Source organism: Quercus lobata, chromosome 6 (genome assembly GCF_001633185.2).
Source record: "Quercus lobata isolate SW786 chromosome 6, ValleyOak3.0 Primary Assembly, whole genome shotgun sequence".
Lineage (NCBI taxonomy): Eukaryota > Viridiplantae > Streptophyta > Magnoliopsida > Fagales > Fagaceae > Quercus > Quercus lobata.
In genome coordinates, this window is record NC_044909.1 from 12,946,180 (window position 1) to 13,017,841 (window position 71,662).

Sequence of the window (71,662 nt, forward strand, 5' to 3'; positions counted from 1 at the left end):
CTGAAAAAATGTCTGATTTCAGACCCATTAGTCTTTGTAATGTCATATATAAAATTATCTCCAAAGTCCTTGCCAATAGACTAAAAAAAATCCTACCCAATATAATATCCCCAACACAAAGTGCTTTTGTCCTGGGCCATTTGATAACTGATAATGTACTGGTAGCGTATGAGACACTACACACTATGCATGGTAGGAAAAAAGGGAAAAGGGGTTCCCTTGTGCTTAAACTAGATATTAGTAAGGCGTATGATTGGGTGGAATGGAGTTTTTTAAAGGGGATTATGATTAGGATGGGTTTTCCTGAAGTATGGGTGGATAGAGTTATGTGTTGTGTCACTACACCTACTTATTCTGTTCTTATAAATGGGAAAACATATGGTAACATCACTTCATCTAGGGGACTTCGTCAAGAAGACCCCCTTTCACCTTATCTTTTTTTTGTTGTGTACAGAAGGATTCACATCATTGCTTCTTAAAGCTGAAATGGAGAAACGAATACAAGGTGTATCCATTTGTAGAGAGGCCCCAAGAATCACCAATTTATTGTTTGCAGATGACTCACTAATTTTTTGTCAAACTAAACAATGTGAGGTTCAGGTGATTTCCAAGATCTTACAGGTGTATGCTAAGGCATCTGGACAATGTATCAATTTGGAGAAATCTTCGGTGTTCTTCAGTAGCAACACACCATCAGATCAGAAGGATTGGATTAAGGAGTCTTTGGGAGTGAAGGAGGTGGATCGGTTTGAGTCTTATTTGGGCTTGCCTACGTTGGAGGGGCGAGCAAAATATCATTCATTCGCTTTCCTTAAGGATAGGGTATGGAAAAAGCTCCAAGGGTGGAAGGGTAAGATGCTCTCTAAAGCTGGAAAAGAGGTGTTGATAAAGGCAGTGGCTCAATATATACCCATGTACTCCATGGGGGTATTTCAATTACCCAAGAAGCTTTGTGAGGAACTTGATGCAATGTGCACGAAATTCTAGTGGGGACAGGCAGGGGAGGAGAGGAAAATCCATTGGAAGAGTTGGAACAAGCTAACCAAAGCTAAGAAGGTAGGAGGGATGGGTTTTCGGGATCTAGCCTCTTTCAATCTAGCCATGTTGGCAAAGCAGGCATGGAGGCTAATACATCAACAAGATTCTTTGATGTTCAAATGCTTCAAAGCCAGGTATTTTCCACGGAGTCATTTTTTGGATGCCTCTGCCTCACCTAACTGTTCATTTGTCTGGAGGAGCATAACGACAGCTATCCCAATCCTAAGACTTGGTTGTTGTTGGAGGGTTGGTGATGGATCAAAAATTAGAGTTTACGTGGACAAGTGGATACTGAATCACCCAACGAATGGAGTACTGAACCAGATGAGGGGGGTGGACAGTGACTGGTACGTATTGGACCTTATAATACAGGAACAGAGAGTATGGAACTGTGAAGTCATAAAGGCAAATTTCCATGGTGATGACGCAGATGCTATTCTTAGGATCCCCCTCAGTCATAGACAAACATCAAATGTAATTATTTGGTTACATACAAAGAAGGGTATCTATTTGGTTAAGTCGGGCTATCACGTGGCGAGACAACTCCAAAAAATCAATGGGTGGACAGAAACATCAACAGGTCCGATCGGAGCTCATGTGTGGAAAAAACTATGAAATTTTAATGTGCCTAACAAAATTAAGGTGTTTAGGTGGCGTGCATGCCAGAATATTTTGCCAACCCATTTTAACCTTAGGCAACGGAAGATTATTGAAGAGGACGGTTGCATCCTTTGTTTACGTGAGTTAGAAACAGGGGTTCATGCGCTGTGGAATTATACAGTTGCAAAGGATGTTTGGGCGGGTAGTTTGGTTCGGTTGCAGAAAAGGAGTTCAGACCATCAAGATGTACTTCATTTATTCCATGAGCTGCTGGTTCGACTATCCAAATCGGAGTTTGAACTATTCTTGGTTTAGGCTTGGCTGATTTGGAACCAAAGGAACTCAGTAACTTATGGGGGAAAGATTAGAGACTCGAGATGGCTGAATAAGAGAGCATTGGACTACCTCACTGAGTTCCAACAATCCGAGGTCTAGCTGCAAGCTAAACTGCCACGTTCAAGGGTGAATGTGTGGTATGCCCCGCCGGAACCAGCCTACAAGCTTAATTTTGATGATGCAATATTCAAGGAGTTGAAGTGCTTGGGGTTTGGAGCTATAATACGAAATGGGAAGGGAGAGGTAATGGCAGCTTTGTTCGCCAGAGGGCCACCAGTTGAGGATAGCGAGGAGGCCGAAACACTGGCTTGTAGATGTGTGATGGAGTTTGCCATTGATGCAGGATTTTTAGAGTTGGTCATCGAAGGCGATAATGCAGTGGTCATGGCTTCCCTCTCACACCCTGGGAATAACATGTCTCGGCTTGGCCATATAGTTCAGGATATCCAGTGGCTTTCGACTGGACTTAGATGGGTTTACTTTAGTCATGTACATCGGGATGCTAACTCTGTGGCACACTTGTTAGCTAGACACGCAAAAAATGTTACAGAGGACATTATTTGGATGAAGGATACTCCCCATCCAGTGGTTGAAGCCTTGTACTTTGACTCCATGCATTTATCTGAATGAATGAGAAGATCATTTTCAAAAAAAAAAAAAATTTGTACGATTGTTATTTGGTCCTCCCGTCAAAATACTTTTTATTTATTTTTATATATATATATATATATATATATCATATTTATACCAATTTTGATTTCTTTGATAGATTTCAAAACCAAATTTTGCATTAGTATGGTTGCTGTTTGTTTGTTTGTTTTTTCCTTCTAAATTTGTACGATTGTTATTTGGTCCTCCCATCAAAATACCAATATATCATATTTGTTAGAAATATTCTAAGATATTTTAATTGTGTAATACAATATATTATCACAGTTTTATTTATTTACTAGCATTATGCCTGTGTGATGCATGTTTTAATCAAAATTCATATGTAAATTTTTTTATTATTAATTTACTTAAAATTAAATAATAAAATAGATAATAAAAATAAATGAATATTTTACTTTTAAGTTATATAAAGAATGCATATTGTGTGAGACTAAAATGCATATAATAATAATAATAATAATAATAATAATTGAATGGAAGATGGTAGATGTGAGGGTGAAAGGCCAGGGAGCCCATATCTATGTATATGTTGGGCCAAAGGCCTAGTCCGAGTAAGAACTCCTCCTCGGCCAGGCAAGGCCAAGGACAAAGGGAATGGTCTGTCATTAAGAGTGACACTCCGGATCATTCTGTGGAAGAGGATAAGTATTAAGAAAGAACAGAATAAAGGAAGGCACAAAAATATCTAAGAGAAAGCTGCTACTATTACATTAAATGCTCTGCAACTAACTAAACCAAGCTTTTCAGTCTTTACAACCACTCCCAAAGACTTTGGGGAAGGGCTGATGGGACAAGTATCAGCACTATCAATCTAAATCTACACGTGGACGGTGGAAATGAAAGGAAGATAGTATAAAATAGGGGAAAAGGAAAAAAAGAAGGAGGGAGCGGTCTGGAGACCGGACTTGTAACAAATTCTTAAGAATAGTACTTAAGAATCAACCTCCTCGAGTAAAATCCGAGGACATCTTTCCCTATTAAACTTATGTTATCTTTCTTTCTTTATCATCAAAACCTATTGGTCGTTCGTTTAATTCACTAAGGTCCAAGTTTCCAACACATTCTCTATAAATTCATTGTATTGGGCTTATTGGACCAAGATTCCATACATTTTGGGCTTAGGTCCCAAATTGTGACCCTACAATTGGCGCTGTCTGTGGGAACCTGGTGTTTTAGTGAGTTGAACGCTCAACATACCAAGGAGAGGCAGTGATATATCGACCATTGGTGGAGGAGACCATTTTGGCTGTGGCGCATGCTACACGGAGGATTGCTCCATACGAAACAATATTGGGGGCTTTTAATATCAAATACATATCTCATGCCTCCGTCAAAGGCCAGGTTCTCACGGACCTGGTGGCCGAGACCGTTGAACCCTCGTTAGATGAAATGACAGAAGCATAACACATAGATGGAAAATTAGTTAACACGGTCTCGCTGTGTGGGATCCTTTGTCCAGAATGGTACATGTTGATGGCACTACAAATCAAAGGTGATCCGAAGTGGGGCTAACACTATACCAGCTCTATAAAGTGCTTAAACAGAATCTAATACATGCCTGAGTCCTCGGACCAGATGCTTGGGGGAAATTAACACTTTACCATCTTTGTAAAGTGATTAAACAGAACCTAACGCATGCCTGAGTCCTCGGACCAGATGTTTGGGGGAAATTAACACTTTACCATCTCTATAAAGTGCTTAAACAGAATCTAACGCATGCTTGAGTCCTCGGACTAGATGTTTGGGGGAAATTAACACTATACCACCTCTATAAAGTGCTTAAACAGAACCTAACGCATTTGGGGGAAATTAACACTATACCACCTCTATAAAGTGCTTAAACAGAACCTAACGCTTGCCTGAGCCCTCGGACCAGATGCTTAGGGGAAATTAACACTTTACCAGCTCTATAAAGTGCTTAAACAAAACCTAACGCATGCTTGAGTCCTCGGACCAGATGCTTAGGGGAAATTAACACTTTACCATCTCTATAAAGTGCTTAAACAGAACCTAAAGCATGCCTGAGTCCTCGGACCAGATGCTTGGGGCGAAATTAACACTTTACCATCTCTATAAAGTGCTTAAACAGAACCTAAAGCATGCCTGAGTCCTCGGACCAGATGCTTGGGGCGAAATTAACACTTTACCATCTCTATAAAGTGCTTAAACAGAACCTAACGTATGCCTGAGTCCTCGGACCAGATGCTTGGGGGAAATTAACACTTTACCATCTTTGTAAAGTGCTTAAACAGAACTTAGCGCATGCCTGAGTCCTCAGACCAAATGCTTGGGGGAAATTAACACTTTACCATCTCTATAAACTGCTTAAATAGAACCTAACACATGCCTGAATTCTTGGACCAGATTCTTGGGGGAAATTAACACTTTACCATCTCTGTAAAGTGCTTAAACAAAACCTAATGCATGCCTGAGTCCTCAGACCAAATGCTTAGGGGAAATTAACACTATACCACCTCTATAAAGTGCTTAAACAGAACCTAATGCATGCCAGAGTTTTCAGACCAAAAGCTTAAGGGAAATTAACGCTATGACATCATCATAAATGTTGAACAGAACCTTAGCACACGATGGTCCCCTCAGATCACTTGCTTTAAATTCCACATTCTTTGATGGTTGCGTTGTTCGCAGTATAGAGCACACAGTTATTTTCTTGATTATTTCTACATAGTTAACTTATTTAAAGTTAGCAGCTAGGTGCTACTGTCGGTTTTGATAAAGTTAGGGTGACAACTTTTCGTTATCGTTAACAACATCAATTCTAAGTCCCATTTGAGGGAAAAATACCAACACGCCCATTCATGAAATAATTATTGCAGAAAAAGGAAAGATTCATAAAGTAAAAAAGTGCAGCCCTTTTTTATTAGATAAAGGAAAAATATATCATACACAAAGTGGCTTAGGCAAGCTTGTTTCAAGAGCTAACTATAAAAGAGAAAGCACATAGGAATGGTAGATCCACAATCTTGTTCTAGCAGCAATCGAGCCAGTATGGATGGTACCGACAATGAGAAAGAAGAAGAAGCGGAAACACTTGATCCATAATCTTGTTCTAGCAGCAATCGAGCCAGTATGGATGGTACCGGCGATGAGAAAGAAGAAGAGGCGGAAACGCTTGATGGACCCCTCTTCTCCTAACTACAAGATGTTCTGCTATCAAGGCTGAGAAACAGGAAACCTGTCTATCCTTGTCCTTGTTGATTTGCTTGATCAACCTTAGGTCGTTTTCACATCTGTGCACACATGATATATGTCGCCAGGTGAGACCCAAACTTTGTCGCACCAAAAATCTAATGCGATCTACACCTACTTCGAGTCTTGGCTGAAGGAGGAGGGACTTCTTTCTTGCTCGGTTGAAAGGAAGGAATGTCTTTGGCCTCTGCTTCCCTTGCCTTAACTGCGTCATCCTGGATCTTGGCGGCATCCTTGGTTTTTGAGGAGGGCTTGGTTTCCTTGCCCTCGCCTTTATCCTTGGCCACCTTATTCCCTAGACTTTGATCACCATCATGGCAGAGTCCCTAGGAATGCCTGAAGGGTTAAGAATTTGAGATTCCTGCAGAATTTAAGGATTTGTAAATGAGGAAGAACGATTCCCCCAAGGTGTCTTATATAGAAGGCAAAATCTGGTGGAAATTAATTTGTCTGAATTTCAAAGAAAGAGTTACAAGCGAGATAAATCCCACTCAGTTTCCAAAGAAATCCTTAACCGTTGGATCTGTGTCACTTCGTAAAGATATTAATGAAGGCCCGCCTCGTGTACTAAAAATTCTTGGATAAACTAAAAAATATCTTGCAATCAGAAGTGGTGTAAAATGGGCGCAAAGGGGATATTATCACATTGAGATCCTTCTTTCCTCCCATGGAGCAGAAAAGAAGAATCCCGAGGGGCTATTGTGAGGGTAAAAGGTCAGGGAGCCCATATCTATGTATATGTTGGGCCAAAAGCCTGGTCCGAGTAAGAACTCCTCCTTGACCAGGCAAGGCCGAGGACAAAGGGAATGGTCTGTCATTAAGGCTGCGTTTGAATCGGCTTCAAACCAATTCCAGAAATCAATTTCCGGAAAATGCGTGCGTTTGGCTGTCACGGAAAACATTATTTTCCGGAAAATGATTTCCTGTTGACCGAAATTTTCAGTTTGACCACGGAAATGAATTTCTGCCTTCATTTTCACTTCAATGGATTTCCGGAAAAAGAGAGAGAGCGCGCGCGCGAGAGGAGAAAACCAGTCCGAGCTCCAGTCCGCGCCGATCTCCAGTCCGAGCTCCAGTCCACGCGCGCGGACCAGTCCGACGACGGCGATCGACGCTTCGCGAGATCGTGCCGTCGATCGCGATCTCGCCTTCACGAGATCGCGCCGGATCGAGATCGCGATCGACGGCGCGATCTCGCGAAGCGTCGATCGCGAGATCGCGACGTTGATCGCGATCTCGCGACGGCGAGACCGCGACGTTGATCGCGATCTCACGACGGCGAGACCGCGATTTTTCTGGGTTGTGGCTTGTGTGTTTTCTGGTTTGTGTTTTCCTCCTTCTTTTCCAAACACTAGAAAATATTTTCCGGAAAATTTTTTGAAATACAACCAAACACACAAAAATATTTTCCTTTTCCAGAAATTAGCATTTCCGGAAAATATGTATTTTCCGGAAAACGTTTTACGGCAACCAAACACAGCCTAAGAGTGACACTCCAGACCATTTCGTGGAAGAGGATAAGTATTAAGAAGGAATAGGACAAAAGAAGGCACAAAAATATATAAGAGAAAGCTGCTACTATTGCATTAAATGCTCTTCAACTAACTGAACCAAGCTATTCAGCTTTTACAACCACTCCCAAAGACTTTGGGGAGGGGCTGATGGGACAAGTATCAGCATTATCAACCTAAATCTACACGTGAACGGTGGAAATGAGAGGAAGATAGTATAAAATAGGGGAGAAGGAAAAAAAGAAGAAGGGAGCAGTTTGGAGACCGGACTTATAACAAATTCTTAAGAACAGTACTTAAGAATCAACCTCCTCGGGTAAAATCCGAGGACGTCTTTCCCTATTAAACTTATGTTATCTTTCTTTCTTTCTTTATCATCAAAACCTATTGGTCATTCATTTAATTTGCTAAGGTCCAAGTTTCCAACCCATTCTCTATAAATTCATTATATTGGACTCATTGGATCAAGATTCCATACATTTTGGGCTTGGGTCCCAAATTGTGACCCTACAATAGAGATACCTTAAAAACATATATAAAAGGATTTTGAATAATACATTGAACTTTAAGGCTCAAAATTAAGTTTTTTTTTTTTTTTTTATAAATTTTTTTTTGGGGAAAAGCTTAGGGTTAAGACCTTGGTAATAAGTTTGTATTGATAATTGAAAAACAATATGAACAACCATTTCTATTATTTGATCTCATCCTCTATCTCTGTATTATTGACAAAACAAAATAAGTCAACAATACACACACACACACGTGTGTGTGTGTGTGGGGTTTGATAATGACCACAGTCATATTTATAAGTTATAAATTCTATATTTGATTTTAAAAGAAAAAAACATGTTAAGTTAACAACTAAGTTGTATCCATCATACCTTGCATTTTAGCACACATCCATCACCTATCTACCGTTTAGGTGGCACCAGCGAGATCTAGCTAAGGTAAGGAACTTCGTGCTGCGCATCTTCATTACTATGCCCTAAAGATATCATTCAAAGCAATGAATGAACTGCTTATTTATTTATTTATTTATTCCTTGTCCAACTTTTTTAAAGGTGAATTAATATTGTTGGTAGTGCATGAACTCATCCTCGCACTACTTGCGTAGTTATTTAGCCAAATGTAAGTGCTTGCACTCCAAAGGAAACTAATTAAAAGATATATTAAGGGAGCAATATAAGTAGAATAGATTAGAGTATTTACTGGAAAGGAAGTAGAGCTAGATCCAAAAACTTTCCTTACCATTTCCTCAAAAAAGATAAAGCTTAAATACTAATTTTTAATACCCAGAATGAAATTGATACAATTCATAAATGATTTTTTTGTGTAGTTAATATATATTAATGATGGGGTTGGCTTCAAAAAAATTCAACTAAAAAAATGATGGTGCTGCAATCTATTTATTTTAGAGATAAGATTTTATTTACTCTTAATAATAAAAACTTAGAAATTATAGGAGAAGATGATAAGAACAAAAAAAAAAAAAAAAAAAAATTGTATCTATTTTTTAATAAAAAAATTATTTGGTCATTTTTTCTATATAAATTTTTGAAAAAAAAAATAACTATTTTTGTCATTTGAAAAATATAGTTGTCATTTTTTATACTTTATTGCGAAAAAAAAAAACCTACAAACCGAGTTAATTAGGGCACCCAAACCCACCAATGTTAATGAGAAATTCAAATCCATGTGAGTTTTAATGCTTATTAAAAAAAAAATTTGCACTCTTAATAAACTACATATATATATATATATATAGTAGAACATATAATTTTTTAATCAAACATGAATCATTCATGATATTTGTTGTTAGGAGTGCTCAAATAATTAATTGATCTATTTCTAATGAAGATAATTGTACTATGGATTTCACATACATTAAATTTATTTTCTGGCCAATAAGTAAATCAAAGAAAAAAAAATGAAGAAGAAGAGGAAGAGGAGGAGAAATACATACCTTGCTTTGCGGATTAAGGGAGCAACAATATTAATGAGAAGTATTTTGACTGCCTAACTGAGAGTCTATAATTCTATTTATATATGGATTACTATTATACAAAATTGTTTCAAACACAAATTGTCTTTGTTACATGGTGTGTATCTAAAAACTTATCAATATAAGATTTTAGATATACACAGCTCAAAGGGCTTTATCATTATCCATTGAATTGCTAGGCTTTATCATTTATCTTGTAGCATGTTTGTTGATGAAGTTTTCTTGATCTCTCAAAAGAAAATAAGAAAAGTTGAAACTTGAAAGATCTTACGTTTTCATTAGAATTTAAAGAAAAAGATTTCTTTTTTTATTTTTTATTTTTTTTGAGAAAGAAGTTAATAGGAATAAAACATAGGTTGCATATTTTGTTAAAACACTTACTCTTACTTTATCCAAAGTGATTGATAAGATCAAAAAATTGTTGTTTTTATCTAAAACATTACATCAATTCAGTCAAGCCACTTGGCATAGCTTCTAAGCCTTTACTGCAATTTGGTGAAGCCACTTGGCACAACCATGGTTTTTAAGCTCAACTTTTATTATATAGTATATGATTTTTATATAAAGTTTCAACCTATGACGTTCGTTTTTGATAATTGTGTTTTTTATTATTAGACTAAGATATTAATCGGTTTTTGGTGTAAGCGGGATTCACTACAAAACACGTGGGTCTTAGGCCGCGTTTGCAAAAACGCGGCTACAGATGGGCTAAAGCCACGTTTTTAAAAAATGCGACTTAAAGAAACAACAAAGGTCGCGTTTTAAACATGCGGCCATAGAACGCATCTAAAGCCGCGTTTTCTTGAGCTATAGCCACATTTTTGGGGGTGGAGCTATGGCCGGGATTAAAACACGCGGCCATAGGACCTGTGTATTTCATTTTTTTTTTTTATTCTTAACTATGGCCGCGTTTAAAAAATGCGGCTCTAGCTTGCCTAAAGCTGCGTTTTATAGACGTGGCTTTAAATTTAGGCTTTAGTTTGGGATGGGGTTGCGTTTCTTAAACATGGCTTCAGGTTTTTCCTATAGCCGCAGGTTAAAAACTCGGCTTTAGGCTTTGTATGAATAGGAAGGTTAGAAATTTCCAATCCTCTCCCTTCGCACATCATTAGCTTCCATCTCTCAAGCTAGCCCTCACCCTCCATCCAATCTCAACCCTCACCCTCCATCTCCGATCTCAACCCTCACCCTCCATTTGTCACTCTCAAGCCCTCACCCTCCATCTTCGATCTCATGCCCTCACTCTCCATCTCTCCGATCTCAAGCCCTCACCCATCTCACATTTGTCACTCTCACTCCCCACAGGTAAGATTAAACCCAGTTTTTGTTGATCACTTGGTAAATTTCAACAGTTTTTCGTTTCTCACAGGCTTTGTCTTCTTTAACACCAAGAACACTCTGCCCTCCGATCCCAACGTCCCTTTCCGCCACCGTCAAATCTCCACCGTCCAAACCACTGGTACAGTTTCTCAGTTCTCATTTTCTTTTTATCACTAAAAATATCACATTCATTGATATATAATAATCACATTCATTTAGATTATCAGATCAGACGGTCTGTGGGAAGTATTGGCGCCTCTAGATCCACCGGTGAAGGTACATGATTTCTGAGCTTAGCCTTAAATTTTCTGAGTTAGGGTTTGTATTTGTAAATAAATTTTCTGATTTTTTTTTAATTTATATTTATTTCGGTAGATCCCACCAAGCCCTAGAATCTCCCTCTTCTTCTTCTCGCTCCTCCAAGGTTCTCTCTCTGAATCACTTTCATTGATTTTTTTTTTTTTCAATTTTTCTAAATCGGAAGCTAAATTTTTTTACAGAGTTGTGGGAGCTTGTTTCGTACCCACGTTCCTCTGAATCACTTCTATTGCATATGGTCATTTTTCGCACTGAATGAATCCTTGATATAGGTGGTGGATGTACTTAGAGGAACATAGCGAAAGAGACATCGTGATGGGTAAGCCTTCTATATATTATGTGTTTAATTAAATTTGTGAATTTCTTCAAACAGCCACATTAAAAATTTAATTTGAGCTTCAACCATTTATTGTAAAGCAAGTTGACTGCCTGTGCTTCCTTGTGTAAACAGGTTTTTTATTCATACCTCATATTGTTAGAATTGATTATGCTCATGGATTTTCACACCCAAATAAAATAGGTTTGATCATTATTGTCTAACCTGGTTGTGGGAAAGTTTTTTTGCTTGAGATAAGTAATAAGAGTTTTATTGAAAACGACGATGGCACGTATTTTTCGATGTTCATTAAGATTGATCATTCATGTACGGGCATTGTGGATTAGTTAGTAGTGTGTGTTGGGGCCAAGTTGGGGAGGACCAATGTACACTTTTGGCAGGAGGATCAGATGGGGTTTTACAGGTTTTTGTGGGCAAAAGGAAGTTGTTTTCATATTAGTAATTGATTCTGACCCACTTTCCTACAATATTGTTTGGGAATTTTAATCATATAGAGAATTGTGCATGCAAATTTTTTTTTAGAATAAAGATAAAAGGAAAAAGAAAGATAGAGGCCATTTTGCTTAGCTTTTATCACTTCTGTTGACAAATGTTTTAGGGATGCAACTACATTTATAGCTCTGTGTTGTGAATTGTCCTTCCTAAATCCTAATTGATACTCAGCCTGATTTTAGATTTTTCTTTTCATTGTAAACGTTATGGGTCCTACCTATGACTATGAATTGGGTCATGCATCATGAGGTGTTTTATTCAGATGCTGCCTTATTTGATTGCAATTCCACTTTGATAAGAATTGAATAATAAGAAGAATGCAGTGGCCCTTGTAAACTAGTTTATAGCTTTTGCATATAATTGAAACATGCCATTAGGTGGGTTTGGATTTTGGGTATAGCAACATTAATCTTGAGAGTTAGAGGGTAACATTTGTAATCTACATGGACAATTGATTTGTGGTAGGTGTTAGCCCAATCTCATCAAATTTAATGTGTTGTGTTTTTTTTTTTAAAATAAATTTATTTTGCATGGTTTTCTTAACGTAGTTTGTTAAAGAGTCATGTGACTGTTTAAATTGTCAAATTTCACATTAAATAGTATTGACAAAAAGTTGATGGTTAATATAAAATTGTTAGACCAAAATCCACTATCAATCTTTTAGGTTAATGCAACATCCTAACCTGCTATATTAAGCATTGAAGCTTTTATGAGAATGGGCATGGTGCTAACTCTCCAAATCTCACCCAATATACCAATAGCATGAATGTTAGTGGTTCCCATAGGGCCACAGTTGAGTAGATAAGATTTTTAAAATTTTTTTTTTTTAATTCAAGAGTAGATAAGATATATATCTTATCTACTCTATATATATTAGTTGCATCTATGGTTGCTTAAAAATTTAGTGGTGGGAGTTAGTAGCTAAATGCAGTACTCCAATAGTGATGTATTAGAGACTTCATAATAAAGCTTAATAACGATGTATCATGCCTATTAATAACATGTTTAGAAAAAAAGTATCCATTTTATTTCTTTTTTATTATTACATTAAACGGGGAGAGAGATTAGAACTTTGTGAGAGCCCGAAGCACTACTCTGAGAGTATGTAAGTATTGCCAGACTAACATAATTACATGTGAATGAAGAGATTTGTTTTTGTATTTGCATGTGTATAATGTACTTGATTGTTTGAGTAGCTTAAGTCCAATGTTAGATAATAGTTTTTTTTTTGGGTCTTTTTTTTTAGGGAAGTTGTTAATGCAGCATTGTTAAGTCTACATCCACTTGTTTAAATTTTTAAATGAGTTTATTTTTTGTATTGAAATGATGTCCTAGGCTCTAGCTTGTCACATTAAGCCCTTCACAAAGAAACTCTTCAAGACGTTAATTCTCGATCTCTCACAGACCTAAGATCTTAAAATGTTAATTTTTTATTTTTACCTTTTGTATATATGTTCTTTCAATGAAAAATGCTCATTACAAGTTAGACACCACCTGATGGGTTTTGGACCCACAACCTCACCCTCCATCTTATAGGAGAAGGAACTGCCATTTGAGTTAGAACTCATTTGTTCTAAAAACAATAGTGATATAAATGTTTATGTTATGGTTGTTGCTAATTAGGTCTGATACAGGTACGAATATGGAGAGACACTTATAAGGAAAGTGCCTTCGGCTGTTGATTTAATTTGGTCTGATTCTCCTCTTGAGATCCTTGATTCAATTACTTCCATAACTTTTGATGATCCAGCTTGTTTGCCAATTAAGGACCACGCCCTAACAACGGAAGAGGTAAATTATTATTATTATTATTATTTTCATTCGATAGAAGTGTTATTGTCTTGGAATGCCATGAAAAGTTTCAACAACGATGTAGAACACTGCAAGCAATTTCAGCTGTTTAAATGCTATTGTTTGGCAAGTTAAAAGTTTTTGTGATGATCGGGAAAGCAAGACTTCAAGCATCTATTGAAGTAAGATTCTCCTATATAAATTAACTCTTTGTGATTTTCTGCAATGCCAAACCTTGTCTCTAGCTTTTATTGGAGTTTGAGACAAGACACTGTAGACACAGATTCTTCCTGACACTTTAAAATTGTAGCATATGTAATGTGCTTTAAAATTGTTGATTCAAGTGGACCCTAAACTTTTTTGTGTAGCATATGTATTGCTGCATCTTTTTTGTGTCAAATGGACCCTAAACTTTCCTCCATTTTGTTGTTGTATTGAACTGCATATTCCTTAAAGATTGATAATTTTCCTGTATTCCTTAAAGATTGATTGAAATTGTGACAGGTTTGAGAAAATTCCAGCTTGATATTCCTTTGAAATTCCGGCTTGTTATTTTGTAGCATGCAACAAGTCGAAATTTTGTAGGAATAACAAGCTGGAATTGTGTGTGACAGGTTTTTTATAGTAGCGTTTGAAAAACTTATAGCAGCGTTTGTAAATGCATTCGCCATTTGCCCTAGAAAAAAAAAAAAAAAAAAAAAAAAAAACTATAGTCGCATTTTTAAAACGCGGCTATAAACAAATTCAAAAAAATATTCAGGGGGTTGTAGCTGCGTTTAAAACGCGGCTAAAATATGTCTTCGAAGTTGTCAACAAGGGTCCTATGGCCGCACTTTTTCAAACGCGGCATAAGACCAGGACCTATGGCCACATTTAAAATGTGGCCTAAGGTAAAAGCTATAGCCACGTTTTAAACACGGCCATTGGTCCGATCCTATAGCCATGTTTTAAACGCGGCTATAGCTTTCACCTTAGGCCATGTTTTAAATGCGGCCATAGGTTTTGGTCTTAGGCCGCGTTTGAAAAAGTGTAGCCACAGACCCCTCAAGCCTATAGTCACGGGGTTTAGGCCACATTTGAAAACGCGGTCTAAAATAACGCGGTTATAGACCAAATGGTCCTATAGCCATGTTTTTCTGACTTATAACCATGTTTTAAAAACGTGGTTATAGAACGTTTTTTTTTTTTTTTTTTTTTTTTTTTTTTTTTTTGTAGTGATTAAACCTCAGATCTCCTATTCAACCATCAGAGATTTTACCATGAGCTCGGGGTGGATCTAAAGGAGTCCACCAAAATCCTCCCTCTTCTCGCATGCACTCTAGAGATATATGCAACTGAGTATTTTTCCCTAGCAAGAACATTGCGTGTAGTTAATCCCTCAGCTCCCTTATCTTCACGAATCACAAGGCATTCATCTTTTACACTTGCATTTCCTTGCTTATTCCTGTGCTGTAACCTATAAAAAGCGATTTGTAAACTCTGCTATAGTTTATCGATATGCATGGTTCAACCTTTATATGTGCCTGCTCATATGCACGAATAGTTATTGCATCTTATTCCACACCCAAAAAGCCTGCAACAAGTTGAACATTCACATGCATTGTATGCACACTATAATTTTGATATACAAACCCACTGAGTATAATATTTTTGTACACAGACTATAATTTTATCAATGTTACACAATTCTATAATTTTTTAATAGACGCATTTTTTTCAACAAACTCACTATTAGATTATATTATATCATTGTACACAACCCTACATGGTTGCAAAATATTAAGATTATTAGAGATTAATAGCTATCTCATTTATAAAATATTTAAAGTTAATTTTTTAAGAAAAAAGTATTTATAAACAAAATATATATGAGTTAATGGATTGTATATTAAATAACATTGTACTAGTATGAAATTTGGTGTGTGTGTTAAGAACAAAGTGAGCATATAATGTAATTTCAAAATAATCAAATAAAATGTTTTTTAAGTGGTATGATATTAACAAAGAGTTCTACCATGTGTAATTGATTCTAACGCACACAGGAGGCAACATATTATATTTCCACATCCTTTCCCTCCACCCTTATCAACCCAATTAATTTTTTCTTTAAAAATAAAAAATAAAAACCTTTATTGAGGATGATGAAGTCACAAAAATATCTTCTCCCCCCCCAAAAAAAGTCATCAATTATTGTATAAGAAAAAGAACACATGAGAGTAAGATTATATATGAATTACTTACTCTTTAGTGGCATTCACCACATTATATTATTTCTAACACTGAATACACACACACATCTTTGTTCTTTATCTCTCAGTGCTTCTCCGTTTCTATATATCTCTTACAATAAGAATATAGGTACATATATATAGCTGAGATGAGGGAATTTGCAAGGGACAAGACATTAACTTGGTATACTAAGTGTGTGTTTGGATATCGTTTATTTTGTTAAAAACTGAAAACTGAAAACTGAAAATAATAAAAAATTATTTCCAGTTACTATTCAGTTTTAAAATTAATGTTCACATGCCTATTTGCATTGTTCATCTGTTTAAAAAAAAAAAAAAAAAAAAAAAAACCTGAAATGCGGACGCGCAAACCAAACAAACACTAAATTTCTACCTTAATAATTAGGGTGGATTGCTAACTAGCCTCTTATGTGGACAATGAACAAGGGCAAGAGATATTGCCTGCTCTATAGAATTAGGGTAGCCTTTTATATATATATAAAACACTAACAAATAAAAGCCCAAGGCCTGTTTTTCAAATATCAACAGGGCCCAATCCGTTTTTAGCCCAACAGGGTTTAACGTTATAGAGTGACTTGGTTTGGCTCTCCAGTAACACAGTTGCAGCATCTATCCTTGAAATTCTTTCTCTTTGTAACAGTAATTAGAAGAACTCCCTCACTCTCTCATTTTGAAGTATTTACTAAAGCAATAGTCTGGGAACCGTAAATGTCCACTAAGCGAGCTGCAATTCTCAGGCCCTATCCAAGGTATGTTCTTCACTCAACTCCTCAAATTCAAGAAAAACCCTCACCTTCCTCAAAAATCTTAGCATTGCCGCTCAAAGATTAGATTTTGAAAACACCAATGGGTCTCAGTGCCAAGTAGATGATTCTTTAGAATATTAAAAAAAACATAGTGAGAGCCAAAACCCTGTAGATTTTCATCACAAATCAAACCCCAATGAGGGTTATAGAGAAAGCAATACAAACGATTTTGTAAGTTACCCAGTTGGGCAAAATGGGAGTTTTAGTGGGTTTAATGAGCAAAATGAGTTTTACCAGAATTCTAGTGGGGTTTATAGGGAGAGCTTTAGAAGTACATATTCGAACAAGCCAGCTGGGCAAAATGGAAATTTTAGAGGAAATTATGATCAAAATGTTGGGCAGGTGCAGCAGAACCTAACTGGGATTCATGCTAATAATTTAACAAGTTTGGAGCAGAATTCAAGTGGGTTTTATAGGGAAAGCACAAGAAATGGATTTCAGAATCACTCAGTTCGGCAAAATGGGAATTTTGGTGTGAATTATGGGTATAACAATGGAGAGTTCTTGCAGAACCATCATGTATATGGGGGAAATGGACATATACAAAATTCATGTGGGTCGTCCCACAAGGGTGCTAGTGAAGTGAGGCGGAACCCATATGGGTTTGATTCCCAAGGCCTTTCAGAATCTCAGGGAAGCCTAAATGGGAACTACAGGCAAAACTGTGGGCAAACTCAGCAAGCCCCAGGTGATCATAACTTGGGCAATGTTGGAATGTTTCAGCATAGCCGAAGCTCTGGACAGTATCAGCAGAACCAACATGTTGTACAATATCCGCCAAACTTGAATACTTTTCAGAGTATGACAGAGGGTTCTCAATTATCAAATAATCCAAAACAAGAAGGGAAATTTTCAGAGACACCTGAAATTTTCATCCCATTACTTCTATATTATGGCATGGCCAAGCTTGACGTGGTCATTTTGCCAAAAATGTCACTGTGGGGCATGATTGCTTTTGAACACATGAAAAACTATAATAATGGTTGACAACCAACTTTTACCATAAAAATTGGGGATTGAACCTTTTTTTTTTGGATAAGTGGGGATTTGAACTTGATGTTTTAACAATATATAGATGGCTACTGCTAGTTCACATAGACAGCAGAAAATTTATCTGAGAGGACTTGAAAGAATAATGCTTCAGTGTGGCTGAGAGTGCACCACTTTCCAATTGTTTGCCTCATCATACCTTCATGGAGCCAAGAGACTGATAATAGTAAAAAATCATCCATCACAGGGGCAGTGATTAGTTGCTGACTTCCTGAGTTCTCTAGGCAAGTTGTGTTTGTTTTCCTTCACTAGTTTCCTGTGAGTAAGCACCGTGGCTTTTCCTTGAAATCTCTACAGCAAGACCTGCATGACCTGACTCTAACATGAGAATATGAGATTGAGCTAATTCCATCTTACAAGCCCAGCACCCCTCCCCCCTAAAAAAAATAATAATAATAATAATGAGAAGAAGAGGCCAGTGATATATATATATATATATATATATATAAATAACCAAAGGTGAAATCAAAATAAACGAAAAGAGAATAAAGAAAATGTCATACCAAATGCATAGGGCTTCTCGCTTCTACGAGGTCTAGGAGAAGTGGTTAGTAGGCAACTTTACCCTTAATTTTTGCAAAAGTTGATTCCCTGAAAATACAAAAAATAAATAATACATTATATTGATCAACAAAAATAATGAATCCAGTACACAAGAGGCATACTAGATGAATAACATTTAAGTTCTAAGATTACAATGATCCATAAATTTCAAAAAATTAGAGACGGGGTACGTCCCTGCAACTAGCATCAATTAAAACTGTGTTTTGAAAAATTGCATCTTCATATAATAATAATAATAATAATAATAATAGTAATAATAAAATAAAATCAAACTAAAATTCTAATTCAAAAAAAAATTCTTTATTGGTAAGTTATTTGCGCATCCAATGGATTTCAAACCCACAATCTCATTGTCCATCTCATTTTTTGTTAATTCCCTAGACAACAAAAATAAACTAAAGATTTAAAAATAAAACTAAAATTCCAATTCTACAATAATTTTTTATCATAAGTCATACACGTCCAAATCCACAATCTCACTACCCATCTCATTATTATGGAAGGAGGAAGTGACATTTGAGCTAGACTCATTAGTGTTCCAATCCTACAAATATTGAGACGTTCACGGCCTCAATTGATTCTCATTCCAATCTAGGAAAAAATGTAACTCTAAAAACCCTCAGTTAGAGTTCTTTTCTCACACAGATTATTAAAGCCTTTAATTGGAGGCAATAAGTCATCAAAGAGCTATAAGGTCTGCAATAAGTCATCAAAGATTCCTTTATCTAGTGGCTCGGCCTCTGACATATAAATCGAACTGCATTCAATGTTCAAAGATTCCTTTATCTTTGATACACCAAAATGAGGGGAACTTGCAAGTCAAAAGATATTCCAACATTCAACGTATTGCTATCAGTTGTAGTCATTTATTCATTTTGAACATAAGTTTCAGCATTAGGTTCTTCTTGGCAACTTCTGTTCTTTTTTTCTTTTTCTTTTTTTATTCATTATTTTTATTATTTTAATAATACTACTATTTGAACATTATTTGGGCTTGTTTTAGTTGATAAAATTATCAGCTGAAGAATGTGGATAAACAATGAATTGCAATATCTATAATGAAAATTATCTAAATAAATTTGTATGCAAGTAGTCTTTCATGGGTTCAAAAGCAATCATGCCCCACAGTGACATTTTTGGCAAAATGGCCACGTCAAGCTTGGCCATGCCATAGTATAGCAGTAATGGGATGAAAAAGAGGGGGGGGGGGGGACATCTTGGTAATGAATACACTGAAAGTAACTTTTAAAAATTAATGTTTCAAATTTAATAGCAATTTTTAAATCATCATTTTTAATTCATTTTCAATCCCATGCCTTGCATGGATAAGGAGCTAGTGAAAATAATATCAATCCGAGTCCTAGTTAAGTCTAATAACAGATGCAGCATGGTGCCTATACTTATTCGACCACAGCATAAATGATAAATATGACATTCTTCACAAGTGTAGAATGCAGTAGGGCAAGTTGGATAATCAAATGAATACGTGTTACAACCAACCCATGCATGTCAATTATCCAAATTAACAGTCTTGAAACTACCCTCCAATGTTACCTGTAAAATATGTCACATTCAATTTAAATTATGATTTCCAAATATGTAAAAGCTTGCTGCAAAATTATAGCACTTTTATTGGCATTAGACATGCATAACACGTGCACCTCAAACCTCACCACTAACAGCAAACACTGAAAGATTATGATTCACATAGGCATGGGCTATATACCTTCAACACTTTAATATGTCCTCTACTCAGATTTGTCTATTTGATGATATAACATAAATCATATAGAGACTGTATAAAACTAGAGCTGAAGATGTAAATATCCAACTAGATTATTGTTTACCAATCATCCCATCTCAACAGGAAATAGAAAGCAAAAATAGAATTCAGATAACTTCACATCATAAGAGTCAACATTGCTAACATGCTTAACAAGAATATACCATATTCAAACATAAAATCCACAAACAATAGAGACTCAAAAATAGATATTTTTCAAACTTATTATTATTAATTTTTAATGTAAAATAGAATAGTACCTCAAGTTTCTTTTTTCACCAATAATCCCGGCAAGAGCACAACCCATCTTTGAAATGGTGGAACCTCTTAGCATCTCGTATAATCAATTCTCTGCCAACGATCTTTGAGATGACTTTTAGTGCAGTATGGCAATCACCACAAACGCGAAGATTCTTGATTATCCTAATTGGTGAACGAACTGGACTGTTAAGGAGACCATCAGCAATAGCAAGTCTCTCACTATGAGCAAGAAGAGCTTCCTCCTTGGATTCATGGTCTATGTCATGCAACACAAATCTAGTCTCTGGTATGTAACCAGCCTCTTTCATTTGTTCCCTTAAATGCCTAAGTTCCGCATAGAGCTTATCAGTGTTAGGATGAGATCTATCTCCCGCTCGATATTCATGGACCCGGCTCCTAACTTCTAAAAGACTTTGACTTGCAAGTTTCTTCTTCTCTTTCTGTTTTGCAAGGTCTGAAGGTTTTACAGGTAGAAGGCCAGCCTTCGATTGCTCATTCATGCGTGAGGGGTCCAGCTGCTCAACAAGCTCAGCACAGCGATCACCAAGCTCCATGTGCCCATGAACTCTGCAGAGATCCATCAAGGTTTCCCATATATTAACACTTGGCTCCAATGGCATCTTTTCTATGAACTCAAAAGCTTCATCCAGATATCCTGTACTTCCTAGCATGTCTATTACCTTCACATAATGATCCATGGATGGGACTATGCCATAATCCTTGATCATTGATTCAAAGTGCAACATTCCCTCATCAATGTCTCCCAAAACACTACAAGCAGATAAAACACCATTAAACATTCGACCATCAGGTTTCATTCCTGTTTTCTTGAACTGAGTGAACAAATCAATGGCATCCTCCCCAAGACCATTCTTAGCAAGCCATGTCATCATAGTAACCCATGATGTCAAATTGCGGGTTGGCATTGCATTAAACACCATGAATGCATCATCCATAGAACCACATTTCCCATACATCTCCATGATTCTGTTATAGGTACTCACTTCTAGTGGTGAGAGTGATCTTATGATGTGTTCATGAACAGATTTTGCTTCCTGCAGAGATTGAGCCTCACCACACTCCCACATTAACTGCAAATATCGGGGTAAATCCACAGGATGACATTGCTTAACTAACAACCCTAAAACTTCCACGGCTTCCTTCACTTTCCTCTCATTGCAAAAACCATCTAGCTCCTCTAGAGTACCAAGATATTGGTGACTCTCAGGTGTCTCTGAAAATTTCCCCTCTTGTTTTGGATTATTTGATAATTGAGAACCCTCTGTCATACTCTGAAAAGTATTCAAGTTTGGCGGATATTGTACAACATGTTGGTTCTGCTGATACTGTCCAGAGCTTCGGCTATGCTGAAACATTCCAACATTGCCCAAGTTATGATCACCTGGGGCTTGCTGAGTTTGCCCACAGTTTTGCCTGTAGTTCCCATTTAGGCTTCCCTGAGATTCTGAAAGGCCTTGGGAATCAAACCCATATGGGTTCTGCCTCACTTCACTAGCACCCTTGTGGGACGACCCACATGAATTTTGTATATGTCCATTTCCCCCATATACATGATGGTTCTGCAAGAACTCTCCATTGTTATACCCATAATTCACACCAAAATTCCCATTTTGCTGAATTGAGTGATTCTGAAATCCATTTCTTGTGCTTTCCCTATAAAACCCACTTGAATTCTGCTCCAAACTAGTTAAATTATTAGCATGAATCACAGTTAGGTTCTGCTGCACCTGCCCAACATTTTGATCATAATTTCCTCTAAAATTTCCATTTTGCCCAGCTGGCTTGTTCAGATATGTACTTCTAAAGCTCTCCCTATAAACCCCACTAGAATTCTGGTAAAACTCATTTTGCTCATTAAACCCACTAAAACTCCCATTTTGCCCAACTGGGTAACTTACAAAATCGTTTGTATTGCTTTCTCTATAACCCTCATTGGGGTTTGATTTGTGATGAAAATCTGCAGGGTTTTGGCTCTCACTATGTTTTTTTTTATATTCTAAAGAATCATCTACTTGGCACTGAGACCCATTGGTGTTTTCAAAATCTAATCTTTGAGCGGCAGTGCTAAGATTTTTGAGGAAGGTGAGGGTTTTTCTTGAATTTGAGGAGTTGAGTGAAGAACATACCTTGGATAGGGCTGTGTTTGTGAGAATTGCAGCTCGCTTAGTGGACATCTACGGTTCCCAGAATATTGCTTTAGTAGATAATTCAAAATGAGAGAGTGAGGGAGTTCTTCTAATTACTGTTACAAAGAGAGAATTTCAGGGATAGACTGGTGTTGAACTGTGTTACTGGAGAGCCAAACCATGGGTCCGTTTGTATTGAGTTTATTTTTGTTGAAATTGAAAACTGAAACTGAAAACACTGTAGCAAAATAATTTTTAAATATGTGAATAGTATTGTGGGACCCATTTTTAATAAAAAAGTTACTGAAAAGTGGAATGTGTGGGTCCGTGAACAGTGCATGGATGCACTGTTCACAGTTGACTTAGTCATATTATGCGGCTGAAAAAAAAAAAAAAAAAAATCAGAAAACTCAGACGTTGGATTCATTTGAATCCAAACGGGCACCAAGTCACTCTATAACGTTATATGAATTTTAGTTTATTCATTTTAGTTTACCCCACTCTCAAGGGCGAAAATGGCCAACTGGCCTTAAAAACGAAACTATCTAGTTAGTAGGCTCTCTTTAGAAACATATTTCATTTATAGCATCTCGAGTGTTTGATGCTCGATTTTCGCTTATAAATCGAGTCTAAAAGACTCGATTTCCATGGTCCGATCTGACATATTTTTTGACGTGGAGATGACATGGAAATCGAGTCTTAAAGACTCGATTTCTAACTTTTACAGCTACAACATCCCACAGCCCAGCCAGAACTTCATCAGAGTAGAAAAAAAAAAAAAAAAAAACACCAGAAACAGAAAGAGAGAAGATCGAGATTGGAGCAGACCACCGCCGCGAGACCCAGGCTGCGCACCGTGAGCGAACCAGCGCCAGCTCGCGCGCGGCCTAGGTCGCGCCCCGTCGCGACCTGGGTCGCGCCTCGTCGCGACCTGGGTCGCACGCAGGCTGCGCATCGTGCGCGAACCAGGTCGCGACGGCGCGCGACGCAGGCCTCGCACCGTGCGCAACCCAGGTCGCGATGGTGCGCGACCCAGCGCGCGACCCAGGTCGCGACGGGGCGCGACCCAGGCCGTGCAAGACCTAGGTCGCGCGCGGCCCAGGCCTGCTTCGGCTCCTATCTGATCTGATTCTTCTTTCTCCCTCTAATCTGAGTCTTCTTTCTCCCTCTGATCTTTCTCCCTCTGATCTCCTTCTGGATTTCTTAAATTTTTTTTTGGGTGTTTGGCTTGTACGAGAGACTGAGACTTAGAATTTTTTGAAAATTTTTTGGTTTATAAATCGAGTCTTAGAGACTCGATTTCCAGGTGGGCAACTAATGCCAGATCAGAACATGGAAATCGAGTCTTTGAGACTCGATTTATAACCAAAATCGAGTCTCTTAGACTCGAGATGCTAGTGAGTGATATAGTTTGTAAATGGAGCCTACAAACTAAATAGTTATGATTTTAGGGTCAGTTGGCCATTTTGGCCTCTCTCAAGTTAAGAAATATAAAGTTACGGTTTCTGCAAACTCTCTCTCTCTCCAAACGTAGGAAGCCCTAAAGCATTCAAGATCTACAATGCACGGTATAGATTTTAGCTTATAAAGTTCAGCTTTTGTAAGGTTAGTTTTGTTTATATATTAATTAATACATAGTACTTTGTTCACCATTGAATACTCATATAATCAATTTCCAATTCAGTGTTCAAGAATTAAACCAAAATTCTTTTAAATTATCTATAATATTTTGTCCTCTGAAAATTTTATCTCTTTGATTTTATTATATTGTGTTTCTTAAGCTATAGAGAGATTTTCTTTGGTTTCTGCAAACTCTCTCTCTCTCCAGATGTAGGAAGCCCTAAACGCACGATATAGCATTCAAGATCTACAACTCACGGTATAGATTTTAGCTTATAAAGTTCAGCTTTTGTAAGGTTAGTTTGTTTATATATTTAGTCCTTACGTTTAGGTTTAGGTTTAGGTTTAGGTTTTAAGAGATTTATATATTACTACTATGTGGCTAAATTTCCCATGACATCAGTTTTATATTTTTAACCAAATACATCAGGAAAGTAAGAGAAGGCGCATAAATATTTAGTCCTTACATTTAGGTTTAGGTTTAGGTTTTAAGAGATTTATTTATTACTACTATGTGGCTGAATTTTCCGTGACATCAGTTTTATGTTTTTTTTTTTTTTAATTTGTTTTATGTAAGGTTAGTTTGTTTACATTAGTTCTTTATTTCAAAGATAAGACTTTTATTTCTACCGCAAGAACTATTTAGGTATGTATCCCTTGCAAGCACACATGAACTTAAATTGACTTTTAATATATGCATGCTTTATTATTTTCTAATAGTTTTCCCGTGCATCTCACGGGTTAGTGACTAGTTCTATATAGTAGGCAATATCGAGGCTAGTTAGCAATCCACCCTAATTATTAAGGGTAGAAATTTAGTGTTTTGGTTTGCTGTTGCTTGGAGACTATTTGGGGCTTTGGTCGAGGTTTAAGAGAGCATTGCTTCAACATTCGGGTATATTTTATATGTCCACTAAGATTGGAACCTATACTGTGGGTTTTGAAGGAGGGTTACAAGAGGGGTTTGCTAGTTGAGGATCATCCATAGATGCAAATCAGGAATCGGTATATTCACCTCATGAACATGGTGAAGGAAGATGGTAAACTGGCGGTTAGTGTGCCGGGTGGAAGTAATGAAAAGAAAAAGCAAACATTTATTGATGAAAAGGAGAGAGGAGAGGAAGATGAAAGTGGGGAAGAATATGAAGGGGCGTTGTCTGATTCATTTGATGTTGAGGTCGAGGATGCTAGTGACGATGAGTATGATGATGATGAAGATGAAAACAAGAGTCGGAGAGGTGTTCGAAAAAATGTTGCAGAGAATAGAGGAAGAAAAGCTAGGAAAATGAATTTGGATGTGAAGGAGCCTTCTAGAAAATCTGAGTATGATGATGATGAAGATGGAAACAAGAGTCAGAGAGGTGTTCGAATAAATGTTGTAGATAATAGAGGAAGAAAAGCTAGGCAAATGAATTTGGATGTGAGGGAGGCTTATAGAAAATTTGAGTACAATGATGACGAAGATAGAAACATGAGTTAGAGGTTTTCGAAAAAATGTTGGCAAAGTGTTATTTTTTAAACCTCACGTGGGTAAAGTATTTTTTAGCCAAACTATAGGTGAATAAAGTGTAATTTTCCTTATTTCTATCCTATTGGAACCACCGTCGCTACATTTATAAGTGGTGGTTCACATTAAATGAGAGTTTGAGTCCACTTTTTAAAAGCTTGAAATGCACCCAGAGGGAGAATTAGAATAGAATGGCTTTGATAGTTAATACTAATAATTTAAATTTCCTCAACCAAAAAAAAAAAAAAAAAAAAAAAAAAATAAGGGTAAACTCTTGTGAAAAATTCTAATTAGCTTAACGAGTAAAATTTTTAAGATCAAATAAGAACATTGGGACCACATCTTGTCTAAAACTTATTGGTGTCTACGTATGATATTAAAAAATTATTATTATAAAACTAACGTTATAAATTCAAATTCTCTCATATCTATAAATAAATAAATAAAAATAGATATGTTGCACAAAGTCGCTCCAATAATATTGAATAGCCAAGTTGACTTAGCAGAACACCATAGCATTGTCAAATCTCAAATTGCACTAAGAGATTCTAGAATTTTCTTCTTTTCAAAAGACATCTTACGTAATTAAAAAAAAAATGTTGCAAGGGTGATCCAGCCTACAGAGCAGCTTTCATACAAAACTTCCTACACATCAGACTGTCTGCTACAGTCAACCTCCCCAACACATTCCCCCCCACTTGGCCCCTTGCAATCATATAAGTATTAAAAAGGAGAAGGGATAGGGAAGATAGACTGAAGTAAATCACATAATCTTTTAGAAGTGGATACAAAATTATTAAAGCTATTTCCAAACTCCCGGGGTATGCAGATACATCACAGCAAGCAGCAGCAGCAGCAACATCACGGCTTTGCTTCCGTTCAAGATTAGCAATGAATCCATCAGAATATGTGAACCATGTCATAAGCAAATCTTCAGATGTCAAGGAAAGTAGTAAGAAATATATATGTATATATATAAACCAACCAAAAAAATGATTCAGCAACAAGACTAAATGACTTGAACTAATAATTTTGGATCTTCAGGAAATTTCTGTAGGATTGTTTTAGTAGATACCAGCACTCTAGCACCATATCCTGCCATCATGATTGACATGTGGCTGGGGGAAAAAAGCTTCAGAATAATTATGCCAAACGTTAAGCAGCATGACTTGGGAGCTCCCTAAGGTATCTGATTTTCATCCCTTTTAAAATTGTAATAGCTAGAGAAATTTTACTCAAAGCCCTTTGGCACCACCCTTATGAGCCCAACATTGTTAATTGGTTGTTAATTCTAGCAACACTAGAAAGCAGAAGAAAAATTTTCACATAGAGAAGATTAGCTAGTCCATAATCTGATTTATAATCCCAACACTAACACCATGTTATTACTTGTAATGGTCTCAGTGTATTAGAAAGGATACGTCCAGAAAAGCACGAACGACTGCAAAAGAAAAAAAAAAGAATATGTTAAGAAGACAATAAAAATTTGGAATTACACAGTAATGTTGATATGTTATACACGAATAAGTCCCAAGTAACATAAATCAACATCTAAATGGCCATTGTGTAATCTTTCATTTTATTCCCTCCTTGGGCCATATCCCAAGGAAGCCATTCTCTTAATCTCTTCAATTTAGCATTTATTAAAATAATCTTTTTCAGTAATCAAAATTTCTGAGCTCCATGCACAAATAAGACAAGCTATCTCAGTAAGATAATAAGCATTTTTTCATCAATTCTCAGCCAAAAAGGAAAAATCTTCAGTCAGAAATAAAATTCTCTATAAATCATTGGAAGAGAATGTATTGGGCAACTACCAACCAGGCAAGCCATGGAAAACAGAAAAGCTCTTTTTAATGAACTTATATCAAAGAATAATTGAAGGCAGGTATTTTACATGATTAAACTATAACCAAACTTAAGTAGCTTCCTTGGCCTAACATCATTCACATGAATTTGCAAAAAGAGAAAAAAACAATAGAGCACTCAATCAAATAGAAGAAATCCTACAAGATTAATTGCTTAGAGGGGGCTAGAAGGAATTATGCTCACATTTCAAATAATTTCAGAAAATTTCTAATTAACTGGGTTTGGATCACTTTAAAAATCAGAAACATGTAGAAAATCGCACACTATCATTTGGAAAAGTAAGATTCATGCCTGTTGACTGTTGAGCCCCCCCTACCACTTTTCTAAACCCCTTAACTGATGGAATACGTCAAAATAAGAGTGAATCAATGCAAAGTACAAAATACGACTTTTTAAAATAAAATAACAAAAACTAGAGAGAAAAGAGCTAAGCCCTATGGTAACACATCAGAAAGTTTATACCAAAAATAGAAAAAAAAAATATTAACAAGCACTATTAGATAAAGAGCCATACCATGAGCCCACTCAACAAGCCATCAAATATAACCCGGTTCCAGCTATCAAAGTATGAATGGATTGAAAACCCTGACTTTGCTATTAGCCCAACTGAAGTGATTGCCATGACAAGGAAATAGAAGATAAACCCAGTCAAGCTTGTGAATCCTAATATTCCAGCAATGACCCCACCAATGATTGACAGAAAAGTCCGGCTGCACAAAAAGTTAAATGCTCAGATTCTACCTACAAGCACAACACTTGCAAATGATTTTTTATTTTTATTTTTAGGTCACATTTTGTCGCATTGACAGTGCTGAGGCACCAAATCCTAAATAGAATTTCGATTGTGCTATATGTAATATGCTACACCAATAATCTTTCATTAAACTCATTGCATAGGGCAAAAAAATCATCCCCTCAAGCATTATTAAGACAATTCTTAACTAATTGAAGTGTTAAGTTTTTTTTTTTTTGGTTTTTTTGGCTACAATAAAATTTACACTCTCTAGATTTGAGGTTGCTTCTAAATTGGTTCCTTAACCATGAAAACTTGTAATTTACACTCTTGAATATTACAACAATATCAATGTGCACATTTTGTCAACACCAGTTAGAATCTTGTAGTTAATCTAAAGAAATGATGTAGTTTTGGACAGAAAACTACTTAAATAGAAAACGTCATTTTTAGGCATAGGTGGGTTAATGGCAAAAATATGACTGGCCATAATGGAGCACGTTAACATTGTTGTAATGGTGGAGCATCTAAATTGTTGGGTCTGAAAGTTGAGGGACACCCAAACTTAAACTTAGGATCTAATATGTATTTTTTTCGTCATTCTATTCTATGCAAAGTCATAGACAGTGTAAAGCGCACTCTAGCAAAAAAAAAAAAAAAAATTTATAAGGCACTTCATACACCAAATAATGCCTTGCCTTAGTTCTCCTCCCTCTCTCTCTCTCTCTCACACACACACACACCCTGCCCACTAATCACCTCTCATAGATTCCGCAAAAATGATAACTTTGTGAACTGGTTACGAATTATTTATTTTACAAAGCATAAGTGAATTAGACTAGTACTAGTAGAGAAGTAGTTATATTTCATAAGAGGGGTTGTGAAAACAAACCTGTAATAGATAGCTTTCATATTAGTCTGCAAATTCTCAGCATTGAAGGTTGGTATTTCATTGGCGGCCTCGCTTGATTTCTTCTCTGCTCCACTTGATTCACTATGTCCTGCCATACCTTCCTACACACACACACACATATAAAGCGAGGAAACACTACTAATCAATCGGACAGATCTGTGAGTATAAGGAAGAATTCCTTAAAAAACAAAGGGTATAACATAGATTACAAAAATAGAAGACCAAACAATTAGATCAAAGACTGATAACCAACTAAATTAAGCACACACACACACACACAAAATAAATACCTCCACGGTTATTAGAGATCGGAGAGAGAAGTATCAAAAAACTCACTACCCTTTTTCAACTAGGACTTGCCGTCAAGACTCAGGACCCGAATATTATATATACGCTAAATATTCGGGTCGGGTCCAATTGCAAAAATAACCGAATTAAACCGACCCGAAAACCACGCGGTCAACTACTTAACGGCGTTGTCTTTTGTTTGTGTTTGTGTTTGTGTATTTTTCCTGTGTCAGTCAGCATTTTTCACACTCTCAGATTCTCTTCGCTTTCCTTAAACCCTGTCTGGGAACCTTAGAATTTGATTCTCAGAGAACTCTAAGGTACGTTTTCCGTACAAAAAGATTGTATCTTTCAAAGGTTTTTCTGTTACATAAGTCGATTTTTTTGGGTTTTCATTTCTTGAATTGAAGAACTTGCTTGAGCTACGGTTTTGTACAAAAAGAAGAAAGAGATTGTATCTATTGGGTTTCTGTTGCATAAATCAATTTATTTATTTATTTTTGGGTTTTGGATTTTCATTATTTGAATAAATGTATTTGAAAGAAGGGTGTTCCTTATTGTTGAAAGTCCACAAACCTTCAATCCCATTTGTGCTAAACACAAACCCAATTCTCAATCCCACCAAACCCCAAGTTGAGCAAAGCCAATCTCTCGTCAGAGAAAACGACGTTGTAAACAGGCTGAGACGCGAGCGTGACATAGTTATGGCCTTGGAGTATTTCAAGTCCATAGCCAATTCAGGAACTTTCAAACACACCCCATTAACGTACAAGACAATGATCGAAAAACTCAGTTGGGAAAACGATCAAACAGATGGTGTGCAATACCTGTTGCACCAAATGAAGTTGGAGGGAATTCGATGCTCCGAGGACTTGTTTGTCGGTGTGATAAAATGTTTTTGCCGAGCTGGGTTGGCCGAGCAAGCATTGAAGACTTTTTATAGGATTAGGGAATTTGGGTGCAAGCCGACAGTGAAGATATACAATCATGTTTTGGATGCATTGCTTAGTGAAGATAGGTTTCAGATGATTAATCCGATATATAGTAATATGAAGAGAGATGGGATGGAGCCGAATGTGTTTACATATAACATTCTTTTGAAGGCATTGTGTAAGAAGGATAAGGTTGATAGTGCTTGCAAGTTGCTTGTGGAAATGTCGAATAAAGGGTGCTCTCCTGATGTTGTGAGCTATACGACTGTAGTGTCTGCGTTGTGCAAGCATGGGAAGGTGGAGAAAGCAAGGGATCTTGTTATGAGGTTTGAACCCAACACTGCAGTTTATAATGCATTGATAAATGGGGTTTGCAAGGAATACAAGTTTGAGGAGGCATTTGGGTTGTTATCTGAGATGGTGGATAAGGGAGTTGATGCTAATGTCATCACATACTCAACAGTTATTAGTTCTCTTTGTGATGTGGGGAATGTTGGGTTGTGTCTTGCAGTTTTGGCCCAAATGTTTAGGAGAGGATGTAGTCCCAATGTTTACACATTTAGTTCCTTAATAAAGGGACATTTCTTAGGAGGGAGGCAGTATGAAGCTCTTGAATTGTGGAATCGAATGATTCAGGAGGGATCTGTGCCCAATGTTGTTGCATACAATATTCTAATACATGGTCTCTGCTCCAATGGGAATTTGGGTAAAGCTGTATCTGTTTGCAATGAAATGGAGAGAAATGGCTATCCTCCCAATGTGACTACATATAGCACTCTTATTGATGGCTTTGCAAAATCTGGAAACTTGGTTGGTGCATCTGAGACATGGAACAAGATGATAGCCCATGGTTGTCATCCAAATGTTGTGGCGTATACCTGCATGGTAGATGTCCTCTCAAGGAATTCTATGTTCAACCAAGCTCATTTTCTTATAGAGAATATGAATACTGAAGCTTGTCTGCCAAATACAGTTACATTCAATGCTTTTATCAAAGGGTTATGTGACAGTGGAAGAATAGACTGGGCTCTTAAAGTGCTTGGTCAGATGGAGAGATGTGGGTGTTTTCCGAACATCACAACATATAATGAGCTCTTGGATGGTTTCCTTAAATTAAACAGATTCAGAGAAGCTTTTGCGCTTGCTAGGGAGATAGAAGAAAGTGGGATTGGGCAGAATTTGGTGACTTATAATACCATTTTGTATGGATTTTGTCTTGCTGGTATGCCTCATGAGACTTTGCAGCTTCTTGGGAAAATGCTTCTAGGGGGGATAAAGCCTGATGCCATTACATATAACATAATAATTTATGCCTACTGTAAGCAGGGAAAGGTTAAGTCTGCCATCGAAGTTTTGAACCGAAATAGTTCAGCAGAAGAGTGGCATCCAGACATAATAACGTACACTACGCTTATATGGGGGATCTCTAATTGGTTAGGCATTGAAGAAGCCGTTGTTTTTCTTCACAAAATGTTAAATGAAGGAATCTACCCCAACCTTACCACCTGGAATGTGTTAGTCCGCTGTTTCTTCAGCAACTTAGGTCATATGGGGCCAATTCACATTCTGGATGATATCCTGGGTAATGGATTAGATACACGAGTTTGAATGTTTTTTCAGGAAGTGAATAGAAAAAAAAAATTGTTGGCCAAAACATCAGACACTAAATTGACTGAATATTTGAACTACTGCTGATCTTCTTGCTTGACATATGTTTGATATTTGCATCCTATCTCCTTGCTTCAAACTACAAGTGGTCAACCAAGATTAGTAGAAGGGATCCATAAAGCTGACCTGAATGTCTGTTCTATAAGATATTTGCAGGAGTATTTTTTGTATTGCATATCAGATGTTGGATTAAAATTATTTGAATGGATAGAATAAGTGGAAGCCAACTTGGCATGGTGTTCACAGAGGATTCTCTCATTTTCTTGGACCACAGGTATAGATTATGTATTCTTTTTGCATAAAGGTTCATATTTTAAAGTGGTATGTAATTGCCATTGTTTAAATACCTTGTAGTATGTTTCGTTGGTTATGACTTGTACATATACCACCACGATGACATTTTTTGTTGGATAGGTAATACAATGACATACTAAATTTTAATCGTACTTTCTATATCCTTTGTTCCTGGAGCTCTTGCTTTCCATATTTCATTTTAATTTTTTTATTTGAGTGATAATATATCATTAAAATGCAGTTTTGACATTGATTTGTGGCAAAGTTGAAGGTTAGCCTGTAATCTAGGAGAAGTATCTTGTGCATAATTCCTCTTACAATATGTGGTTTCCATATAATTTTTGGTAAACTAGTCACTGGCTCTTGCTTAGAAGAAATTGCTTAAGGTGATCATTTGAATTAGGAGTCTAAGCTTTTTAACACATTGATTACACATAACACACTATTCCCTTTAGTACATTATTAAAGTGAAAACTTCATATTCATGTAGGACCACAGGGTAATTGAAACTTATTGTGAATTCAGTAACACCTAGCTAAAATAGTATTCTAGTAAACTTTAGACAAATGAACTCCCTTTGAATAGAAACCCTCAGGTCTGCTCTCATCGCCACTCCCATATACAATTCTCAATATCTCCTCGGGAGTTCTGTCACATGCAGCTGAGTATTTGTCCACAGCAAGCAGATTGCCTGTAGTTAATCCCTTAGCGCCCTCATCCTCACGAACCACAAGGCCTTCATCTTTTACACCTACATTTCCTAACTTATTCCTGAGCTTTGAAAAGTGACTTGTAAAATCTGCAACAGTTTTCCCATATGACTCAACCTTGGTATTTGCTTGCTCGTATAGCAATAGACAAATAACTGTATCTTGGCTAAGTTGCATGGACATGGATATGGGGATACGGCAATTTTTGAAAAATAAGGATACGACACGGCAATTAAATAATTAATTAAATTTTATATTTAGGCATATTTTTTAATATTTTTAGACATAAAATACGTTTATGTCTAGAATTTAAATTATGTAAGAACTACAAATAAGTAAACTAACACTCAAAGTAGTTCAATAATACACATAAAATGTTTAGAGTACAAATCAAAAGTTTAAATAGGCTAGATTTAACATCAAACTAAAAACATAAAAGGAAAACAAAATTTAAACTTTTGGGATTAATATATATATATATATATATCTCAATATATGTAGTGAGAGTGGGATTAAAAAAAAAAAAAAAGCGTTATAACTTAAGTAACACTAACAGTACAGAGTGCACAACATATCTGGAAAAAAAAAAAAAAAAAAGAGAGAGAGAGAGAGAGAGAAGAGAAGAGGTCGAACTCGGACTTGTTCACGCTGAGAGAGAGAGAGAGAGAGAGAGAGATCGGAAGGGACAAAGGGCACAACGTCGATGGTGACTGTCTATGGAGCTCACCGACTCGTTGATCGGCCCGATCTTGCACTGATGATTGTCTATGGGTTTCAACTTTCACGGTATCAGACTCTAAACGGCAATAACAGGCTGAGCATTCACATGCATGCACAAGCAGCCAATACAAAAAAGTCATTCTCATAATATTATTAGTCAATAACCCTGTGAGTGACATGCATGAAAAAGTTCAACAAATATGATATTCTTTTTTTTTTTTAATTCCCAAAATATGGAATGATAGTTTAATAGGCTATATTATTGATTATGATTGTATTTCTATATGAAAAATTGTTTGTTCTACTATTTAAAGAAAGGGTTATGATGTGACAATATTCTAACGGATGACATAAGTATAGGAGGTTTTATATAGAATTCTTATTTAATTTAAATTGAATTAAAATATATATTATAGAGTAATGACCTAGAAAAATAAGGGCTTTGAAAAGCTTAGGTGGTAAAATTATAAGAAGTCAATAAAAAGTCAAAAGGCTTTCATTTATATTATAAATATCTTCTCCGTGTGCAAAACTAACTCAGTCTCAGACTTCTTCTCTCCCCATCTTCTTTTTCCTCAGATACACATAAACACACTCACACAGACAAATCAACACAGAGATACACAAAAACACCCACACAAACAAACCAACAGAGAGAGAGAGATCGGTGTTGGTGTTGGCCATTTGTGGATTGGTGGATTGGTGCTGGTGGTGGAGATCAGAGTTTGTGGGTTGATGGAAATGGGTTTGAATGCTTGTGGATCGGTGCTGGCAGTGGAGATTGGTGCTTGTGGGTCAACAGAAATGGGTTTTGATGCTTGTGGATTGGTGCTAGCAGCGGAGATCGGTGCTTGTGGGTTTTGATTCTTGTGGTGCTTGTGGTGGAGAGCTTATTTGACTGTGAGAGAAAGAAGAAGAAGAAGAAGAAGAAGAAGAAGAAGAAGAAGATGCTTGTGGAGGGGAGGTGATTTGACGCGTGAAAGAAGAAGAGGAAGGACAAAAGATTGCTTTGAGTGAGATAAGGACAAAGATAAAGATAAAGAGATAGGAACAAAAGAATAATAATAAAAATTTATTATTTAAATAGAATAGATTGTAAAATAGATGGATTGATGTGGATGTTTTGGAAAAGTGGTAGTGTAAAATAAAAAAAAGTAGGTTCTTAGTGTAAAATAGATGAAAAAATTTGGCTGGACTAATGCAATTGCTCCAAGCTACTACCAAGCTTACTACAAAAAGTTTACAAACTAACACAACAGTGAATATGATTGGTGCTGCTTTCACATTACAATAAAAAAAAATATTTAAATTACTTTTTTGTTATTATTGACATGTCAATTTATAAATTTTACATGGTGAGATTTCCAGTATCTTAAACATCTCTTGTTTATAACATGAGTGAATATGATTGGTGTTGCTTTCACAATACAATAAAAAAAATATTTAAATTACTTTTTTGTTATTATTGACATGGCAATTTATAAATTTTACATGGTGAAATTTCCAGTATCTTAAACATCTCTTGTTTATAACTTTCACTTGTATAAGAATAGACTTGATTGTCAAATTTGAGGCTTACCCTATTAGACTTAGAGTCTTGGAGTTTGACACTTGCTCCAACATAAGTAGTGAGCCCAACATAGGGGATAAGATTGAAGTTTGGCACTTACCCTAACATACCCAGCAAGCCCAACATAGGGGATAAGCTAAGATTGCGAGCATAAAGTTAAGTCCATTACTATAAGGGGCAAAGAGGGACAAATTGTGTTTCAAATGCCCTATCCATCACCTTAGCAAATGATTTAGCACTCAAATTCAACAAGGGCCTTAGGAATCCTTAATTGTACTTTGAATCGCCATGCATCAAGAACTTATTTAGCACCATTAGCACTTTGGTTGTGATGCACTAATTGCTACTAAACCAATCTAACATAAAGGAAAATGATGAAGCACTACTTATTTTACTATAACAAGTTTACAAACTTGTTGGGTTATAGATTGACCACAGTTAATTAATCCAATTACCCAAGTTGATTAATTAGTCAAATTACATACAAATCAGATTAAGGCACAATCAAATCACCAAACTAAATTAAGTGCAGCAGAAAATAAGTTTGACACAACAATTTGATCACGATGGGGGAAAACCCTTGTTGGCAAAACCCCACTAGGTGAATTTAGGTCACCACTTTCAAAAAATCCAATAACAAGAAAAAACGGTTACATGCACAATGAATTTTACCCGGTTTATCCCTAAGTACATACTAACAGTAGAACTTACTGAGCTCTGCCAGTCTTATTTCCAATCCCCAATCGGACTTGATATTGTAGAAGAGTTTCCCTTTGCATGAATCTTCCTATTCATTATTAACTCCATAGCAACATTTTTTTATTGTTGTAGCTTTGCAGAGTTGTTCAATCCACTCTTGGATGAATAGGAAGTAGCTTTGCACAAAACCCTAGATGCACAAATGTTGTAGCAACTCCTATTATGCGTGTTTCTCTATGTTTGTGATGATGGTTGTAAAATATGTCTTTTATATACTTTAGAACCCCTAGTGCACGAATTCCTAGAAAGCCAAGTCATCATGGACTGAAAGTAGAACTTTAACCTTTAGTTTTCCTGAAACTCGATAAATTGAAAGGTGTCGAGCATAGTATCGAGATTCATTAATTTTTGTTAGATCGACAGGTATCAAGCTAGGTATCGAGACCTAAGGTTCAGCTTTTCTTGAGTAGTCTTATGTCTTTAATCATACCACTTGTTAACCACTTGTTTAACTCCAAGATCTTCTTGAACACACTAGAAACTTAAGACTCAAATACATGATCTCGGATATGCCAATACATAAAAATATGACCTTTACAAAATTAATACCCATATATATATATATATATATATAAAAGTTTACAAATTAACATGACAATATCAACAAATGTGATATCTTTAACATTAGTATGAAAGAAAATAAATATTAGACATCAAACCTTAGGTGTCCAACTTCATGGAGGGCAAATTGCTTAATGACATCCCTAGTAAAGTTGTCCATCTTTCCATGCTTACCACCAATGGGTGTTGGACCTCCCAAGGTTAAATTTGGTGCAATTTTATCTAGGTCATATCCTAAAGCTCCATATAAGAAAAATTTAGCTTCAAGGTACTCTAAATTTAGTGTAAATTACAAAAGATCAAAATTAACCTTTGGGATTGAGGAATCAGATTTTGTGATTTTAGAAGAATAAGATTTTGGAAGGAGGAGGATAAGTAATGCAGTTGTGGTGATAGTGGAAGTAGTTAGAGACATTATGTCTTGGCTTTTTTCGATGCAAGTGATGTGAGTTTGATTGACACTATAATCACTGTCTTATTTATAGAGTTTCTGGTTGGTATAAGAGTAGTATGGTTTCTGATGATGCCAAAAATCGTTAGTGAGCTACATAGTCCTCATATGCTCTAGATAGAACCTGCGAAACAGAAACAAATGAGACCTTGCAGAGAGTACTGGTGTGATACCGGCCAAATACCCTTTGAGATTAAATTAGAGAGAATTTCTACAACTCTAGAGTGCTAGAGCTGGGTAAATTACGCGTATCTTGATTTGTGAGAGTTTTGAGGTTTTTATAATAATGTAGAGCCAACCTTAATTTCTTGCTGGAGAGGGTATTTCCTTCTAGGGAAGATCTCCATTAATATTCGCAATTTAAAGGATTATTTCCTTACAGGGATTCCTATAATTATGGTGGGCGTGGAGCACAAGACATTTCCATACTAGAATCTTTGGAGAAAACCCATGCCACATGGGTGCCATGTGATGCCATAAGGGTGACATGTGGCTTCAACAAACCGTCTCCTTTTTATTCATTCACTTAAAAGTGTCTGTCCGTCTCCTTATCTTTCCATCCGGGTCGTGAATTCATCTACTAATTTTGTCAAACCAACTGTACAGTCTCTTCCGGTTACCACGTCTCTAAAGTCTGACTCCGTTAATTCAACCCGTCTATGCTGGGATTGACCCCTATCAATTTCATTTCAAATGGAAAGGATTCTAATCAAGTGTTGATATGGGATAAATGAAAAGGTACAAACATATCTAAAATCTTGGACCTTTGTCAAAAAACAGGAAAAAAGAAAAAGAAAAAGATTATAGAAAAAAAAAAGATGAAAAAGGAAAGTTAATAAAGAAGAATGAGAATAAGATCAAAATTCATATTTTTCCGTTTCAATTTACAATCATTCATATTATTTAGTGCATTCTTTGATGTGGATTGGGTAGGAGTTCACACTAATCAAAGGTCAACCACTGGCTATTATTTTCTTTTTGGTTCTTTAATTTCTTGGTGAAGCAAGAAACAAACTCTCCAGTATTGAAGTGGAATGTCATGCCCTTCTCAAGGATTTAGATGCGTTCACATCCTCTGCCACTCCTCTTTATTGTTATTACTAGAGCGCCATTTAGATTGCTCACAATGATGTCTTCCATGAATATATTAAACACATTGAGATTGATTGCCATTTTATCTGTCATCATCTTGTCCATGGTGTTCTCGAGATGCTTTTTGTCTCCTCTCAAGATCAACTTGCAAATATTTTCACTAATTCATATCCTAAGGGACATCTTTGTGCTTTGGTTGACAAACTCAAGATGGTCTCCCCCACCCACCTTGAGTTTGAGGGGGGCTGTAACGTGTAATAGGCTTGTGGGTTTTAGGCTTGTCTTGCACACATTCTTGTACTTGCCTCCTATATTATTGCACTCCTGTAGTCTTGTATATTTTTATTACTTGAGAAATAAAATATAATTATTTAGTATTTCTAACAACTGAAGCATTTTGTTCCATCTTCCACAATGTCAGAACCACTTCTTCCACCTAGTGTAAAATTTTGCTTTGGCTGTTATGTCCTGTTTCGTTGGATAGAAAATGTGACAAATTTATGTTTTTGAGTTCTTTATAGAATCTAAGACCGAATTTTTTTAATGGGTTTTGGTTTGTGGCTGGACTGTGAAGGCATTTCTAAAGCAACCCAAGGTGTTTATGGTACTGTAAAATGGATCTAGTTTTCATCTCATTGCCTTTTGCAATTATGTGTTTATTTTGTCAAATATTTTTTGGGTGTGATTTTGATTTTGTTGGGAATGTGTATGTTGTTTTAGCTCAATGAAATTTGTGAAGGGCCAGAGGCGCTATTGGAAGAGCCTTGGGTTGAAATTCAAGAGCATTGGCTCAAAATCTTTTTATTTTATTTTATTTTATTGAATCCCAAATGAAAATAAGGAATGTAACAATTTCTTGTATAATGTTAATTGTAAATATTATTAATAATATTTAGTGTATTTTATATGCATAATTGCTTTGATTTTGTTAGTTATTGTGTATGCCAACCAAAACCCGGGAAAAAAGGCTTTTTTTTTTTTTTTTTTGGCTGAAGCGAAAGATGTAATGTATTAGTTGACACTAAAATTTTTTTGTTAGTTATTGTAATTTTTTTTTTTTTTTTTTTTTTTTTTTTTTTTTTTTTTTCAGTTTACACGATCAATTGACTCAACTTAGATGATGACATTATATAGGCTTTTTGCGTCAACAAAAATTTTGATGCGAAATAGATATTAGTTGACGCTAAAAAAATTTATTTTTGTAACATAACTCTGCGTCAACTACTTGGTTGACTCGAAAAACGGTTTTCGCGGCAACATACTATTTTTAGTGTCAATTATTAGTTGACGCCAAAAGTCGTTTTTCTTGTAGTGCAAGACTAGCATTGTTTTATTTGAAAAGGAAAGGACTAAAATCTATAGACGTAGAATGGCAATCAAGTTTCTAGAAAAAAGGAATGAAAGAAAGAAATGGCAATCATGAAGAATGAAAGTGTATATATATATATATATATATATATGAAAGAAAGAAATGGCAATCATGAAGAATGAAAGTGTATATATATATATATATATTTTTTTTTTTTGAGAAAAGAGTTGATTAAAATTCGTATTTGTAATTTTTGTTCAATTTACAATTATTTATTTCCATATTGACTGGTTAGTTTTATTTATGCATATAGGTCATATCTGAGAACAGAATACAATGTTTCATTAGCATTAGCATTGGAAAATGCTAATGCCATATCTAAGGGAAATTTAGCATTTGCAACCTTAAAATCATCTACATCAGAAAATTGTAAAGGCAAGTATTGTAAATTTTTTGCAATACTTGCTACAGTGCAATTCTAAAGATAAGAATTGCATTGTAGCAGTATTGTATAAAAAAAAAATATTTTATCTCTCCTCTCTCTCCTCTGTCTCTTATCTCTCTCATTTTGTCTGTGCTCTTCTCTCTCTCTCGTCTCTGCTCTCCATCTTCTCTCTCGTTTCTGCTCTCGATTTGCTCTCATCTCTCTCATTTTTTTTGAATGGATTTGGTCCGATGGCTCCAGTGATGTTTTTTTTGAATGGGTTTGCTCCGGTGATGATGTTTTTTGAATGGGTTTGCTCTCTTGTCTCTGCTCTCCATCTTCTCTCTCGTCTCTACTCTCTCATCTCTCTCATTTTTTTGAATAGATTTGCTCTGATGGCTCCGGTGATGATTTATTGAATGGGTTTGCTCCCATGGCTCCGGTGATGATGTTTTTTGAATGGGTTTGTTCCGGTGATGATTTTTTTTGAATGGGTTTGAATGGGTTTGCTCCAGTGATGATTTTTTTGAATGGGTTTGCTCCGGTGGCTTCGGTGATGATGTTTTTTGAATGGGTTTGAATGGGTTTGCTCTGGTGATGATTTTTTTTGAATGGGTTTGCTTCGGTTTTTGATCGGTGGCCTGGGTTTCAAATCGGCGACGTGGATTGGTTGATCGGCAGCGTGGATCGGTGGCCTAGACTGGGTTTTTGATCGGTGGCCCGGTTTTTGAATGGGTTTGTGTTTGTGTGTGTGGCTTGGCTTTGTTGCTGGGTTGTGTTTGTGCGTGGCTTTGTTGCTGGTTTGATGTTTGTGTTTGTGTGTGTGGGTGTGGTGATGGGTTTGGATAGGTTAATCGTTGTATAATGGGTGTGTGTTGTGTGTTGAACCGGTGTTGGGAGAGAGAAATAAAAATGGCTGTTGAAAAGCCCAGGAAAATGAGGCTGAACAGTTGGGAAGAAATAATAAAGAATGGGTTAAAAAATAATATTTTAATAAAAATAGAGTTTTGGGACGTGGAGGAATTGTAAAATGGTATGGTATATTGATAAAGTGGTGTTTTAGAATGGTAAAATAGAATAGCATTAGAATTTTCCAATGCTAATGCTAAGCACGCACAAATTGGATATGTCAAAATTCAAATCTCCTAAAAAGAAAAGGTGGAAAATTAAGTAGGAACATAATAAAATGATTTAAGACATCAAATTTTGAATTTAACATTTTATATTATTAGTTCAGTTTCTTTGATATGCCAAATTTCATTATTGATTTCTGCCTTGGTATCTCTCTCTTGACTTTTCTCTATATAGTATCCAAAGTAAGCTTCTTGCTCCAACCGGATGGAAGTAAATGCAAATCCTAACTCTTATTCCCACTCTTCCTGGGTGTTGAACGTTTATTCAAAACACTCGATGTTTGTGCAAACCAGAGCAAGGTGAATATGAAGAAAGGAAATGAATCGTCATGTTTAATCGATTTCAGGATGCAAGAAACTGTGAAAGAGTTGACAGCTATACCTGAAGTTGGCAAAACTATAAAAATATTTCTTTTTTGGTGCTGGACATGTTTTGTAGTTAGTTCTTTAATATATAACTGACAATGAAGAAGAATATGAGTTTAATACAAATGATTAAATGGGATTTATAGCAATGTCAAGGAGATTTTTCTTCTAGGGCTCCATCATGATTCATATACAAATATTTGTCCACTGTCTCACGCTAGACAGTGGACTTCGTCGCTCCTCTGGGTTGCGATTCCCCGAAAGAAGTCTAAGAAGATTAATAGTGAGATATTGGAAGACATTAGGGCTACGTGGTTTTATACATTAATTTTGCTCTATTTCTCTTACTCTCTCAAGTTCAATGTTCAAATTACAAAGTCTAAGCCTTTAAAAAAAAATGATATAGCAGGATTTGAACTTATAACGCTCGTTCCGTGGTAATTATTCTTTATCATAAACTCATTACACAAATGGATTTATTGGAACCCAAATAAACTCTAAGCTTTTGAACAAACAAGAAAAAAAAAAAAAAAAAAGCTTAAAACAACAATTTTGTTACGCATATAATCATAAAGACTCACAAAAGATTTTATTGATTTATTTATTATGAACCAAAAGGTTACATACTTTAAACAATGAACCAAAAAACACTAAACTTGTTTTCTTGTAATCAAGCTGTAGGCATAGAATTAAAGTAGATGAGATCTGGCAATGTTACCATTGCCTCCTTTTGGATAGAACCCACCAGGTTTATGCTCATCACCGGAGCCATAAACAACCCTCAATATCTCCTCAGCGGTCCTATCATATGCAACAGAGTCTGCATCTCCAGCAAGCGCGTTCCCATTGATCTTTCCCTCAGCACCTTCAGATTTGGGAACCCAAAGACCTTCATCTTTGACACCTTCATGTCCAAGCTTGTTCCTTAGATCCGAAAAGTAATTTGAAAACTGTGCCACCGTTATTCCATATGGTTTCACAATCTTGTGTGCATGCTCATACAGGTATGCTCGAATAATTGCATCTTGGCCCGATTCCACACCTAATAGGCCTGCAACGAGCTAAACATATACACGTCCACATTCTTATCATAATAACTTCATGATTTTTGGACAAGTAGTAATATATTATGATCTCAGAGTAAGTGTTATGAACTGAATTTTTGTTTTTATGCTCTACTAATCTACCTTTCAAATCAAAAAAGGGTTTGGTTTAAATTAAACTTGGTGTAACTTTTATCAATGTTATATCACTTAATAACTATATATCAAACGTGGAATTTGACAAATCCACTGTTAAATAACTTGAATTGCATTGTCTCCTTATACCTTATATGCATGCAAAATATAAAGACGAGCAGAGATTAATTATAATGTCATATATATAAAATGTTTAACTTTCCATTTTTGTACTTTGAAGTTAGGCAGAAAAAATGAGTTGATGGAGTAAAAAGGAAAATTACATATAATTGATACCAAATTTAGCGTGTATGTTAAAAATTTAGAGAACATAGGTAATCCAACAATAGGATTTTTAAAATATTAATCCCAAAAAAAATTATTAGGTGAGTTATACCAAATATAAGTTGATTATGGACATTTGAAAAATTACAAATTCCATTCGTCAAGCTTTATCATTTCTAAGAGGAAAAATGATAGTTTATTCTATAAAAAACAATGGTAGTATATAACTATGTATATACACACACACATGCACATAAAAGCAATAAATTGTGATTACTGTTTATTTCTTAGAACATTACTATGGATCAATAATCAAGTTTAAATATCAGTTACCCTTCTAGAAGTAGGGGCTTGGAGTTTTGGAATTGTTCCAACGTAGCCCGTGAGTCCAACATAAGGAATAAGGTAAGATGCAAGAAGGTAGTGAACTCCACTATAATAAGGATCAAAAGGTGGGGACAGCTTTTTCCCTACTGCAGCATCGACCACTTTTGCAAATGATTCTTTACTTAAGTCCAATAATGGTCTTGGAAATCCTTTAACAACTTTTTGAATGGCCCTACATCAAGAACTTAATAGTTAGTACCTTTGACATTTAAAAGAAATTATTGCTACGATAGGATTTAAAGTTTATAGTATCTACGTTATGATAATTGTTGTTTGTCATTATGTTAAGCCATCAATGTATTTCTTTTCATTATAGATGGTATTCAAATCCAAATCCCTTATTCAAGGATGAAAATCTTTATCTAATAAACTAACTAGAACCCATTAGTCATTATACCAACACACATAAAGACATAAATAAATTAAATAATGATTTCAAGAGAAAAACCTCAAGTGTCCAACTTCTTGGTAAGCAAATTGCTCAATAACATCCCTGGTAAAAGGATCCAAATTTGCCTTTTTAGCACCAATGGGTGTTGGACCTCCCTGGGTTAAATTTGGAGCAACTTTATCTAATCCATAACCCAGAGCGCCATACAAAAAGAATTCAGCTTCAAAGAACTCTAAATTTAGAGGAAATTCCAGAAGATCCACATCTGCTTTTGCGATTGATGTGTGTGAGTCGAGTTCAGAAGAATAAAATTTGGGAAGGAAGAGTAGGGATATTAGTAAAGTGGTGATGGTGGTTGTGCTAGCTGCAGTTAGTGCCATAATTTTCTTTTTTGCTGTCTATTTTGTTGCTAGATAGCTACTCTTAGATATGTCTGATTGATGTTACTACTGTTTATATTTATATATAATCTCTGGCTGGTTATATTTAGAAAAATGCCACATTGCTAACGTCGTTGGTTTTTTTTTTTCCTTCTTTTTTTGATAAGGCTAATGTCATTGTTTATATTTAGAATAATGCCAATGTAGATATGTCAGATTGATGCAGTAGCTACTGTTTATATTTGGAATAATGTCAATGTACGTAGATATGTCAAATTGATGATGCAGCTACTATTTATATTTGGAATAATATGGACATTATTTTTGGATGGTTCGGTGGCTGTTGAATGGGGGATGATTTGAAAAGGTAAAACTAATTCTATTTTATTTGAGTTGTGAACTTATGATGCACTGATGCTAATGTGGACTTTGTCACAACCAATTCTAAAAGCTAAATTGGCACTTGACTCGTACAATAAGTCTAATAACAACCGTTTCTACCATTTTATTATTATTTTTTTAGATAAAAATTCTACCATATTTTTCGTAGTTGCTGAAGTGGTGGCTTATGATTGATATATGTTGTGTATGTAGCATTATTTGGTTTCCATGGGATTTGGCTTATAGTCATGCACATTGAGTCTATCCATTATGTGACATGGATGTCCCTTAGGAGGCTTATGAGCACGCTCTTTATGAATCCATGAAATGGTCTATTTCTAGGCGCTATTCAATGGCAATTTTCCTGCTGCAACTGGATGTAAATGATTGACAAATATAAGATAAAAGTTACAAAATGTGGAGAATGTGGCAAACCGTAGAAGTACGCAAGCAAGCCACGAAAACCGTCTCCTTATAGTGATATTGAATTCATTAAAATATTTTGTTGAGCTCTTAAATTGGGAGAAACGATTTGAATTTTGGATGTCCTCGTTATAATTACCAAAAAGTGCAAATTAATTTTCAAAGTTATTAGCAAATATAACTGTCCATTTCGTTGACCTAAAAAACATCATCCAATGCTTTTTATCAGCAATAAATCATTATACGATGAGTGTCTATAAATAAACATCAAAAAATTTATATTTGCTTCTACTTATGGGTGATTCTATTTTTCAAGTCTTCAAGAGTTATTTCTCAAAAAAAAAGTCTTCAAGAGTTGTATTTTATATCTCAAGATATGGCTATTATAAACTATTAGTATATAATCTGTGGCTACACACAGGAATGATAAATTGAAGTGGTTCTATTGATGTTAGCTTGAATTATTAAATATATAGGACACTAGTTCGATCAAGATATTTAGAGGTACTAAAATGATTTTTCCTTGCAATTTTCATGATATTAGTTACACCAAATTTCTCATTACATTGTTATTATGTGTATAATTTTGAAAATCATTATTGGATACTACATAAGTACATATACAATATCAATTCAAAATCATTGTATGTGAAATTCTACTAAATTCAACACACACACACAAAAAAAAAAAAAAAAAAAAAAAAAAAAAAAAAAAAGATTGGTCTAATAGTATCTCCTAAATTGAATGGTGATAGGTGCATGAGATCGTTCAGCTCAATTACAATTTTTAAGGTTCAAGATCTTCGCATATAAAATATCTGAATAGAAATAGTATAAAATAAAAAAAAAAAAAAAATATATGCTCATTAGTTTAAAGAAAAAATAACAACAAAAATTTAAATAATTTAATTTTTATGGAAAGCTAACAAACGCAAAATCCAAATTTGATTCTAATTGAATTTTCTTTAAACTTTGATATATATATATATATATATGTAAGGACTGAAATTGAATTGGTTCCAAAATTGGATTGGGCTCAAACACTAACGGCCCAAACAATAAATTTGTAGAGCGTGGATGGAAGAACTAGACCTATCCCAGAGGAAAAACGATTAGATTTCACGTTTCAAGACGGTTTGACACAAGTACAATAAGAAATCTATCTTCGGAAGAGCTTCAGTAACTTGTATCATATGGTTTCGTTTTAATATCCAATTGTCCAAGAGTTCCAATCCCCTTTTCTTAGTACATCTTTCCATGTTATATACTATAATCTTGACGTCATCCTTACCACACATGTGTAGGTTAGATTCGGGGGATTCCTTCCTGTCCCATCCAGCATCTCCCAGAACCATCAACCAGTAGCTGTAAGGCTGCTTGATCACTGTTCAGACATCACTTTCACATCAATGCGGCCAGAGAGTTGGTTGAAAGGCATTTAATGCGGAGGTAGCAGCTTTTAAAGATATTTGTTCACCTTTCTTTTCTTATCCCTAGTCCAATGTCCCTTCCTTAGTTGTGAGGTAACTCCGAAGTAAGTTCGTGATGACATGGCACTCAGATTTACCTCGAACACATGTGCCGAGAAGACTTCTGTCCTCGGACGCTTGTTGGACCCATCTCACATTGTCTCTACTCCTCTCTTCATTTTATTCTCCTCATAGCCTTGTTTGGGCCTCCTCGGATAGGGCCATAGGCCCAATTAATATTGCTTTAACAATACTTCCTAATTCATTGGCCCCTACAAGAGCCCCTCAAAATCTGGCTTTTTGACTCCTCGGGAGAAAAGGATGATTTTGATGTCCTCAGCCTATCTTGCTTTTGGTTCCACTCTGTATTCCTGACCTCTTACATGTCTTTCTGTATGCTCTGGGCACGCTCTTGACGCTTCGGCGTCCAGAGCGTGCCGGCATTAAATTTTGGCGATGCCCTTGTCCCCCACGTTCAACGGTAAGATGTAAATCAAACGGTGAAGGGCTTCTCTTGTTTTATGAGCGAGAACTTTCCCGCTTGTAACTTCTGCGCTACTATAAATAGCTTTTCAAATCAATTCTCTCTCTTACTTTCAGCAATCACACAATCTTAGAGCTCATACACTGAACCTGTCTCTCTCTTTTGTTTCCCTGTGTATCTACAAATACTAGAATTTTGTCCGAAGACCCTCTTTCAAACCTGTAAGTCTTCTTAAAACCTTTTTAGCTTCCATCTCACACTTGTTAACTTCCCCAAAGCATCTGGTCCGAGGAGCCAGACATGACTAAGATTCTGTTTAATCACATATAAAAATTTCATAGAGTGTTAACTTCCCCAAAGCCTCTGGTCCAAGTAGTCAGGCATTACTAAGGTTCTGTTTAATCACTTATATAGATGTCACAGAGCGTTAACTTTCCCAAAGCGCCTGGTCTGAGTTGCCGGGCATGACTAAGGATCTGTTTAAACACTTATAAAGATGTCATGGTGTGTTAAATTCTCAAAAACATCTGGTCCGAAGAGCCAGGCATGATTAAGTTTCTGTTTAATCACTTATAAAAGTATTATAGAGTGTTAAATTCCCGAAAGTATCTGGTCCGAGAAGCCAGGCATGACTTAGGTTCTGTTGAAACACTTATAAAGATGTCACAGAGTGTTAACTTCCCCAATGCATCTGGTCCGAGGAGCCAGGCATCACTAAGATTCTGTTTAATCACTTATAAAATGTCATAGAGTGTTAACTTCCCCAAAGCCTCTGGGCCGAGTAGCTAGGCATGACTAAGGTTCTGTTTAAACACATATAAAGATGTCATAGAGTGTTAATTTCCTCAAAGCATCTGGTCCGAGGTGCTAGGCATGACTATGATTCTGCTTAATCACTTATAAAGAAGTCATAGAGTGCTAATTTCCCCAAAGCATCTACTTCGACGTGCGAGGCATGACAATGGTTCTGCTTAATCACTTATAAAGAAGTCATAGAGTGTTAATTTCCTAAAAGCATCTGGTCCGACGAGCCAAGCATGATTAAGGTTCTGTTTAATTACTTATAAAGATGTCATAAAGCGTTAACTTCCCCAAAGCGTCTAGTCTAAGGAGTTGGTCATGACTAAAGTTCTGTTTAAACACTTATAAAGATGTCATAGAGTGTTAATTTCTAGAAGCGTCTGGTCCGAAGAGGCAGGCATGACTAAGGTTCTGTTTAAACACTTATAAAGATATAATAGAGCATTAATTTCTCCAAAGTGTTTGGTCCGACGAACCAGGCTTGACTAAGGTTCTGTTTAATCATTTATAAAAGTATCATAGAGTGTTAATTTCCCGAAAGCATCGGGTCCGAGGAGCTAGGCATGACTAAGATTCAGTTTAATCACTTATAAAGATGTAATAGAATGTTAACTTCTCCAAAGCATCTGGTCCGAGGGGTCAGTCATGGCAAAGGCTCTGTTTAATCACATATAAAAATGTCATGGAGTGTTAATTTCCCCAAAGCATCGGGTCCAAGGAGCCAGGCATAACTAAGGATCTGTTTAATCACTTCTAAAGATATCATAGAGCATTAATTTCCCCAAAGCGCCTGGTCTGAGTAGCAAGGCTTGACTAAGGTTCTGTTTAATCACTTATAAAAGTATCATAGAGTGTTAATTTCCCGAAAGCATGGGGTCCGAAGAGCCAGGCATGACTAAGGTTCTGTTTAATCACTTACAAAGTTGTAATAGAAAGTTAACTTCCCCAAAGCATCTGGTCCGAGGGGACAGTCATAGCAAAGGTTCTGTTTAATCACGTATAAAGACATCATAGAATGTTAACATCCCCAAAGCATCTGGTCCGAGGAGGCAGGCATGACTAAGGTTGTGTTTAATCACTTACAAAGATGTCATAGAGCGTTAACTTCCCCAAAGCGTCTGGTCTAAGGAGCTGGGCATGACTAAGGTTCTGTTTAAACACTTATAAAGATGTCATAGTGTGTTAATTTCCTGAAGCGTCCAGTCCGAAGAGGCAGGCATGACTAAGGTTCTTTTTAAACACTTATAAAGATATCATAGACCGTTAATTTCCCAAAAGCATTTGTACGTTTTTAGACCCCTTAAAAACATAATTGGATTAACCTAGATAATTAGTCAAGTTATTACTTAGTCCAAATTCCAAATCTAGGTTATCACAGCCAAACAATCATATCATGCATAGCAGCGGAAAGATAAATAAGACAATGATATGATCACTGAGGAAACCAAACCGGTAAAAACCTGGGGAGGATTTAACCTAACTATCCTCAAGGTAAACCTGAATCCACTATGAAAGAATCGAAGTTTTACAATAGGACTTAGACCACTAACATCCTATTGGTACCCACCAGTAGAAACTTACTAACACGACCACGTGCAAACTCGGATGTTAATAGAAACGTAAAGACCAGGGACTCCTTCTTTCTTGGATTCTTCAGCAAATACAAGCACACCCGCTTGTGTTTCTTTAAGTTATCATGGCATCAATTGAATGATCATCAAGTTCTTGAACGACTCTCCTTTTGACAATGCTAAGCATCTGGTTAATCACTTATAAAGATGTCATAGATTTTTAACTTCCCCAAATCATCTGGTCCAAGGAGCCAAGCAAGACTAAGGTTCTATTTAAATACTTATAAAGATGTCATAGAGTGTTAATTTCCCCAAAACATTTGGTCCAAGGAGCCTGACATGACTAAGGTTCTATTTAATCACATATAAAGAAGTCATAGAGTGTTAATTTCCCCTAAGCATATGGTCCGACGAGCCAGGCAAGATTAAGGTTTTGTTTAATCACTTATAAAGATGTCACAGAGCGTTAACTTTCCCAAAGCGCCTGGTCTGAGTTGCCGGGCATGACTAAGGATCTGTTTAAACACTTATAAAGATGTCATGGTGTATTAAATTCCCAAAAACATCTGGTCCGAAGAGCCAGGCATGATTAAGTTTCTGTTTAATCACTTATAAAAGTATCATAGAGTGTTAAATTCCCGAAAGCATCTAGTCCGAAGGTTAAGTTAGAGAGAATTTCTACAACTCTAGAGTGCTAGAGCTGGGTGAATTATGCATACCTTGATTTGCGAGGGTTTTGGGGTTTTTATAGTAATGTAGAGCCAATCTTAATTTCTTGGTGGAGAGGGTATTTCCTTATAGGGAAGATCTCCATTAATATTCGCAATTTACGGGATTATTTCCTTACAGGGATTCCTATAATTATGGTGGGCGTGGACCACAAGACATTTCCATACTAGAATCCTTGGAGAAAACCCATGCCACGTGGATACCATGTAGATGCCATAAGGGTGACACGTGGCTTCAACATACCCTCTCCTTTTTATCCATTCACTTAAAAGTTTCTATATGTCTCCTTATCTTTCTGTCCAGGTCGTTTCGGGTTACCTCGTCTCTAAAGTTTGACTCTGTTAATTCAATCCGTCTACGTTGGGATTTACCCCTATCAGTTTCATTTCAAATGGAAATGATCCTTATCGGGTGTTGATATAGGATAAATGAAAAGGTAAAAACATAACTAAAATCTTGGACCTTTGTCAAAAAACAGGAAAGAAGAAAAAGAGAAAGAAGAAAAAGATTATAGAAAAAAAAAAGATGAAAAAGGAAAGTTAATAAAGAAGAATGAGAATAAGATCAAAATTCATATTTTTCCGTTTCAATTTACAGTCATTCATATTATTCAGTGCATTCTTTGATGTGGATTGGGTAGGAGTTCACACTAATCGAAGGTCAACCACTAGCTATTATTTTCTTCTTGGTTCTTCTCTAATTTCTTGGCAAATCAAGAAACAAACTCTCCAGTATTGAAGTGGAATGTCATGCCCTTCTCAAGAATTTAGATGTGTTCACATCCTCTGCCACTCCTCTTTATTGTTATTACTGGAGCGCCATTTAGATTGCTCACAATGATGTCTTCCATGAATATATTAAACACATCGAGATTGATTGTCATTTTATCTGTTATCATATTGTCCATGGTGCTCTCGAGATGATTTCTGTCTCCTCTCAAGATCAACTTGCAAATATTTTCACTAAGTCACATCCTAAGGGACATCTTTGTACTTTGGTTGACAAACTTAAGATGGTCTCCCCCACCCACCTTGAGTTTGAGGGGGGCTGTAACGTGTAATAGGCTTGTGGGTTTTAGGCTTGTCTTGCACACATACTTGTACTGGCCTCCTATATTATTGCACTCCTATAGTCCTGTATATTTTTATTACTTGAGAAATAAAATACAATTATTTAGTATTTCTAACAATTGAAGCATTTTGTTTCATCTTCCACAATGTCAAAACCACTTCTTTCACCTAGTGTAAAATTTTGCTTTAGCTGTTGTGTCCTGTTTCGTTGGATAGAAAATGTGACAAATTTATGTTTTTGAGTTCTTTATAGAATCTAAGACTAAATTTTTTTAATGGGCTTTGGTTTGTGGCTGGATTGTGAAGGCATTTCTAAAGCAACCGAAGGTGTTTATGGTATTGTAAAATGGATCTAGTTTTCATCTCATTGCCTTTTGTAATTATGTGTTTATTTAGTCAAATATTTTTTGGGTGTGATTTTGATTTTTTTGGGAATGTGTATGTTGTTTTAGCTCAATGAAATTTGTGAAGGGCAAGAGGCCTGGAAAGGGTGAGAATTGCTATTGGAAGAGCCTTGGGTTGAAATTTGTTGAGGTCTAAAAAATCACAACATCCAGGCCCAAAGAAATAACACAAGGGCCCATAGAAAGTGAAATTAAAAAGAGGTGGTAAGCCCAAAAGGCTTGAAGCCCAAAAGCCATAAAGGGACAAGCCTTAAAGCCTATGAGAAAAAAAGGAAGAAAAAAGAAAAAACAATGCCCAGATTAGAAGATTGAAGAAAGACCAGTGTAAAGAACTGAGTCGGGATCTCCAGAGGCTACCAAAGGCTCGGGATCCCCGAGACGTGTAGCACAGCTAAGACAGGATTAAGACAGCTCAAAGGAAACGCCAAAAAGACACAAGAAACGAAGGGCAGAATTGTCCTTCTCAGGCACCAAAGATGCAGCAAGAAAAGCAGAAAGCCTAGAGTAACCACTCACGATGCAAAGGAACGATACCTCGGGGAACCAGAATGAAGAGCTATAAAAGAGGAAGTAGCAGCGAAGACCTTTGAACCAGTAGAGATGGATTTCGCTCACTTGAGAAAAATGACAAAGAGGAAGGACGGCCAAAAGCTGAACCATAAGGGGTAAGAGGTTTTGAGGAACGTGAAATTAGGAACAAGCGCACTTCGGAATGGAAAGTCAGCCATGGGCTTTCAAAGAAACAACACCAAAAGGAGGAAAATATGAGAAACAGGGAAAGGCTCAACCTTCTGGGTGATGGGCACAAAACGGGCTCTGGTACCCAGGGAGCAAAATAGGGGAATTAATAGTTCCCCGGGACCCTAGAATAACACTATAAAAAAGGGGGGAAAATAGCCGGCAAAAGGGAGGAATTTTTGAGCGAGAAATAAAAAAATCTCGACAAGAAACCATTAAGAGAACTTTGTCAAATTCAAGGGAAAACAGTGAAATATCTCCCGGTATCCTAGAAACAACCACTATAGCGCATACTTGGATTCAAAAGGGTTCAAATTTTACAAGTCTTAGAGGCCTGGATAGTCATCAAAGTCTGTAATTTTTGAGCTTATTTGAACCTCGTATCACGTCTTAGTGAGCGCATTTTAACTATAATTAAGAAAAACTAATGAAGTATTTCTTATTAATTTGAGGATCCCTAATAATTATTTTGTGTATTTCCTGATTACTTTGCACTCTTTTGTTGTTTTCGTTGTTGATTCAATACAAATATTTTCGTTTTGCTAGTTTATGTGTATTGTAGAAAACATGCCCTGTGCGCCACTTGGTTCTTAAACAACCCCTTAATTGCGGCGAACCAAGCCCACTCCACCAAACTACAACTATTTGGCCCAGGATCCTAAGGCCAGTGTGTTGAAGAAAAAAGCACTCTCACAAAATTTAAGAGCATTGGCTCAAAATTTTTTTTTTTTTAATTTAAAATTTTATTTTATTGAATCCCAAATGAAAATAAGGAATGTAACAATTTCTTTTGTAATGTTAATTGTAAATATTATGCATAAATTCACTTTTGGTTCCTACATTTTGGGCCATTTCTTAGTTTGATCCCTAAATTAATTTTACTCCTAGGTCAATCATTGATTTTTTAAAATCGTTTTTAAATGGTCCCTTCCATCAACCCAATAACAAAAAAATCTGAGGTAGCAAATGGAGTGCATAGGTGGCATGTTAGATACTGATGTGGCTAATAAAATAACATTAATAAATACCACATCAGCATCCATGCCTGTATTTTAATGACAAGTCAGTATTTTAATTAATAAAAATTTAAAAAAAATTAAACTGAAAAAATTCAAAATCAAAAACAAAAAAAGATTTATTTATTTTTTTTTTCCAGAGCCTCTCTTTCTCTGTGTTTGTGTTTGTATCTATCTTCTTTTCTTTTCCTTTTTTTTCTTCAAATCCTCTCTTTCTTTGTCTCTTGGTGCATATTTGTGTTTGTATCTTTCTTTTTCTTCTTTCTTTGTTCAAGCTTTCAATCCCTCTCTCTCTCTCTCTCTTAATCTCTGACATTTCTCTCTCTCTAAACCCAACTCTCTAATCTCTGGGTTTTTCTAGTTTTCTGTGGGTGGTCGGTAATGGAGATGGAGATTGGTGGTCGAGGTGGAGATCGGTGTGGTTGGGGTGGAGACTGGTAATCCATGGGTCTTGGATTATGGGTTTGGTTAGAGATGGAGATGGAGATGGCTGGGTTTGGTTGGAAAGGCTGGGTTTTTCTAGGTTTTAGTGGGGGTGGTCTGTGGCCGTGGAGATCAGTGTGGTCGTGGAGATTGGTATGGGTCTTGGATTTGTGTTTATAGGTTTGGTTGTAGGTGGGGTTTTTCTGGGTTTCTGTAGGAGTGGGTGGTCAGTAGTGGCCGTGGAGATCAGTGTGGCCATGTTTGTGTTTCGGAGATGGAGATGTCTCGGTGAGTTTGGTTTCGTGTTTGTGGTTTTTATTTTTATTTTTTTATGTGAATTTGTATATTTATTTCTTGGATTTATTGGGTTTGATTTACTAGAGGTTTCTGGGTTTGATTTCTTGGATTTGTTGGGCTTGATTTACTGGATGTTTATGGTTTTGATTTCTTAGATTTATTGGGTGGTTTATGAGTTTGATTTCTTGGATTTATTAGGTTTGATTTACTGGATGTTTATGGGTTTGATTTCTTGGATTTATTGGGTTTGATTTGGGGAAGAACATGAAGCATGAAGTTCATGTCCTGTCCTGGGGAAGAAGAACAATGTTCTTCCGAAAAATAATGAAAAGCAAAAAAAAAAAAAAAATTAAGATGTTTAAAAAAAATTTATTTCGTTATTTGTTTTTTAATTTTCTGAGATGGCTTTTTTATTTATTAAAATGCTGACATGGATGTTGATGTGGTATTTATTAATGTTATTTTATTAGCCACATCAGCATTTAATATGCCACCTATACACTTCGTTTGACATCTTAGATTTTTCTGTTACTAGGTTGACGAGGGACCATTTTAAATACGATTTTAAAAAAACCAAGGACTGACCTAGAAGCAAAATCAGTTTAGAGACCAATCTGAAAAATGGCCCAAAATGTAGCGACCAAAAGTTTATTTATGCCTAAATATTATTAATAATATTTAGTGTATTTTATATGCATACTAGTCTTGGCTAATTGCTTTGATTTTGTTAGTTATTGTGTATGCCAACCAATACCCGGGAAAAAAAAGGCTTTTTTTTTTTGGCTGAAGCTAAAGATGCAATGTATTACTATTACACGATCAATTGACTCAACTTAGATGATGACGTGGGTTCCAGTTAGCTCAACTGGTAAAGTCTCTGATGGTTGTATAAGAGATCTGGAGTTCAATCCCCACCTACACCAAAAACTGATTGGTGTCTTGGTCTGATGATAATGAGCTATCATTAGGAGCGGACGTCATAGGTTGAAACTCTCTCAAAAAAAAAAAAAAAAACTTAGATGATGACATTTTTAGGCTTTTTGCATCAACAAAATTTTTGATGCGAAATAGATATTAGTTGACACTAAAAAATTTTATTTTTGTAGCATAACTCTGCGTCAACTACTTTTTTTTTCTTTTTTTTTTATAAACATAGATTCCTCATCGAACAACATAGTCAGGTCCTCAATCTTCATTTGGATCTTTTTTAATTCATCTTCTGATAATGGGAGGCTTTTTTTTGAATCATGCAAAATATCGAAGACTTCTTGCTTATACTGTTCAGATTTAGTATTACCTCTTTTATTCTTCTTAATAGATTTGTTTATAGTCTTTTTAGCATTCAGAGTACTATCTTCTTCATTATTGGTACTCTTTTCTTGAGTCTGTGTACTATCATCTTGATTCAGTGTACTCTCTTCACGGATACTCTCTTCAAGGGTACTATCATCACGGGTACAATCATCTTGATTCAGGGAACTATCATCTTCATTTAGGATTGATTTAATCTTCTCTTCATCCTGGGTACCGTTCGATTGCATTTTAAAATATTTCTTGTAAAACTCTTTCCAAAATCTTATTAATTCCTTTTTAATATTATCTTTTTCTAGGCTTTTTTCTATTGCTATTTCTATCCAATTATTAGGATTTTTTATTCTAGGCATGGCTTTCCATTATTAGAAATACAATATTGAGTATTACATTGGATTTCCCTTCAAATCTTATCAGCCTTGATTCCATTTCCCTTCGCTTCTTTGTTTCTTGAATCTGGAATCTTGAATCTTGTCTGCTAGAATGAGGTGTCTCTACCCTGGACGCTCTGTCTCCTTTTATGACTTCCCTACAGCTATGAGAGGTTTTCGGTCAGCCGAGTCCGAATACATACCGCCAATAGAACGGCATTGAATAGTCCCTAGATCCTTACAGTGAAGGTGAGTCTATTCAAGGGATTTCCTAAAGTGCCACAACCCAGCCATAAAAGTACGGAGGTATCCCTCCAGTTATACTGCTAGGAGTATAACCAGAGAACGACATGAGTAATACTCTAAAGGAGGACATATTGGTTGGAGTACATTTTTTAGAAAACACATTGAAACTATTATTATAACAACATCACAGTACAAATATATCCTGGATAAGAGCTTGCTGAATATAACAAGGAATCTCTTCAATCCAAATTACATCATTGACAAGGTTTTGAGCTTGTCTTGCTAGAATATGGGCTGGCTTATTGCCAATTCTACGTACATGAGAGAAATGAACAACACCAATTTCAGCACCTAACTCATGAATGCCTTCCATAATAGCATCATCAGAAGAGGGTGGTAGTGTAAGTCGCTTGAGAGCATTGGAAATTATCAAGGAATCACCTTCCAGCACAACATCTTGCAGCCCCAAATGCCTTGCTAGCAACAGACCAGCCTCATAGGCCTTAGCTTCAACTTCGAGTGATCCCAATGGAGCTTTAATTTTTCTGCATAAAGCTGCCTTTAATCTGCCTTCAACATCTCTTATCACAACACCAATTCCAGCTCTGCATCAACTACTTGGTTGACTCGAAAAACGTTTTTCGCGGTAACATACTATTTTTAGTGTCAATTATTAGTTGACGCTAAAAGTCGTTTTTCTTGTAGTGCAAGACTAGCATTGTTTTATTTGAAAAGGAAAGGACTAAAATCTATAGACGTAGAATGGCAATCAAGTTTCTAGAAAAAAGGAATGAAAGAAGGAAATGGCAATCAAGAAGAATGAAAGTGTGTGTATATATATATATATATATATATATATTTTTTTTTTGTTGAGAAAAGAGTTGATTAAAATTCGTATTGTAATTTTTATTCAATTTACAATTATTTATTTCCATATTGACTGGTTAGTGTTATTTATGCATATAGGGAGGATTCTGGCCTTTTGCCCTTTTTGCGAAACATATTTGGCATAATGCCCCTGTTTCGAAACTATATAGGGGCGTGCCCCTGTTTTAAAACTCGATCTCCGTAAAGCCGAGTTACTTAAGTAACTCGATTATGAAGAAACCGAGTTGTAGCCAGGTTCTTGCCACGCTGGTGTTCCAGCTTGGCTTTTGGGCAATAAAATATTCCCGCGTTACTGTTTGGAACTCGTCAATGGGGAAAACGAGTTATATGCGGAATATGAACCAGTTTTTGAATGTAACGTCTCTAAAACTGTTTGTCTTCCTTCCTCTGCAGTCTACAGTCTCTCTCCCTTCCTCAGTCCGATCACTAGCCACCGCCAGTCTGTTCAGTAGCCACCGTCAATAGCCACCGTCAGATTCTCCTATTTGTACCCGCACCCAAACCAAACCGTTCAGTAGACCTTTTCCGAAGTTAAATCGAAACCCATACCCATACCCACACTTTTTCAATCTCAGCACGGCCGAAGCTCAACCCAATCTGTCTTTGGAGTTAAAGGATTGCAAACGTATTAAGGTAATTTGTAAATGCTGAGTTCAAATTTTATTTTTTTCCCTTTGCATGTAATCTGATTTGAGTGTCGCTTCCTAAGTTTTTCGCTGTTAGATTGTTGTCTATCTGTATTCATAATTATTGTTACTGTTTTAGCCTTGTTGGGTTTGGTTTTGAAGTGGGTTTGGTTTTGAAGTGTTTTATGACGCACATCTAGGGCAGAAATTCATGTAAAATACAGTTAGCATGACAACGGTGTTCATTGTTAGGGGAAATTGGTTTGTAATTCATATAGTTTGAAAGTGTATCAAATCAATCTCTATTTTTTCCAGAAATTATGTCACAAGTTATGTCATGATTTTGAATTAGGGAAAATTTCTTTTTAATTCAATGCTGAATGATGTTGAATTGGGAAGCTATTGGTTTTACAAGCTTCAAAGTTACTGGTTTTTACAAGCTTCCACTCTGTTTAGTTTTTATTATAATAGATATAATGTGTGTATAATGGATATGCACGCATATATGTACACACAGACCATGGACATCCTAAAACCTTTGCTGCCATTTACTCTGCTTAGGGCTCTAACTGTGCCATATTGTTTTTATTCAACATCTAAGTTTTGGTTTGTAATTTTTTTTTTTCATGTCATTATCCTTGTAATATCATACGGGAACATATAAACTTACTTACCACATCAGTTGAAAGTCACTTACATTTTGTGTACAGATGCATATTTGATTGTCTTAAGAGACTAGAATTGTCTTAGAAGTTGTTAAAGTACTTTTTTTTTTTTTTTGGTTATTAGTATTCCTAGCCTTTGTAAGAAAGGATTTAGAAGTAGCCCATATAATGAACATTCCAACTTTTTTCAATCGCAATTGCTATATCGTACCTAAATGTGAGTGCTTAGGAAAGCCTAGGCCTAGGTGTGATTGGCCAATGTTTTATCTTTGTTTATTTGATGTTCTTTTTATTGTTTAAATACCAAACAGCCATCAACACAATCAAAATGTTATCAAGAATCTAGTTTAGTGTTGAAATTCCTAAAAAGGCTACATCAAATTTGGTATTAAAGCCCGTTTAAGCTCCTGTCTTGTGTCAGATTAGCAGCTTCTGTGGGTTATGTTTGGTGACTAAGTACATCGAATTATTATTATTATCATCTATTACATTTGGGGTTGAAAAGGGAACTTAGTGGCCTTAGTGGCCTTTTAGGGTCACCCAATCCTTTCATAATAGATTGGGTTAGGTTAGGGAGCATTGAGATTTGTGGTGGCTTTTGGGAATGGAAATAGTACATCCTCTAGGGTGCTTCTGACGGACCTAGGGCTTTGTTTATTTATTTATTTTTTTTGGTGGTTTGGCCTACTATACTTATTTCCCTAGGGTATTGATTTTTGTGTGTCGGAATTAATTTTTGACTCTATAAAGTGTAGGGTTTTGAATGGGGTTTGATATGTAATTTAATTAATGGAAAAGAATGGAATATGAATTGCCACTAGGCTTTTGATGCAGATGGAAAATTGCAATAAAGAAACAAAAGTAGGAATTAAATTGAGATTTTGAGAGAGAGAGAGGTCATGTAGGTTGGCAGTGATAGTGGGGCAGGGTGGGTTGGTTGCTGTGGGGGGATGGGGGTGATCAATGGATTGGGAACGAAAAAAAGCAAAAATAATTACAAAAAAAATGTTCACTGTGGGTTATCTTGGCTAAAACTGGTGGATTGCTGGTCTAATCTTTTGTGTTGGAAGAGCTTTATTGGTCGGCTTGTGCAATGGTTTCTCTTGTGGTTTGGAGTGGTTAGCTTGGGGAAGGGAGTTGGCTACTTACTCGGGGGTTGGAGGTGTTCTGTTGTGCTCTCTAAAAATGTTTTATGTGTTTTAAGGCCAGGCCTAAAACCTTTTAGGCCTCTCTTAATTGTGTTTTCCCACCCAACCTAAAATATTTTCAGGAAAACTAGGATTCACCTGCACGAAACACATAAAAACAATGAAAACATTTTTGGAAAGCGACAATCTTTTGCGTTACTGTCAACATATTAGGCTTCACGAACTATTCCTTGTTTATATTTTAGTGTTTTACTTTAACTCTTCCTTGATATGATTAAATCGATTGAAAATCAGTGTATATAGATGCATGATGTATAATTCAGTTTAGCAATTATATGTTTTCAATTTTCTGTCAAATCTGTCTTTCACTCTGTCTCTCTGTATCTGTTTCTGTGAGTTTGTTGTAGAACATTCAATTACTTGCCTGTGTTTACTTGCAAAAGCCAAGCTTTTCTTCACTATTACTTGCCTGTGTTTACGTGTCTAACATGATTGCATGCGTGTCAAATATGCAGCAAGTGGGGAATGTGGATCCTGGACCGACGGTTGGTACACAGTTGACGCGGCAGCCGGTTCATCGATCCACACTGCTTTGGGAGACGCCAGCCGGTCAGGTGTGTAGTTGTACTGAACTTTTGACATGTCGAAATCATTTAATTTTATTTCTGTACGGTTCTTTGATTTTTTGCAAATAGACGTTGGACATGGTAGAATGTTTTGGTTTACGCAGAATTGTATTTAATCGAAAGAGAAAATGGCATGAAGCATAAATAATCAAGAACATTGTATGGAGCAGAAATGTTCAAAGTCAGTACATGTCATTTAGAAGCTATAGTAATCAATAAGAAATTGAATCCGCTACTATTCTTTTTTCCAAACATGCGCACACAATTACGCGTGGCTACACATAAGACAACTAACGACCTTGATTCCTAATTCCCTACTCCATTTGACATAGTGAGGCACTTTGTTCATTCATTTCAAAACATGATGCCCATCACCTTAGTGCTAATTTTAAACAATGTCATTCATGTTGAATTTGATCCTATCTGCTATTGAGGTAGAGCGAATAAGCAATTAACATTGTAACTAACGTTTTGCAAAATGTTCGGGACTAACTAGTTAGCCTACTGTTTCTTGCATATTATTATTATGTAGCATTGTTATAGTTATTTCGTGTGCACTATCCTAAGACAATGCTCTTTCGTGTGCAGGTAGTGCCAGGCGTGTTAAACTGCAGACTCCGAAGTTGCAAGTTACCCGAGCATGGGCTTGACCCACAGATTGCTCGGTACATAAATGAGGCGGGTTTTGAAGGGTTATTCAAGGTTCCAAACATGGAAGTGGATCATGCGTTGATCACAGCTCTAGTTGAGCGTTGGCATCCGGAGACGCACACATTCCACCTACCGCATGGAGAGATGAGCATCACCTTACAAGATATTGAGGTGATGCTAGGGGTTCCTGTTGATGGGTTGCCAATTACTGGGGCTGTGAAGATGGAGTGGCCTACATTGTGTCTTGAGTTATTGGGTCATCGTCCACCAGACCCGATACCGCATCCGCATGAGAACACCTTTATCCTTGCTGGGGCGAGGCTCAGATTCACGTGGCTGGATGCACTATTTAGTGGTCCCCTAGCTGCGGATGCTACTGATGAGGTAGTGCAGCAACATGCGCGCTATCACATACTCGATCGGTTGGGGACGATTTTGTTTATGGATAAGTCGGCAGACCGGGTGTCGGTGCTGCCTCTACAGTTCCTAAACCCAATCAGCAATGCGAAGAGGTACAGTTGGGGTAGTGGGGCATTAGCTTGGTTGTACAGGCACTTATGCAAGGCATCGGAGTCGAAGGCGAAGCAGATTGGAGGAGCAGTAATGTTGGTGCAGCTGTGGGCGTATTCGAGGTTCCCACTGATATGCCCTGTTATGAGGTTGCCACTATCGCCAGTGGAGGCAGGTCCCTTTGCCAATCGGTATGTTATTTGAGTAGTTTGATACAATTGTCAAGTACTATTATTTTTTTTCAATAAATGTTTGGTATGATTTGTGGTGCCTACATATATTTGTAAGACTGTCTTGCTTTTATGATTAAAGCATGCTATTTTGCGAAAGACAAATTTCTTCACCTTATGTCAATCATTATATTTGCATGATTATTATTTTGGTTAGTCTGATTCCAATTTAAATTCCAATATCTTACTGCATTTAGTTAATATTAGAAATGCTAAAATGTATTGGCAATGCTAAAGCATTGCTGTTTTGGCCAATGTCCTTTTCTGCCTGGTAGTAGTTCTGAATTTGCAAGATAATTAGGGCCATAACCTAGCCAAGAGCCTTGTAGTTTAATTGGCACCTCCTAGTGTTTTTGACGTAGACATGCAAGGTTCAAATCCCCCACTCCAACTATCAAATTATGAAAAAATAAAAAATAGAATCAGGGCCATAACTTAACTTTACCCTATGCTTAACTATTTTTATATGGTAAGACAAATAAGTATATATTACATGTATATAACACCTCTAATACAGAAGAAGAAAGAAGAGATTAAATCATATACTTTCAACAAATCCCCAAGTCAAGAATCTCTCTATCTCTAGATCTTTCTAATTTTTAGTAAAATAAGTGGTGGAAACCCATAATGACTTGTGTTCGATATCATAGATAACCTTGGGTTTTCACTTCTCAGATGGTTTGGGTTTAATATTCCTCCTTCAAATTTCAATCTAATGTTTTTTTGATAATTGTGTTTAGAAATGAAGTATTGGTTTTTTGGTTTTCAAAAATCATTCATCATAGAATATACATAAATTGATATATGAGATGTACATGAGTCAAGAGCTCCTTGGCACTAATTGTAGGACTTGGCTAACCAATATGCATCACGGTGGGTTAGTAAGAGCTTAGAAATTAATTTAAATCCTCTTTGCTTTTCCATCGATGATTCTTATTCTTGGAATTCCTTTCTCTCAGTCTCTAGATTGGGTGGTAGAATATTTTTCTGCCGTATGTCATTGTTGTTTAGTCTAAGGTTAAAGACCTCATGAATTATTTGGTATCACTTTTGATGTGTAGCATAAACATTTTATGTGGATTGGTAGTTGCATACATTGCCTGGTAAATGGTTATGAAGGTAATGGAAGTTCTGGTAAGTTTGATTTTTTTTTTTTTTGGGTTGATGGTAACTTTGATATGTTAATGAAGCTATAGGCCTGTTTCAAATCAAAATTGCCTCTATTAGCTTAGGGACTGGCCTCTTGTCCTAAAAGGGTCCATGGTCATGAGATGCTTACTAATGCCATAGGTTCAATCTGCCTTTTGTAGCTTCTAATGCAGCATTTGAGGAGACAACTGCAAATAGATTTTAAACTTTGGTAGAATGAATTCAGTCCAAATAAATTTTTTTGACTACATTCTTTTGAGAAATAAATTTTGGTATCATGCTAAAACACTTACTAGAAACTAATTATACTAAATGAAATTATGTACGGTTATGTCATTGGAGAATTTATATTTTGTCAATAAATAATATAAAATATTATTCAATATGACAATTTCTCCAATTTCTCTATAATGATCCACAATTTCTATAATTGCTCTACTACCCGGTGAAGGACAAATACCAGACCAACCCCAACCAAATTATCCAAATCCCAACTTTATCCACCACCGTGAACGACCCATATTCCGTAATCACAAGTTGGTTTTGTGATTGTGGGGTTCCATTGTCGAATGAAAATGTTACAAACGAAAAGGGTAAAGAAAATTCAAGAAATTGAAAATACATTCACATGGAGTTAGTCACCATTTCTATCTAGTTTCCAATATGCTGTCTTCTGTCCAAAGCTGAACCCATTGAGAATACAGTAAATCAAACAGGGCAGGGAGACAATAATTCCCAATCCTGCAATTGCCTAACATAGATAGGGTACTAATGCACTACTTTACCCCTAACATCCAAATAATCACTAACCCTAGCATGTTTGTTAGCTGCAATTTGGAAAGGATCATAAACTAACGTAAGCTAACCAATTAAAACACTTGTTCCCACACCATGCATCAAGCCATATACCCTCACCCTCATGCCATCCCCAATTTTAAATCTAATAAATTTATAGGACTCCCAAAACCTGCTCTTATTCCTTTCCACAGTCCCACTCCGAGTGGAAATTCTACTCCGTCTGTAGTCCACTGGGAATCTTGCTCATATTTAATTCTCAGAAGGCATCTCCACAATTGGTCATTTCCCTGAGTAAAACACCATATTCACTTATCCAACATTGCAAAGTTGAAGGAGCTTAAATTTTTGAGACATCTTTGCAGCCAGTGTGACGAGTTGATTAGTTTTGGTTTTGAGCAGTTTGATTAGTTTTGGCCCCTTTTTTAATTACTAAATTTTTTTATTCTCTTACAAAAGAAAACCTTGTATATTATTTTTTTGATAAGTAACAATCTAATGAAAACAAATATATATATATATATATATAAATAAATAACCCTTATATGTTAGGTTTACACATAAGCTAGCCCAACATTAAAAACTAAAGAATGTCAGGCCCTTGCAAAAACTAAACAATGTATTCATGTTTGAAATTCTTGATGGAGAGGTATTTATTGAGGAGGAAGTATAGTATCCCCTTTCATTTCAATCTGGGACTTTCAATAAGTCTTAGAAAACTGTTTTGTCCCTCATTGATTTTGACTTGTTTTTATTTGTATTTTTTTAAACTGGTAAGTTATAGGTGCACCCAATGGGAATCCAAGATTGAAAAAAGGAGCCACTCTTTTTCTGTCTTTCATTCTAGAGAAGAAAAGTTCCAAAGTTAGCACGATATTTTTTATTTTTTATTTTTTTGATATATAACGTTAGAACTTTTTATTAAAGAATAGCCAACCCAAGTACACTGAAAATGTACTACAGTGGCATGAATATTTGCATGATAATTATTTGGAATATATTATTTGCATGATAACTAATGAGCATTGTTTGAAATTATATGTTTACTAGATGGAAGGGGCCGAAGAGCACGACAGAGCATGCGACACATGTGCTAGTTGCGTATCGTGCGTCACTGTCGAGTATACGGGCACACCAAGTATTCTACCGCTTCATGTCACAAGGATATAATTCTCTATTTTATTTTGGTTTTGACTTTCTAGGGTTGTCAACTACTGCATGTGTATAGTTAATAATGTAACTTTGGTCGATTAGATCATAGATATACAAGGCATTAGTTACCAATTATATTTGAAGGTGGGCAATCACTATAAAGTACCTTCATTAGTAATTTTACACTAATTTGATTCCACATATATTTAGCTGTGTACGCTTCAATTTTCTTCCTCGGTTTTAGCTACTGCAACCAGTACTATCCGGGTGCATCTAACCATGTCAAATCCAATAAGAGGGGGAAATAGAATAAGAGGGGGAAATAGATCAAGAATGTCTTACGATTTTTAGTGAAGTGGTTCTTCAATGGTCTTATACATGTGTGCTCACATTGAGGATTGACACAAATAAGTACGTATTTCACTTGTTAAGAAAAAGTGTCGGCACACCCAAATATGCTTTAACATATGATCATTTGCTACTAATTAAACAGCTGCATCCTGAATTAGCTAGACTTTGTGAAACAATTAAAATTTTGAATGCTACTGCAACTCTAGGCTTATGTCGACACTGCCTCAACAAGTCAAACATGGTGGTCAAGTTGCAGAACCTTGACTTCATAGAAAGGAAAATGAGTCAGAACAAAAAGCGAGTAAAATTCATCAAGAACAAGACAGGATAGCTGTATAGTTAGCCTAACAACTTCAAAACTTTTGCTCATCAGAAACCAAACACCCACTACCCATGTCTTGTGAACCAACAGAAAAGAAATTTTTTTGGATAGGATGACTCTGCTAAAAGCATCAATCAGAGAGCAGTGAGCAATGCTCCTTTTCTAGTTGTCACGAGAATAGCATTAGCTTGATTTGTCAGCAACCTCCAAACATATTACTGAAATACAGTTAATCAGTTAAGAAGTGGCTTCAATAATACACAATTTGATTCTTTGATGAGGTCATGACATAATCTAGTGGGACAATGGATCATAAAGTCTCAACATTAGGTCCTTCTGAAAAGTACATTTGGGTGCAGCTAAGAAAGCATGGGAAGAGAAAAAGAAAAAGTGATTCTGATCTAACTATTTATTAGTATATATATTTATATATAGTCATATCCTTAATTTGGTAACCAGAATCTTCTTAACTGCCAATCTTAATTAAGGTTCTAAAGACAACTTAATTTCTCACCTCCTAACCACTGGTGTTTTCTTCCTTCCACCAGCAATTGTTGCTAATATAACTTCAAAAAGAAGTTAAGACCACCCTTTTCATTTGTTCAATGCTTGTGGTTTCAACAAGATCAATTTGTTCTAGTCCTTTTTAATCCTTTTTCCTTTTACAAAAACAACAATGAAGCATTAGTTTCAAAATTTTTGGGTCGGTTCTAGATATACTCAACAAATTAGTCAGGTCGACCATATGAACTCTTTTTTGCTGGTCATTTTATTGAATCGAAATCATACTATTTGTTACCTTACTTCCTTAATGGACATATCAAAGTTTACAACTTCTATTAATGTCATTTTTGTCTTCCTCTATCTTTTTTTACTTCCCAACTTCAAACAAGTCACTTGTTGTAATTAGTGCATTAATCATTTTCCTCTAAAATAATCAAAGTATCTCAAACGACTTCCTCTCATATTTAAATTCAAGAAAATTTCTCATGTTATTATGTGTGCAGATTTTGAATGATGTCCTTACTAGCTAGCTTTAAACCACAGTTTTATATGATCAAAATCTTCAAAAAGGTGTAAGGAAAAATATAGTATCTCAAAAAATGAGTGCAGTTTGTTCTATAGGAAACCTAGATAACTGTGTATTTGCTATCCATAGCAAAAGTTGGATGTCATTGATAGAAATTTACAACCTTGACTGGTAACATAACATAATCGCTGTGGTGAGTTCATATGGACTCACAACATCAGCAGAATTTAATTCATGATAAACTGTACTCCGACCTATGACCAATTTCATCATGGATACCTTGTCTTTTATCTTTTATTTGGTTACAATCATATAAATGCAAGAACCATCAATTCTTTCATAAAGTTGAAGTGCATGATAAAGATGTAGGACACACTAGCTGAGTTATCAAAGTAGTCATCATGACAAGTACAACTAATTTGTCTTTTTTCACGTTGTCCACATATGATCGTTGAGTGATACTGTTTGTTCTAATTGAAGTGCAAAGAATAATATGTTAACTCATAAATCCAGCACTATAAGAAATTCTTGGAGAAGAATTACATTTAATTTTGATTGTGAATCAATGTCTGAGAGTCTAAATTATATATCAGGATTTTCTCAAGTCACCTTCACTTTATCCGACAAACAAACCTTTGCCAAAGTCAGAGATAATTAGTGGGGAACCACATTCATGCATATCATGATTCATGACCATAAATATAAAATTATTGGAAATTCAATGATACATAAAAAGTAAGCATGCATGCTATAATTGTAGACATATTACTGATGCCAAGTTATAGCTCGAGCCAATAAAGGAATACGTATACAGATAAGAAAATGTTTTTGATGACATGAAATAACAACTCTATGTAAGAAAGAACTCAAATCATACATAGGTATAAGGTGACAGTCATAATTAATAAGTAATTCTCTCCTTCATCATATTTTCTGATTCAAGCATCATAGCTCTTTATTATGTGGCTGCCACACCGGTAGCACTCTAAGGTTCTCTTATTGTTGGCAGGCATCTTATTGTTGACCATTTCTGCAGGTTGTTTGGGAGCCCTACAACGATGTCCTAGAGTTGTTGCCCCCATATTGCACTGCCGGCCGACAAATATGAAGGGCCGATGTGCCATTGATCTATTTTTGGATAGTAGAGGATCATCATCCCGAACGTGTCTTTCGTCAATTCGGGATGAAGCAAGTGCCACCGGATATTGTAGATACATCCGTTCATCTCCACAAAATCTCCCTCCAAGGTAAACTAGATAAGGATTGGGTGCAAGAGCATGCTGTCTACATTGACCGATGGGCCCATAGAGAGGAACATATTGCTGACGCACCGGCATTGGATGGGGACACGACATACCTTGCTGCTTACATGGAGTCCTACCGAAAGACGACGAGACGGTACATTACACGCGACTCGGCGTATTGGGAAATCATGGTAAGGCAACAATTCGATGCTTCTTTTATGGATTGACAATATATGTGTGTTGCTGCATGCATTACGAGAATTTAAGTTTTATATATATATATATATATATATATAAATTATTTGTTAAAAAAAATAAAGATAAAATAGATTTAGTGCTGTGGACTTAAAGGCCTAGTGTTGCACAACACAAAACTAAACAAAGAAGTTTTAACGGGACTCATTTATTTCGCAGGTTGAGTCCACTGTGGAATTACTATTGCAATGCGAACCAAACTCCGCAGTGTACAATCACCTGAAGAGGACGCTGGACCTTGTCGGAGAGATGAGCCGAGCGGCATTGGAGAATGCGCGTGCCACGGTGACTGAGGCGAGCACACAGGCTACAGGCCGTGGTGGGGGAGGTCGTGGGTCTAGAGGGCGTGGACGCAGTGGAGGTCATGCATACAGTGGAGGTCGTGGAGGTGGTCACGAGGATGACGATGTCTTGGGTAACTTCCAACTCTAATACCTTCAATTCTTACTGAATTTAACTTCTACTACTTTCAGTTGTAATTTATTTAGAGGACATATGATAGTAGCAAAGTATATATTGTTTGGTAACTAGTTTTTAGTGTTAATTTTCACTTCCTTCTCATAATTATGGTATAATTAGTAGCGTTACAATGTTCTGCCAAACTTTAAATATTAAGACTAAGCACTTTAAATATTAACCAATGGGAATAAGCACTTTTTTCTTCCAAGCGATATATATATGTATTGACGTTTAAGACATGCAAACTTGTTTCATTCATTCCTTATCAACTACAATCACAATACTATTATCCACTTTTAACATATACACATCAATGCTAATATATTATGCGTATGTATGAAAACAAAAGTCCAGCAAAATCATTTTTTCATCATATAAAGCACAGACCACTATGGATGCCAATGTAATTCCTTTTAAAAATATTGCTACGCAACCATGAACATAAAATTAGCATTATATGAGGAAATTCAAAGTTGTGATCACACTATGAGGTTCATAAAATTAGAGTTTAAAAAATAGTAATAATAACAATAATAGAGTATAAACAAGTAAACAAAGCTGGACTTTGTAATTCAAAGGTTTTGTTTTATAAATTTTTTTATTATACTTAATTTAATATGCCAATAATGAATTAAAAACAAAGTTTTATTAGATTTTACCAACAAAACAAGGTTTATATGTAACTCGTCTAGGTGGCGTAAGTATTAGTTTTATTGGGAAGGGTTTACACTAGACAATAGTTATTGGATTCTATGAACGACATGCACTAGGTGCGGGTCAAGCGATTGCTTACGCATTTGGCCCTTGTCTTGTAGGGTTTACACTTTACAATAGGGTTTACACCGTATTCACTTGGCCCTTGGTTACACTTCACATTTTGAATCTTTTGTTAGAAACAATGTTTTATTGTTATTGTATCAGCTTTGTAACTGCTATGTGTTTTCAGGTCTGCTCTACCTTTGTTTTTGGACTTTGTTGTCTTCCATTCTCAGTTGAATGAATACAGAGTGTTGAAATAATCGAGTTAACAAAAACACAAAAACATTGAGAGAGAATTTTTATGAACATTTTGTAATAATTGATAGTGGAAGTAATATTTCTCCAGTCTCAGTCAGAAAAATTTTTTCATCCTAAAACGGCAACTTCATTTCTTAAATATTATTGTTAAAGTTGACATAATTATTGTATGAAAAAATTGGCTTTTGCCCCTTTCAAAAAAACAATCTAGCATTTTACCGTATTTTCCAAATTAATTAGGAAATGCCCCTCTGTTTAAACTCAATTTTCTGAAAATCAAGTTAAGCTCTATAGTGACGTTTTTTAGGATTCTATAGTGACGTTTTAAGGACCTATAGTGGCGTTTTGTAATCCGATTTCCATGAAGTCGAGTTATAGGTAACAAAAAGAGAAAAAAATTGCATGTAACTTGACTTCATGGAGATTGGATTATAAAATGCCACTATAGTTCCTTAAAACGTCACTATAGGATCCTTAAAAATGTCACTATAGGGCTTAATTCATTTTTTTTTACAGAAAATCGAGTCTAAAAAGAGGGGTATTTCCCTAATTAATTTGGGAAAGACGGCAAAATGCTAGATTGTTTTTTTGGAATGGGCATTTGCCCATTTTCTTTAGCTTGGGGCAAAATATGATACTGCCATTGCAAATGGCACGGGTTTAATTAGAATACAGAGTAAGAACACTGGACCGGAAAAGAAAGCAACCATAAGGCTTCATTTTGTATTTGCATTTGTGTGCATGTGAGTGTGTATATGAGAGGTCTCATGCACCCAAATTAAGCGAGTTTAAAGGGTCAAATGCCATTTAATCATATCTACGCTGCAAATAGTAAGACATTTTATGACTCAATCCCTTGTGGTTATCTTAATAAATGCAACTGTTTTTCTGCAGATGATGAGGCGTTGGAGGGCGACTGAGGCATGTACATGGATGGTGTCGGGTCATCGCGATGCACATCTGACGCTGCTGCCCAGCCATCCCACCCCCCTGGCCATGAGAATAGTGCAGAACACACATCCTGTGCCCAAGCTGGCCCTCGGTCCCCACCACCCACTCGGTTGTCTCCCCCATTGTTTGCCGACTCTGCCCATGACGGTGGCTATATATTTGTACCCACCCCTGGCCGACCGACACCACCTATAGTTCAAGCTGAGCCCACCCAAGACCCTTCACTTCCTAACCCTGAAGAACCGGCTGCACAGATCGAACAGATACAGGGTGAGAATATAGTGCCGGTACATGGGTTGCGAAGATACTCCGCACTGACATACATCCCCCTGGTTGTGGGACCGGTGATGGTAAATAACATGATTTATGGAAACATGGAAGCTATCCATAGACTGTGCATAATTATAAAAGACATATAAAACTCATAAAGGAATTATTACTATGTCATTATATGTCGTAGTCTTCTATTTTCATAATGATAAAGTAATTATTTGCATAGCTATGAAGGCATCTTTCTTAACTGCTACATGTTCATCAGATTGTTCAGATTAACAATCTTGTGCTCAGTTTGCATTATATTTTATTATTTAGGCAGTGCATCTCCATGCTATGTAAACTGTTTATCATTTACCTTAATAGAATGTCACAGGACTTGCATATGATGTTGTGTGCTTTAAGTGATGATCATACTCAGATCAAACATTTTCTGATAATTAAATTAAGCATAGGGAATGTGTGCATTCAAGTAATGTGTGATCCCTTTGAATTTCAGGTAAGACGAGACCGGCGAAGGCAGTTGTGAGGAAACGAAAAGATCGTTGAGCCGTTGATGATGTGGAGCTTATGGGGGTAAAACCTTGCCCAATATCTGGACTTTTTAATCTATTTTAGTTTTTGAGGTTCAATTTCGATAATTACAATTCAGAACAAAAACAGTTACAAAAAGAAAAAGATAAAATAAATGTCCTCATTATTAGACAGTTGGGATTTATCTTGGCTATAAAAGGAAGATGTTACTTTTAAGCAACTTAATTTTGCTTCTCCTCTGTCTAGATATACATAAGTCCAGCATGAAACTCTCTTTTGCTTGTTAGGCAAAACTGCAAAAGATTGGTTTGCATTATTTTTAAAGAAGCAAAGAATCAACCCCCTTGACCCAAAGAGACATGCAACAATACCAACCTTCCCTTTATTACTACTCCTTTCTACTTCTATTTTAATTTTTCTTTCTAGTATATATATATTTTTTCTGAAGGCAGTTCACAGTTTACAAATCTAATAAAGATTTGAGCTCTCGGAATACTCTAAAGTCAACTCATGCATTTTGCTTTAAAGGGAATTAACTCTGTTTCTTTCCTCTTTCCTAATTCCTAACTTATAATTTGATTAGTAACACATGCACCTGGTGGATCTTAATATCTGCTTTACATGATACTTGGCTTTTTGTGTGGTTTTCCATTTAATCTTGAATAAGCCTTCTTTTGAGAGGTCTGTGAAGATATCCAAGCATGGAAATTTTTTTTTTGCCTAAGGAAAGAAAACAATGTTATAGCTGGACCAGCAAAAGCAAGGATGGGGAAGTGTCTCACTACTTGCATTAAGGTTCTAGTTCAGATCACTCTGATGTGATTGCCTCTTTCATACCAGTGCCTTTACACCCCTTTGATGATAAGCATTACTTGCTTCCTAAACAAATATTAGAGATAATGAAGGTGCCACCTAAATCGTGTGAAAGCTTTTGTCATCAAGTGGCCATTCAACTCTGTTTCTTACCTCTTTCCTAATTCCTATCCATCAATTTAGTTTGTCTTTTGTTGGTAATACATTATGAT

At 36.1% G+C, this 71,662-nt stretch overlaps 5 protein-coding genes and 1 pseudogene across 15 annotated transcripts; 2 read left to right on the top strand and 4 right to left on the bottom strand.

The window, feature by feature from the left end:
• The first annotated feature begins 10,422 nt into the window (after window positions 1-10,422).
• On the top strand, window positions 10,423-14,101 carry LOC115995359. Of its 7 annotated transcripts, none has more exons than XR_004093336.1 (6): window positions 10,423-10,674; window positions 10,762-10,828; window positions 10,917-10,965; window positions 11,065-11,113; window positions 11,190-11,326; window positions 13,471-14,101. XR_004093336.1 is itself a non-coding variant. In XM_031119882.1 (6 exons), the coding sequence occupies exons 1-5, from the start codon at window positions 10,603-10,605 to the stop codon at window positions 11,294-11,296; spliced, it is 285 nt and encodes a 94-aa protein (XP_030975742.1). In that variant the 5' UTR covers window positions 10,428-10,602; the 3' UTR covers window positions 11,297-11,326; window positions 13,471-14,101. The 7 variants fall into 7 exon arrangements, 1 of the variants encoding a protein (XP_030975742.1); XR_004093334.1 differs by having other exon boundaries at window positions 10,426-10,674; window positions 10,909-10,965; XR_004093331.1 differs by having other exon boundaries at window positions 10,428-10,674; window positions 10,739-10,828; window positions 10,909-10,965.
• A 3,610-nt stretch (window positions 14,102-17,711) lies between these two features.
• Window positions 17,712-22,658, bottom strand: LOC115950619 (pentatricopeptide repeat-containing protein At4g32450, mitochondrial-like). Of its 4 annotated transcripts, none has more exons than XM_031067829.1 (3): window positions 20,340-22,658; window positions 18,236-18,323; window positions 17,712-18,035 (listed from the first exon to the last, which is right to left on the bottom strand). In XM_031067829.1, the coding sequence occupies exon 1, from the start codon at window positions 22,533-22,535 to the stop codon at window positions 20,355-20,357; it is 2,181 nt and encodes a 726-aa protein (XP_030923689.1). In that variant the 5' UTR covers window positions 22,536-22,658; the 3' UTR covers window positions 17,712-18,035; window positions 18,236-18,323; window positions 20,340-20,354. The 4 variants fall into 4 exon arrangements, with proteins under 4 accessions (XP_030923689.1, XP_030923687.1, XP_030923690.1 ...); XM_031067827.1 differs by having other exon boundaries at window positions 17,712-18,109; XM_031067830.1 differs by having other exon boundaries at window positions 17,976-18,044.
• Window positions 22,659-26,069: 3,411 nt separating this feature from the next.
• LOC115995082 (ER membrane protein complex subunit 6) lies at window positions 26,070-29,505 on the bottom strand. 2 transcript variants are annotated; one of them, XM_031119505.1, is made up of 5 exons: window positions 29,420-29,505; window positions 29,109-29,230; window positions 27,998-28,193; window positions 27,036-27,055; window positions 26,070-26,545 (listed from the first exon to the last, which is right to left on the bottom strand). In XM_031119505.1, exons 2-5 carry the CDS (start codon window positions 29,222-29,224, stop codon window positions 26,515-26,517), a joined length of 363 nt encoding a protein of 120 aa, XP_030975365.1. In that variant the 5' UTR covers window positions 29,225-29,230; window positions 29,420-29,505; the 3' UTR covers window positions 26,070-26,514. The 2 variants fall into 2 exon arrangements, with proteins under 2 accessions (XP_030975365.1, XP_030975367.1); XM_031119507.1 differs by having other exon boundaries at window positions 29,109-29,226; window positions 29,420-29,483.
• A 110-nt stretch (window positions 29,506-29,615) lies between these two features.
• On the top strand, window positions 29,616-31,972 carry LOC115995081 (pentatricopeptide repeat-containing protein At3g48810). Its single transcript, XM_031119504.1, has one exon. It carries the CDS (start codon window positions 29,948-29,950, stop codon window positions 31,955-31,957), a length of 2,010 nt encoding a protein of 669 aa, XP_030975364.1. The 5' UTR covers window positions 29,616-29,947; the 3' UTR covers window positions 31,958-31,972.
• Window positions 31,973-32,859: 887 nt separating this feature from the next.
• On the bottom strand, window positions 32,860-38,279 carry LOC115949852 (annotated as a pseudogene).
• Window positions 38,280-42,095: 3,816 nt separating this feature from the next.
• Window positions 42,096-44,048, bottom strand: LOC115993640 (desiccation-related protein PCC13-62-like). Its single transcript, XM_031117587.1, has 3 exons — window positions 43,705-44,048; window positions 43,203-43,428; window positions 42,096-42,467 (listed from the first exon to the last, which is right to left on the bottom strand). Exons 1-3 carry the CDS (start codon window positions 44,025-44,027, stop codon window positions 42,096-42,098), a joined length of 921 nt encoding a protein of 306 aa, XP_030973447.1. The 5' UTR covers window positions 44,028-44,048.
• Window positions 44,049-71,662: the final 27,614 nt, after the last annotated feature.

Bases quoted from the DNA above. Each gene is read 5' to 3' on its own strand.
- LOC115995082 (XM_031119505.1), bottom strand. From the start codon at position 29,224: ATGGCAGGACATAGTGAATCAAGTGGAGCAGAGAAGAAATCAAGCGAG. The intron at 28,194-29,108 runs GTTTGTTTTCAC...CTTTTTGTGCAG, and splicing joins ATGAAAGCTATCTATTACAG to CCGGACTTTTCTGTCAATCA. The intron at 27,056-27,997 runs GTATGGCTCTTT...TTTCTTTTGCAG, and splicing joins GCTTGTTGAGTGGGCTCATG to TCGTTCGTGCTTTTCTGGAC.
- LOC115950619 (XM_031067829.1), bottom strand. From the start codon at position 22,535: ATGTCCACTAAGCGAGCTGCAATTCTCACAAACACAGCCCTATCCAAG.
- LOC115995081 (XM_031119504.1), top strand. From the start codon at position 29,948: ATGTATTTGAAAGAAGGGTGTTCCTTATTGTTGAAAGTCCACAAACCT.
- LOC115993640 (XM_031117587.1), bottom strand. From the start codon at position 44,027: ATGGCACTAACTGCAGCTAGCACAACCACCATCACCACTTTACTAATA. The intron at 43,429-43,704 runs GTTTTTCTCTTG...TTCTTGATGTAG, and splicing joins CAAGAAGTTGGACACTTGAG to GGCCATTCAAAAAGTTGTTA. The intron at 42,468-43,202 runs GTAACTGATATT...GTATATGTTTAG, and splicing joins AAGCCCCTACTTCTAGAAGG to CTCGTTGCAGGCCTATTAGG.
- LOC115995359 (XM_031119882.1), top strand. From the start codon at position 10,603: ATGCCCTCACTCTCCATCTCTCCGATCTCAAGCCCTCACCCATCTCAC. The intron at 10,675-10,738 runs GTAAGATTAAAC...CGTTTCTCACAG, and splicing joins GTCACTCTCACTCCCCACAG to GCTTTGTCTTCTTTAACACC. The intron at 10,966-11,064 runs GTACATGATTTC...TTATTTCGGTAG, and splicing joins CTCTAGATCCACCGGTGAAG to ATCCCACCAAGCCCTAGAAT.